Source organism: Cnephaeus nilssonii (genome assembly GCF_951640355.1).
Source record: "Cnephaeus nilssonii genome assembly, chromosome: 3".
NCBI classification, from domain to species: Eukaryota; Metazoa; Chordata; class Mammalia; order Chiroptera; family Vespertilionidae; genus Cnephaeus; species Cnephaeus nilssonii.
Genome location: NC_137074.1, coordinates 70,056,881 through 70,128,969, shown reverse-complemented (window position 1 = coordinate 70,128,969; position 72,089 = coordinate 70,056,881). Strand labels below are relative to the sequence as shown.

Below are 72,089 nucleotides of genomic sequence, written 5' to 3'. Positions count from 1 at the left end.
AGGGGCACATATCCTACCTCTGTCCTGATAGAAACCAATGTGTCCATCTGAGTGACTTGAGGATCTCTTTAGTCTTATAGGTAGTGGTTTTAGAAGTGGTTTAAGGACCTGGATTCCCTGTAGTTTACCATCTACCTTTTTATATGTCCATCAGGGTACTTAGTATCTGAGATCTCTGCTAATCTCCTGTGAGTTTCCCCTTGTAAGAGGCCATTTTAATAAAGTGTATACATCTTTCATATTTCTAAATAATTGTGTCTCTTTGTCTAGGGAACGAATTAAATAAAATGGAATATTTCCTGCAGGAATGAGGAATCAATACATATTCTACCAGGTGACGAATTCAGAGAAACCTCTGTTGGCAGTATGTGAAGTAGGGGAGAAATGACTTATCCTCTATCATAATTCAAAAGAAAATGATTCATTCCTTTAAGACAGCATATGGACTAGTCTGCCTGGATCTGGTTCTGGTAAACTCAGGGAAAGGGCTCGTCTTAATCTGCTCTGTCCTGGAACGAGGCATCCTAGTCCATGGAAAGAGCATGAGTGCTTTTTCGGAGATATAAGAACAGCTCCTGATACAGAAATCAGTCAGACGGGCTGATGGATATATTCCTCTTCTGCAGTAGTTCAGGTGATTCTCTTATTCTGTCTAGCCATACTGGATTGCCTGAGAAAGTCCACTGCGTTCCTTGCACAGCACAGAATCTTGTAAACCAGGAGTTTTTCAGGGTGGGGGTGGTTTTTTTTTTTTTTGGAGGAAAGGTTGCACTTCTCAATCTTTTCTTCCTCAGAATTCTCCTTGTGTTTTGAGTGTGGGAAGTATGGCCCCAGAGGCCAATGGAACATGTTTGTGACTTTATGTGCCCCAATAGTCACCTCCCATTTCCTTCTCTCACCGCTTTGGAGACTGAGTCCTATTCCTATCCAGCTTCCTTTTCCTTCCCAAGAAGTAGCTTTGTGCTAGTGGACCTGTAAGCCACATGAAAAGCTATCAAAGCACAAAGGGAGGGAATCAATAGTAATATATGTAAGCGTGTACATGTATCATAAGTGACAGGCTCATTTCCATGCAAGTTAAGATGTTCCCAGTGCCTCTAATTGACACCCTACGCATCTGTGTGCTCCAACACTGAAGGAAATATCCCTGGCTGGTCTCGCCCTGTAGAGGCAAAGTGGGCAGCTGCCGATGGGCTGAGATTGATCTTGCTGCCGAGACCTCTCCATGGCTACTCCAGCTGGCCCAGGCCTTTTTCCCACTGGGAATTCCCACATCACTGGCCTCCTTGGATTCAGGCACTGAAAGTTGTTTAAATGCAAATTATTTTCTAGGAGGTAGAGTCATTATTATTCATTAGTATTTGGACTTTAATGAGTCTATGAGCTTAGAAGGGAATGGGCCAGAGTCTTTTGGTAATAGAAGCCAGGGAGATACGTTTTAATAATGATGGGTGGAAAAGGAAGAGTGAGATCTGAAATGCTACAGAAACTATATCCACAGACTCAAAGAATAGCACAAGGACACTAGTTATATGGTATGAAATCATATGGAAAAAAGGGAAATGGGAAATAACGTGCCTCCCCAAATCCACAGGTCATTTGTGCCTGGAGCTCCTTGCAATTCTTCCTTAAGCAGATGTGTTTGTAGAAATTGTTGCCAAGTGACTGATATATTGTACATTTGCTATAGAATCACTGCTTCCAACAACTTATTTATTTATTAAAAAGGTTATTGATCATACTGGGGATCCAGCCCACAACCCAGACATGTGTCCTCACTGGGAATCTAACCTGACTTCCTGCTTCATAGGTACATGCTCAACCAATGAGCCATGCTGGCCTGGCAAGAGTGTCATCGTATATAATAAAAGCCTAATATGCTAAGTGTCCGGTCATCTGGTGACTAATCAACTGTTCAACCAATCAAAGCATAATATTCTAATGGTATGCTAAGGCTGCTCAACCTCTCACTATGATGTGCACTGACTGACCACCAGCGGGCAGACTTTCAACAGGTCAACCAGGCACTATGACATGCACTGGCCACCTGGGGGCAGAAGCTCTGACTGGTAAGTTAGCTTGCTACTGGCATCCAGCTGATCGGGACTGAGCGAGTTGGGCCAGACATACCCTGGAGCTTTCCTGCAATCCCTCCCTGCACAATTGTCCCCAATTTGGACTGGGCGAGATGGGGAAGGACATGTCCTGGAGCCCTCCTGTGATCCCTCCTTGGCCCTGATGGTGCACTGGTGGGGTTCTTCAGCCTAGCCTGTGCCCTCTTGAAATCGGGGACACCTCGGGGGATGTTGGAAAGTCGGTTGGGGCCCTATCCCACAGGCCACTCCCCTCGGGAGGGCACAAGACGCCGAGCTCATGGCTGGTGAGTGCTGCTGTGGTGGCATGAGCCTCAGCCAATCAGGACTAATTGGGCATGAGCCTGAGGCAGGCGCATTGGGGCCAGAATGAGCAGGAGCGGCAGGTAGGAGCTGCAGCTGGCATTGCACTCCAAGTTTTGGCCCAATCCCTGCAGGCCATCCAGAGGGATCCAACCCATGCATGAATTCGTGCACCAGGCCTCTAGTCTATAATAATAAAAGCATAATATGCAAATCAAATGAATGACCAAAGAGCAGAATGACCATCTGGACGATCTTCTGGACAACCACGCTATGACACGTACTGGCGCCAGGCCAGCCAAGGCAGGTGAGATGTGATTGTTTTGGAGCCCTGCCATTGCCCCACAATCACCCCACAGAGGAAGGTCCACACCACCAGATGGGAGGGTGATCGATGGGGGTGGGGGGACTGCGTGATTGCCTCAAAGAGGGAGGTCCAGGGCACCCTGGCAATCGATTGTGGAGCCCGGCCAGGTGGCTGGGGCCTCCCTCTGATGGGCCATCTATTGTGGAGCCCTGCGATCGATCGCCCTGCAGAGGGAGGTCCAGGCCAGCCAAGTAATCACACCTCAGGTCTGTCGCCCACAGAGGGAGGTGACCTTGGCAGGGAAGGGGGGCAGTGTTGCACAGATGGCAAGTAGTGGCGGGGATGGGGCCAACTGCTGGCAGCTGGGGGTAAGAAAGCCCTGATAGGCCCTGATCACCAGCAGGACTAGGGACCCTATGTGAGGGGTCCTGGATTACAAGAGGGCACAGGCTGGGCTGAGGGACATGCCCTCCTCTCCCTTGCACAGTTTTTTGTGCATCGAGGGCAGGGAGTATCTCATTCAAGTGTGAAGCGGGCACCATCTACACCCAGCTGACATCAGCTCCTGAAGCCAGTGAAGAGGAGGAGGGAAACAAAAGGGGCCACCTTTGTGCCAGGTTTGGGAGGTCACAGAGTTCCTGGACCGAGAGGCCTCAATGTCTCAAAGACCGCATTCACTCTGGGGTGGAAGGAAACCCATCATAGTCCCTTTCTGGAACATTTTTTACTTCTTATAAGCTTAATAAAATTCTGAAGTTCAGAAGAATTGGAAGCACAGACCATTTCATGGATGTTAGGCATGGCTTAATTCATTCAAGAAATATTTGTTGTGTGCCTCAGATATTTCAGGAGTCATATAATACTCTGGACAGAGGAGAAACAGGCAAATATCCTATTAATAAAAGCCTATGTGGTCATCACACCCTCACACCATGATGCTCTCATGCTGCAATGAGTGATCACCAGGAGGCTGCGTGCGCAACTGGCAAGGGATTTCAGAGACAAAGGGAGAAACATAGATGATGAGAGAGAATCATTGATAGTTCTTTTTTTAAGGGAGATTTTTTTAAGTGCCATCAATGAATAAATCACATATTTCTTCATACTGACTTTATATGAGAGTCCCAATATGTGATCCTTTGCTCTATTATATGTAGAAGATGTGCTTCCAAATCCCCTGGTCAGAATTAATCACTCCTTCCCTTGGTGTCAGGAGGGAGACTTAACATCAGATTTAACTATACCAAGTTAGGCACTTTGCTCTTTGTCCTGATGCACATGAATTCTTCAAATGAACGTGCTGCTCAGTGCATGAAACAATTGGCACTGAATGCACCAAATGAAAGAATAAGGACTGTGCAGAAATGCTTGCTGTTATAACGAAGAAAAAAGAAAGATTTCCAAATGTTGTTCATATTTATCATGTTTTCTTTCTATGCAAAGTAGATATATTACAAAACATTCAGTTATTAGGGGTGACAATATCACTAATCTATAAGCTTTCAGAGTTTTTTGTTTTATTTTTTTAACTAGAGGCCCAGCGCACGAAATTCATGCACTGGTGTGTGTGTGTGTGTGTGTGTCCCAGCCCAGCCTGCACCCTCTCCAATCTGGGACCCCTCGAGGGATGTCCACTGGGATCAGGCCTAAACGGGCAGTCTGACATCCCTCTCACAATCCAGGACTGCTGGCTCCCAACTGTTCACCTGCCTGCCTTCCTGATTGCCCCTAACGGCTTCTGCCTGCCAGCCTGGTCACCCATTAACCACTCCCCTGCTGGCCCAATTGCCCCTAACTGCCCTCCCCTGCCTGCCTGGTCACCCCCAACTGACCTCCTCTGCTGGCCCAGTCACCCTTAACTGCCCTCCCTTGCCAACCTGGTCACCTCTAACTGCCCTCCCCTGCAGGCCTGGTTGCCCACAACTGCCCTCCCCTGCAGGCCTGGTCCCCCCCAGCTGCCCTCCCCTGCAGGCCTGGTCCCTCCCAACTGCCCTCCCCTGCTGGCTTGGTCTTCCCAACTGCCCTTCTCTGCTGGCCCAGTCACCCTTAATTGCCCTCCACAACTGCACTCCCCTACAGACCATCTTGTGCCAGCCATCTTGTGTCCACATGGGGGCAGCCATCTTTGACCACATCGGGGTGGCCATCTTGTGTGTTGGAGTGACGGTCAACTTGCATATTACTCATTTATTAGAGGGGATTTTTATTATTTTAAGTCATTTGTGCAATAACCTTTGTTGAAGATGTACTCAGTTTCAGTACATACCCTGATACCCTGTGAGGTAGGAAGGTAATTAAGAGATAGTCCTTCCCTACAAACCTGCCTCCTGCAGTACAAGTGACAGGGCCAGAACTATGTTCAGGAAAAGTAAGAGGGCACCATGGAAGGAAAATCCAGGGAAGCACTGGGGATGGAGAGGGTAGCTGTGTAAATTGCGGCTTGAAGGAAGTATTAACCTTTTGCACTCGGATGTCGAGTGTGACTTGACACGGTTAGCATTAGAATAAAGGAATCGAGAAAAAAGCAAGCGAGTACAAAGGGTTAAGTGGGTCAGGCAGACCAACAGGAGAGGTATTGCCCCTTCTGGGAGTTTGGAAATCCTAGAAGCATTCCAGGTGGTTGACGGGAGGACAGCTCTGGCATTTACTGGATGGAGGCCCAAGGTGCTAGATGTCCTGCTATGCATGGCTTAGCCTATACAAAGAGCCTCCTGCATCCAACCTGACACTTGGGTGTCCCTCCAGACATTTATGCAGGAGAAAATATGGGTGTTAGAATGATCTCAGCTCCAACCCAACTGTTGTCACATATAAGCACAAAGCATGCTTTGCACAGTGTTAATAAAACCTGCATTTTGCAGGAATATGAATCCCCAATGAACCAAAGGAAGGCTGTGTTTTGCTCTCTCTGGAACATGGCCGAGAGTCAATTCACCGTCTTGAAAAGTGTTATCACTGTCAGTGTCATTGCTCCTGGTATTTGTGTCACCGACACAATATCTCTGAACTGATCTTTATTTATATCTGTCAATGCCCAGTGATTCTAGGTAAACATTTCATTACTTTGTGATGTCTTTGGGAGCAGTTTCTCTAAACATTTTCATACAGAAATACATTTTAGTCATATTACTTGCCTTTTTATTACTATTGTTAGAATATTATATTGGATTTTTAAAGTTATGAGTATAGATACGTTATCCTTGACATTTATTTCAACATAGTAAAGGACAGGTTACTTTTTTTAAAATATATATGAAGGGGGCATTGAGTCTCTAAGGCTGGACCCAGTGAGATGGGCAAAGTAGGTGGAAAGAGCATTGTAGGCAGCACAGCAGATCCTCGAATAACAGGGTTTCATGATAACATCAATGAGATGCAGTACAGACTTGGCTCTTATATCCATTAGCCTATGGTAACATTGGTTCTGTTATAAGTGATTTGGCTTAAAGTCTCAGAACCTATGAATGACGTTAAGTGAGGATCTACTGTACTCTAAAATTTTAATGTGTGGAAGAATCACTGGAGGGTTTTGTTAAAATGTGGATTTTGACTTATTAGGCCTGCGGTGAGGCCTGAGAGCCTACATTTCTAACGAGCTGCCAAGGTGATGCTGATGTTGCTGGTCCATGCACAGACCACACTTTGAGTAGCAAAGTCTTAGACAAAGGAAATTGCATGGGGGAAGGTACAGAGACCTGACGACTTTTTCTGGGAAACAACTAGTCACTTGGTATAATCAGAGCACAAGATATTGTGTGGTGAGAGATGAGGTTGGAGAAGGGGGCAGGGTCAGAGCAGGCAGGACCCAGTCCACCCTGTTTGAACTTCATCTTGTAGAGAACAGAGAGCTTGAAAGGATTTAGAGTGTGAGATGTTAGGTCTCTGCCACCCTGTGGGACACCTCTGCTGGGCACGGGGAACAGGGAGTTCCGTGAGAAGACTTTTCCAATTATGTTGCTTAAACATAGAAATAATGAAGAGGAACTGAGGAAGCCACAATAGAGTGAAGGGAAGAAGACAGGCTTGGTGTTTTGGAGTTAGATTTCCTGGGACTTCGTAATTGACTGTGTGAGGGGTGAAGGCGAGGGAGGATCAGGGATGACTTGCAAGTTTCTGGTAAGAGGGCTGATGAATGGTGATGCCATTGGCCAGCGTAGGGAGCAGAGAAGGAGATGCAAGCTGGAAAATTGGCTTTGAGGTAAATGAACTCAAGGAACTTCTTCTATCAAAACACACAAAGTCATCCAATTGGACTTCCATGTGAGGACTTTTATTAACGGTGCGCTGTGTTGTGGAGAAAAGGGAATCCGTGTACACTCTTGGGAGGAATGTAAATGTGTGCAGCCATTATGGAAAACAGCTTGGAGGTTCCTCAAAATGTTAAGAATAGAATGCCATATGGTCCAGCAGTTCTACTTCTGGGTATATGTTCAAAGGAAGAAAGATCAGAATCTCAAAGAGATATCTGTACTCCCATGATCTTTTCAGCATGATTCCCAGAAGCAACTCATACGTGCAGGGACAGGTGAATGAATAAAGAAATGTGGTATATATATATATATATATATATATATATATATTTTTTTTTTTTTTTCAACCTTAAAGAGAAGGAAATCCTGCCATTTTCAACAACATGGGTGAACCTGGAGGACATTATGCTAAATAAAATAAGCCAGACACAGAAGGACAAATGATACATGATACCACTCATATGAGAAATCTGAATGAGTCAATTTCATAGGGGCAGAGAGTAGAATGGTGGTGGCTGGGATTGGGGGAGAGGTATTAGTCAAAGGGTGAAAAGTTTTGGTTATACAAAATGAGTAAGTCCTAGAGATATGCTCAGTAGCAAAGTGCTGCAGTTAACAATCCTGTATTGTATACTTTAGAATTTGCTCAGAGGGAAGATCTTATGTTAACAGTACCTATCACAAGCCAGTAATAAATAAGAGGGCAGAAGGAAACTTTTGCAGGTGATAGATGCGTTTATGGCAGGAATGAGGTGATGGTTTCACAGGTGTACACTTATCTCTAAACTCATCAAGTCATATATATTAATTATGTAAAATATTTTTATACCAATCATACCTCAATAAAGTGGCTCTAAAAAACGTGTATTTGCTCGGCTGGTGTGGCTCAGTGGTTGAGTGGTCAACCTATGAACCAGGAGGTCACAGTTGGATTCCAGGTCAGGACACATGCCTGGGTTGTGGGCTTGATCCCCAGTAGGGGGCATGCAGGGGACATCTGTTCAATGATTCTCATCATTGATGTTTCTATCTCTTCCTCTCCCTTCTTCTCTAAAATTAATAAAAATTAAAAAAAAAAGTGTATTGTAATAGGGATCATTCAATACAGGTGTGTCCACTCGCCATACTCCAGTGGATTTCCGAGGGTGTGGATTCCCGAGGGTGTGGAGGAGGAATAAGCTCCATGGTTATCCAGGCTCGGTGATGTACTAACATACTTATTTTATTATTGAAAGGGGATTAAATATTATAATCAAAGACAGAGGTGGAAGAAATTTCCTGCTTTCTAGGCCACCCTGTCTCTCTCACACACATACACCACACACATTTATATCTCCCTTAAAACCACTGTATTTATTCAAATATTCAGGAAATAGTCACTCAGCTAACCTCAAGTAATGTAAGTTTATTATAAGTCCATGTTTCTCTAAAGAAGGCCATACCTCTGAGAATTACATCGGCCAGGAGTTATGGGAAGCAACCAGGGGAAAATGTGGCATAGCTTCCTCAGTTGTTCACTTTAATCAAAAGATTTAACATTAATTTTTATACAAAAAAATTTCTACAGATCTCTTAACGAGGAAAGTTCAATTTGCTCATGCAATTTTAAAGATAAAAGTAACATGCGACTACAAAGAAATGCTGTACTTGTAATAAGCTGCTGGGCTAAGTCCCAGACTGCTAGTGGTATGCATCCATTTCTTTTATTTAGTTAAGAGGAAAAGTCAGAGAAGTATTGTATAGGACTCACGTAGAAATCAAGACAGTAAGTAGCAAGAGCCCCACAACAGTTATTGTTAGAGTGGAGTATTGTTCAGAGAACAGTTAGATAATGCGCCCAAGATGGCTCTGGCAAAGGAATGATCTTGCCATCACCTCAGCAGCTGATGTTTCATCCTCTGCCCTTAAGGTAACTCTGGCAAGGGTCCATGTGCTTCAACATGCTTACTCCCACCTGCCATCCACCCTACCTCTGCTCTGTATCTGTTGTTTTCTGCTTTGCTATAGCGTTTGCCTACTAATAATTGCAGGACACCCTGTGGTCTTTTGTAGCCTCTACAGCCTACTTTCTTTCTGGGTATCTTTTGCTTCTGCTCCATCTTTCAAAAGCCCAAGCCAGTTTGTGTATTCAATGCAAAACTTTCACTTCATCCAAACCTATGTCATACCCCAAATAATGTATTTAATAAAAATGGCTGATATATTATTATGGATTTAAAATAAATAAGTAGAAACATAAATAAATAAGTAGAGAGCTTCTGTGGAAGACATACAGGGTGTATTGAACAAAGACACTTAAACTTGGCAAACAATCCATTTGTTAGGAAGACTACCAGCTTACATGCTGTCACTTTAACCTTGAGGAATTTCACAGGCAATTCACAGAAAATTAGAAAGCCACATACATGGTAGTTGTCTTTTTTGGGGACTCAGGCCTATGATGAAACAGGATTATTTTCAGAGGAGAATCCAGAGCTAGTGCCTGGGATGCTGCTGCAAGATCTGGAGAGAACAACAGCCAGTCTGTCTGCACATCGCAAACCAGCCTCGGGACTGCTCCAGACTGCAGTGTGCACGCGGGCCAATCATTTCTCTCCCAACTGGACTCCTTACCAAGCATTTCTTATTTCTTCCCCAACTCCCTATTTTCAGAGCTGAAGAGTTGCTGCCTCCTAGTCCAATGGCAAATAAACAAGAGACTTTAAGTAGAGTTCTGATAATTAGATCCTCTGACTCCTATGCAGTCTGCAGCGCTGTTTTCAACATCATCCTTCCGATCATCCATAACTCAGGGTTAAAAACTTCATTTCCCTCTGATGTGATGGATGCGTGCTTGAGCATGAAGCTTATATGCGCAAAATAAACTCGGGGAGGAGTTCCGGCACAGCCTCACTCCTCACACCAAATGCTGTCAGTCCTGCTTGAATCTCTGAGCTCCTGGTGAAATCATGTCTTACACGGATGGTGTTACCATAACCCATTATCTTCGAAAGGTGTGAAGCTGGAGACCTTGAGCTGGAAGGCGCCGCACAGAAAGGAAATCCAGTTGCACCTGGATGCCTGCACCCCGGGGAGCTCTCAGCAGGCGGAGGAAGGGCCCTGCCACCCGGAGCCGCTTTCCGTGCAGGAGGTGGGCCATCAAGTGCTCTGAGCTCCATTAGCTACTCCTGCTGAGGCTGAAAGTCCTCATAAACACGCAAAACTTAAATCGCCTACGAGGTAAGGAATGAGATAGTCCTTTGCTGCCAAATATTATTTTCTGTTCAAATGCTCTAGAATCACACATGCGACACAGAATCGGAGTCCACACCTGCAAGGAATGCAGCACTGGCTAGGAGTTCTGGGCCCCAAATTCCAATGACAGCCCATCATCTGGCAATGATCCTCTGATCAAGTTAACTTCCCCTCACCCCCAGCACCACTCCAGCGGGAACCCTCACCTCCATTCCAGCTAGCCCCCGGCCTCAGGTGGGCTCAATCAGAGCATCAGATGCCTGGGTTCCCTGACTGAGTGAGAGCCGCACAGGACCCAGGCAGAGCACCAGGTGCAATCTGGGGTGGATGGGACTCCTGAGAAAGGGCGATGCACTCCAGTTGCTCCCCTCTGCTCTCCCTGAACTTGGGAGAAGGTGGGTCTGGGACTGCAGTCAGCCCTTTGCCTTCACATGCGATCTGGGCAGGAAAGCAACCGGGAGGAGAGGGAAGCTGAAAACTGGCGAGATATTGGATCCTTCTGATACTGCTTTGGGCCCAGAATCCAGTTGTGCCTCTGAATTTTCAATCATGCTAACCAATAAGCCCCTTTTTTCTTAGATTTAGGTTTCCTTTCACATCCAATCAAAATAGTCCTAATTGATAACCAACCAAAATGGAGAAGGTTTGAATTTACATTACAATTTTGGAGGAGGATTATCTCATTCCACACAGGAGGATAAAACTGAGGTACAGGTAGGTGGCTGCTCTTACCTGCTAAGCTCCTCTGCTAGTTAGCAGCCTAGCCAGGACTAGAGTCTCCAGCTTTCTCATGTGCTGTTTTCACTATACTGTGGGGAAAATCAACAGGTAGGATTTGTTTAAAACTTTTTTTCATTTTGTCAATCCTCACTGGAGGATATTATTTCCATTAATTTTTTGAGGATAGTGGAAGGGACGGAGGGAGGGGGAGAGAGAAACATCAACATGAAAGAGACACCTTGATTGGTTGCCTCCCACATGGGACCAAAATGAGAGGGGAGTGACCTGCAACCCAGGTATGTGCTCTTGATCAGTAATGCCCCCCCACACCAGAGAGTCACACTGATCTAGGCTGATTAAAACTTTTGCTCCAGCCCTAACCAGTTTGGCTCAGTGGATATAGCATTGGCCTGCAGACTGAAGGGTTCCAGGTTCGATTCCGATCAAGGGCATGTACCTTGGTTGCAGGCCCATCCCTGGGGTGTGCAGGAGGCAGCTCATCGATGTATCTCTCTCATCGATGTTTCTAACTCTCTATCCTTCTCCCTTCCTCTCTGTAAAAATTCAATACAATATATTAAAAAAATAAAATAAAATACTTTAAAAAACTTTTGCTCCAACTAAAAGTTTCCTTGTTATATATTATACTTTAAAAAGTATTTATAAATTAACATTTTAAGTGATCCTTTTCATTGTTGACTCGAAAAGTATTCATAAACAAAATTTCTCAGAAATGTGCTGTAGTCTGCTGTAGTAACAATAGAAATAGCCCAACAAAATAGCTTAAAATGTTTTATTAAGTATATGTAATATTACAGGGTAATATTTACAAAGTTATGTTTTTTAAATAAAAAAAGTACCTTGGCAAAGATTGCAGATATTCAAAGCTTCAACAGTGATAATTGATTTAATACATATAAAAAAAAACCTTTAACTGTAACACAGCTGTAAAACAACTTTGGTCTTTAAATCACTTCGGAAAATGGCTACTGACAAATAGCTCACCTTTAATTGCTATGGAGAAAAGCCCTCAAGAGAGGATCTTGCACATAGCAACACTGGAGTTTATTTAGATTGGTTAGTGGACATTCATCTGGTGTGGGATCTAATTCTCAACGATGGCTTCTGTAAATAATGCTCAATTTAATAAAAACAGAAATGTCTTCCTTTCTCACCAACCCTAATAACAACACATTTAAGATTCCACTGACATTGCCTTACAGAGAAGCTTATTACAAATGCTCTCTTTTTTTATTTTTCAAAAGATAAATTTATGGGAAAGCTGGTCCTAAATGATAAGTAAGAGCTGTCAAAAACCAAAGGCAGGGAACTGCCCATTCACTGCTCATCTCTTGAAAGGTACCTGGATTATCCCTGTTAGCCATGGAAACTCACAAAGGACCCCAGTGGGAGGGAGTGATTTTGAAAATACAGCACATGTAAAACTTTCTGAACATACTCACCATCAAATAAAACATCATAAAAAGATAAAGGGTTGCCCAACAATCATTTCTCTAGTTTCCAAGGATAGGTAAATAAAGGAGATGTATTTCCATGCATAACATGATAGATGTCCATTTTTGAATACTCACTTTGGGACAATAGAAATCTAAAGGTGGAATAGAACATAATTCTTATTGAGATGAAGGAGTAAACTCATCAGTTTTGAGGTTTATTAACTCAAACCACAATTTGTTTGGTCACTTACTGAAGTGACTACAGCATCCTCCAAAGAGCAATACTTCTGATTATGGGCTAGCCTCATTATTTTATTCTGACATTCTCAGAATTTTAAACAGAATGAACCTAGAGTTTCCGGGTGAAAAATCACCACCTCTGAAGGTTTTCAGAGTATGTGAAATTTGTCCTAAAAAGAAAACTCTTGCTCACCCTATTAAAAATAGTGGGCCATCTACATACAACCAACTCTCAACATCAAATATATACTGCGTATCTAATGTATGTAAGACACTGAAGGGAAAAGAAGGGGGAGGAAAGCTCTTGCTGTGTAGGAATTTTCAAATCAAGTGAGAGAAATGGGGAAGAAGGGCTGAAAGATAATGTTTTGAGGCAGAGGGAAAATTTGATTTGGCCAGAAAGGTTGAAACGGTTGTTGCAAAAATGACAAATGGCATCACTCTGAGGACGTACAATAAATAAAATTGAACAGAAGAATCAATGGCAAAAATTGGATCAGTGTGTAAAAAGCAGATTATGGGGGGAAACAGAGATCTGATGCCCAAAACACCGCAAGCTATTTGAATTAGGTGGGACAGAAAGTTGGGAGCCACGACAATCTGACTGAATGAGGATGAACTGGCCCAATGAAGCCCAAGCAAGAGGGATGCTGCTGCTGTGGTCCTTTTCCAGAGAAGCTGACAACTACTCAGAACAAGACTTGCTTTCCCCTGGCATTTATCCTGCTACCTCTCTGCCTTGTCTCACGCAGTGAATGCCTCCAAAGAGAGGCAGCGTTAAAGAGAACACAGAGGATGGATAAGTCCCAGTTGAACCCCAAATAAAGGAGAGCTTACCACATATTAAAAGGTACAATGTTAGTGTATAAAAAGTTCACTATAAAGATTTTCATAGCTGACTTTTTCTTAATAGAGAATAAGAATTTGGATCTTTTTCAAGTCCATCTGCTTTTTCCCTCCTTTCATTGAAATTGTTTTCTAAAGTAACAAACAATATTCATAAAATATAAATATTTTCAGGGGAAAAAAGAGCAGCAGGAGCCATGCAAGTTGTATAAAGGAATACAGCTCCCTCTACATAATATGGTATTTTGGACAGCAACACAAATAGGGAAAAATTAGTTTTCTTTTTTTTTTTTTTTTCCAAGAAGCGCTGTCTTCATAGTGTGTTCGGTTTTCTGAGAGGCATCACAGGTCATAAATTCTGGTTTGCCCTGGGCAAACCACTTGGTCCCAACATGAAATATGACAATCAATTTGACATTAAAGAGGCACATGGGAACATTCAGTGGACTGAGAAATAACTATTCATAATACTACTACAAATAGTAATGTCTTATTATTACACAAGCAAGAAGAATCACTAGTATTTTTAGAGGGTATTGGTAAGCAGTCAAAAGACTTGGCATCTGACCTAGAAGTTTTAAAAGTTTTAAGTGATCAAATATTCTCATCAAATAAAATCCCAGTCAATAAAGATCTTTGTTTTTAAATGTTTTTGCTAAAAGCATGAATCAGCATTTGCTCCGCTGTAGGTATCCCACTGTTGTTCATACAGAAGAAGCATGTGCCTGTCTTATACATGTGCACATACAAATACACACCCACAAAGGAGGAAAACGAGTGCTAATAACCTAAACATTCTCCAGATGACCACACTGTCAGAACGTTAATTTTCTTCTAACGGCGTAGAAAACGGGGGTTTTGCTTTACTTTTCAATCGTGGAGTCAGGGGGATATGAGGCAGGACACAGGAGGAAGATGATGAGTGTATATCATGCAACATAGATACAGTAGCAATAGAACCACCTTTTGAGGGCTGGTCTATTGGCCTGACAGTGACACGCACTTTGTTGCCATGCAGGGGACACATAGTTAAAACCTCCATCTTGGTTTTTCATGCCCCAGATCAGAAGAGAAGGGAAGAAACACCATAGACTGTGCCTTCAAAGCCAAGGAAGGGAATACATATGTTACAGCCATCGCTACTTTCGCTGAAACGTGTGAACACAGTTCTCTGAGAACAAGTCTGGCTCCTTTCTGCAATGACGCTACCATGTCACTGAACCATGTTCAAAGAGGAGAAAAGGTGCTACATCTTGCACAGCAGAAGCAAACAACAGGAGGACAAGACAGGGTTGAAAGGTTGTGTGAATAAAAGAAAAAGACATCCATCAGTAAAATTACCCTAAATCTATTGAAGGAAGAATGTGTGAATGGCAACCCCCAAGAATGAACACCATGATCTCCAAGAGTATCACATCGCACAAAAGCAACACACAAATGTTTCCAACTAAATTCTTGCCTGTACTTAATTTGCTATTCCCTTGATGTGGAAGTGGCAGACACATTATTCGGCTAACACCATAACTGCCAAAGTGGCTGTGAATCTGAGTTTGCTAAGGTTCGAAGGAAGCCACCATTTTTCAGTGACATCTCTGGGTAACCACCAGGTTAGTCCCAGGTAATTCTCCCGTTGAACCAATTTACACTGGTAACCAAAAGTCAAGAGGTCCTAGGATCTGAAAGGCATCATTCTTGGAAGTTGCCCACTCTACTTTTGCCCCTAACTGAAGAAAATTAACAATAAAAACCTGGATCGCAATTGGGCACACAACACAGATTATAATTCTTTTATTAACTAAATCACAAGTGCTTTGAATAAAAACTTAACTGTAATATCCATTTAAAACTCAATGATTTACTTTCTCTTACAGATGAGAGTCACTTTTCTTGTTTTCTTCTCTTGAACAGTGAGTGAGTCAAGGTCAGGGTCCTTAAACATAAGTGCATTCCTTTCACATCTTATTACTCTGCAAGTCAGAGTCCATCACTTCAATTCAGTTACTCTGAAAAATTGAGAAATGAACATGTAATGTGTCTATTTTCTATGCATTAACAAGTTGATTTATCTTAAAAATTTGGAATTGTTTCAGATATATAATATCTAAAAATAAAGAATTTAATCTTAGGTTTGCAAAGGTCACAGATATAAGGCAGGCAGATCATTAGCCATTTTTGTGGCAGCAAGGGAAAGGGCAATGCCAAATGAGAATAAGGATCAACCAAGTCTGGTCACTTTCATTTGCAGGATTAGCTGCGGACAAACCAAGGGATGCTGATTTTGTAAAGGAAAAGGTACTGCTCATAGAATATAGAATACTATTCCATCACATTCACTTTAGATCTGTATCATTGATTTAATGCAAGTGAAACGAAGATGTGATTAGGTATAAATCAAAGAGGAAACGGTCCCAAGGAGGGTACTCTGAACCTCAGTCATGGATGAGGCAGACACACTGTGAGCATCATGCTGTTAGCTGTCAGCTCAATGATCCCACCAGACAGACATTTAAAATTAACCGACAAATTCTGAACAGCTAAATATTAGCAAAATTAAGGACATTTCAAAGGTCATTATAGATTTTATGTGCTATGAACAAAAACTGCTATATCTCCTCATCCAATAGTTCAAAAAAATTCACATCTTAAGGGAAATTAACAAAGGAAGTGGTACTCAAGGTTTTATACTGGTTTTTTGACCATGGGGAAAAGGGGTTTCATTTCTCTATTCAACTAAAGAAGAATGACTCCACAATAGAAAAGGGAAGAACAAAAAATTAAAAATATAGGACACCAGAATGAAAACATGAGCAAACCATGCCACAATTCCATGCACCAGTTCTTTGTTTAATACCATTTCGTTTATTCCTACTAACTACGGTATTTTGGAAGGGCCGTAGTTAGTATAATAAAATGCGCATGTTTGTAATAAAGGCTGTGACACACAGCTACAAAAGTGGGATCATTCTGTGCCTCCTTGTTGAACACAGCCTAAACATTGTTTTAAACTTAATCCACCAACAGACATTCGGTGTGATTTTACTCTTATGCAAACATTAATCGTACAGTGGAATACAGCCTATTGAGTTAATGCTACACTTTTGCTAGAAAGGTGAGCAGGCAGTCACAGACTTTAAAACAGTAAAATGGAAAGTGAGCTATTTACATGATGAAGACATGACAGTAAATACTAAACATATGAAGAAGTTTTTGACAAGGTAAAAGCACATTAAAGTGTAAATAGAACTAAATGAATACTTATAGCATTCAATATCTCTGACTTCTTTAACAAATGTATGTGTTTGAAATATTTAATAAAAAAATTAAATTGTTAGCCCAGAGTCCCCCCAGCAAAAAGAAAAAACTGGAGTGGCCAAAATTTTTCTCTCTCTCTTTTTAGTTATTTACTAGAGGCCTGGTGCATTAATTAATGCATGGTGGGACCCTTGGCCTGGCTGGTGACCGGGGCCGATCGAGGCCCTCTTGCCCAGTTCCAATCAGGGCCCATTGGGGCCGGCTGGCCAGGGGTAGGGACCACGGGAGGTTGGCTGGGTGGGGGGGTGGGGGAGGAGGAGGAACTGTGGGAGGGTGGCTGTGGGGGCACATTGACCATCCAGCCGGCTGGGGTAAGGGACTGCAGGAGGTTGGCTGGCCATAGGAGATTGGCTATGGGAGCACACTGACCACCAGGTGGCAGCTCCTGCATTGAATGTCTGCCCCCTGGTGGTCAGTGCATGTCATAGGGACCAGTCGACCAGCCGTTTGGTTAACTGGTGGTAACAGTTTTTTAGGCTTTTATATATATATAGACTAGAGGCCCAGTGCATGAAATTCATGCATGGGGGGTGTCCTTCAGCCCAGCCTGCACCCTCTCCAATCTGGGACCCCATGAGGGACCGCCTGTTTAGGCCCGATACGGGCGGCCAGACATCCCTCTCACAATTCAGGACTGCTGGCTCCCAACTGCTCGCCTGCCTCTGCCTGATTGCCCCTAATCACTTCTACCTGCCAGCCTGATCACCCCTAACCACTACCCTGCCAGACTGATCTACACCTAACTGCTCCCCGGCTGGCCCAATTGCCCCTAACTGCCCTCCCCTGCAGGCCTGGTCGACCACAACTGCCCTCTTCTGCTGGCCCGGTCACCCCTAACTTCCCTCCCCTGCAAGCCTGGGTCCCCCCTAACTGCCCTCCACTGCAGGCCTGGTCCCCCCCCCAACTATCCTCCCCTGCAGGACTGGTCCCCCTCCAACTGCTCTTCCCTGCAGGCCTGGCCCCCCCAACTGCCCTCCCCTGCTGACCTGGTCTCCCCCAACTGCCCTCCCCTGCAGGCCTGGTCCCCCCCAACTGCCCTCCCCTGCAGGCCTGGTCACCCCCCAACTGCCCTCCCCTGCAGGCCTGGGTCCCTCCCAACTACCCTCCCCTGCCGGCCATCTTGTGGCAGCCATTTTGTGTCCACACGGGGGCAGCCATCTTTGACCACATGGGGGCGGTCATCTTGTGTCTTGGAGTGACGGTCAATTTGCATATTACTCTTTTATTAGATAGGATTTTTAAGGGAGAGCAGGGAAGAATTGGTGTTCGTTTGTTTTTAACACCTTTTTTTTTTTTTTTTTGATTTCCAGAGAGAGAGAAAGGGAGAGAGACTGAGAGATAGAAGCATCTGTGAGAATGAAACATCATGGATCGGCTGCATCCTGCTCTGGGGATCAAGCCCACAACTTGAGCATGTGTGGAACCAGTGACCTCTTGGTTCCTAGGTGGGTACTCAACTGCCGAGCCACACCCACCATGCTCTCTCTCTTCTTTTAAATCCTCTCCCTAAAGGTTAGAACCAAGTTCCTTTGTGGAAAAGCAGAGATATTAAGCTGCCATGGGTTAAATGCAACAAAATCACCAACACAAGCACAAAGGAACTCTGTCAAGATTATAAAGATTTGTGCCAGATTATCTACGTGTCACATAAAAACCATTTTACAGTCACCGTCAGTACACCAGGAAGGTGTTTTTTGAAAAGCAGTAGTTTCTCTTTGCTGTGAGCAGTACGACTGGAGAGCTGATGGGTGACACCCTACAGCTTTTATATGACTAGTGGTGCAATTTTAACAGAGTAGATTTAAGTTTTATAAATCAAGACATTCAAACCTTTATGTTTTGACAGAGTCCCTTTTATTTAAAACGCCATATTTCCAAGAAGCAATTTTATTTCTTTTCAATGTCCATATTTTAACCAATCTATAATTGTATGTGCTTTTTATACTTACCATCATTCATCATTCCTTTCGATTCTTTAAATGCTAAGAATTAGTAACAAGCCAAGCAAGCGATTAGAAAGGTTCCACAATTAAAAATCATTTCTAAATAAACAACTAGGTGGTAATATCATTCCAACTATTTCACAGCTATAAATACAAATTAATTTTAAGGCATTTGATTACAATGCCTTTCTGTGGATCATACCCACAGCCCCCCACAGAGGAAATAGCCAGTTGAGAAAATAAATCTAGATTTAGGGAGAAAGAAAGTGAAATGCTTTGGTCTCACTCCACGGTGAGAGACTATATCTTCCTAAAATTTATGAACCAGAAATTATAACTAATTGAGATTCTTCTATACTGGGGGCACTGCAGCACTTCATATTGGCCAATGTAAGAAGGCAGTAGTCCCCTCGCCCAATATCACTTGGCTAATGCATGCAACTACGGGGAGACACAGAGCAGTGCATTTTCCTCAGAGGTGAGAACATTACAAAATAATACTCTAATTCTTGATTGATAATCAAAAAAGAGAGGTCAAGGAAGAAAAAAAAAAAAAGCTCTGGATTTTTCCCAAAGCATAGACAAAAATGCTTTGGGAACCAGTTCAAATTATGATCTGGTAATGGATCAAGAAAAATATACAAGTTTGTAATAATAACATACCATTAAGGGGTTCCTCTACAGCTTTCTGAAAAATATGTAAAATACATTTATATAAAAATAGAATCTATTTCATGTCCTTCATACTGAAATTTATATATGCTAACATTTAAACTATGTAGTAAACAGTGAATCCTATGGTCTGAAAGCAAGGCAATAATGGTTAAAAAGCAAAGCTTGCCAAGTCTCACTAATAGTTTAATAATAACTGTCTTATTCTCAACCTTATGTTTATATGCAGAATTTCCCACCCCACCTGGTCTCTATTCAAGAAATGCTAACTTCTTGAAAAATGTATTAAAGTCCAAAATAAAGAGCAACATAATAAATAGAACAGTTAAACAAGAGATAAGAGCAAAACAATCATTTGTAAGTCATGCAAAGAAAATGTGTTAGGATTTAAGGTTCTAATGGCTGGATAATCTCTAACAGAGGCACAAGAAAAACTGCTGTGTGTTGGTGACCATGTAGCTATGGCACCAGACTCAGAATGAACACCCATGATAGAGCACCCCTGCTCCCCTGGCCTTTGAGGCATGTCTGTTGAGGCTTGTCAGAATTAGCAGCATATGCAATCCCCACTTCCTGCCACACAGGAGTCTCACCTGTGGCATTCCAGGTACAGCTATCATTAAATCCTTTATGGGAAGATGAGTACAATACAGTCCTTTCCAGGTCTTATTTGCATAAAGTAGCTTTTGTGCCTGTCACCATGACGAATCTCTATAAAGGTTTTCTTTTAACCCATCTCATTTATTTCTCTCATTTTATCTCCTAAATTTACTCCTTTTCTTGGAATTTTCTCAGATAGCTTAATAAGATATCCAAGATATATTGAAAATGACAATACAGTGTGGAGGAAGGAAAATGCTTATAAAATGAGGGAAATGAATCATAATTCAGAACAGATACTTTAAAGCAACATTTACATTTATTTTATATATTATTTTAAGTAAAATCAATTTAATATAAATTTATCCCTCATTTTAAGCCTGAAATACTGTTTTGTATATGCACATCAAATTAATCCAAAAGGTGAGGCAATATATTAGAATCAGCTTTCCTTCAGCAGAGACAATGACCATTATTCTTACACATAAACTTTTCAGTACTGGGTATGAGAAGTCTGCATTATGACAAGGAATCACTTATTCTATCCCATTGCTACTAAATGAACAAACAGGTTTTAAAATAGAATTGGATTCAATTATGCAAAGGTTATGAAATGACTTCAAAGTTCTCTTAATTTGGTTTTACACTAAACAGACAGCAAAAGAGTTCAAGATCTCAGTTACCATTCCTCATTGAAAACAATCAAGTGATCAGACCCAATTCATTTAAGAAATTTTAACTTACCCTAGGAGGCTGTATAGCCCTCTGATTGGAAGCTGATAAAATTAAAACATAAGAAAATGATTAATAAATAAATGAAATAAATTAAGCCAATATAGTGTTTAGTTTTAAAATAAAATGTTCAGGGCTAAAATTAGAAGTGCCAAAAAGTTCATCGAGTTTCAGTTTTGATAGTCTATTTTAAAAATACAGAATCTTTGCCTAGCTGGGGAGGCTCAGTGGTTTAGCATCGATCCATGAATCAGGAGTTCATGGTTCCATTTCTGGTAAGGACACACGTCAGGGTTTCAAGGTTAATCCTAGGTAGGGGGCTTGCAGGAGGCAGCCGATAGATAATTCTCTCTCATCATTGACGTTTCTCTCTCTCTTGTTCTTCCTTCATCTCCAATATCAGTAAAAAATATATTTTAAAAATACAGAATGTTCTGAATTATACGAATTGACAGATTAAAATGGTGCAAATAATCCACCTGCATCAAATAATAAACATACCCATCTGCTCACTTGCATATACCATATCTCCCCCACTTTGTGGTGGAAAAATGCTGTCATCTACTCACCCCACTGTGGACTCAACATCCTCCCTAATAAGTGGGCAGAATGCGACAGTGACCAATCTCTGCCTTTGCTCCATCACCCACCCTTAGCTCACTGCTCTTCTTCCTTGTAGCCTAGTCTTCTTTTTCCTTTCTTTCATCTTTCCAGTTTTCAAAGCTCCAAGTAGGTAACAAATGAAAGAAAATATTCAGATCCCTCTGAGTTTAAAGAGTTACTTTAGACAGTTAGTTTCAGCTACAGCCAAGTCCTTCTCTGTGTTCCTTCTTAGCTTACCCTTCACTGCTTCTGAATGGATTGGTTAATGAAGGTGAAGGAATATAGAGCATGAAGAATGAGACAAAGGAAAAATAACTGCTCTAGGTACATAGAGAAGAACAGAGAACTTCCTTAAAAAACCAAGCAAGGAGTACCCAGAGCAGCTAAAACCAGTCCTAAATACAGAATCAGAGTCCTGTAGATACAAAAGCCTCAACCAGCAACATCCTGTGAATGACTCTGTAGCAGAGGAGGATGCTACCAGTTAGAGTAGTCAACCCCACTGCTCTCTGAATTGGATGATAGCACTGGATTTGCTTATTAGTAGGTTGAGGCAGGCCCCAGAACTGCTCTAGTTTTCTATGCTATTTATTTACTACCTTTCTTCCAGACGCACTTTATGAAGCTCCCAAAACTGATGGGAAATGCAGATGAGTGAAACCCGACTCAAGGGCAGCCACTCTCTAGGTGGGCCAGAAGCTGATAAGGCTCTGGAACAGGGAAAATGACTGCTGTTTGGCCTGGGAAGTTTCTTCTCCCCTGAAATCTGAAGGGAGAGTATCAGATGAAGACTAGAAAGTTGGCGATGGTAAAGGAAGGTGACAAGGAAAGTAAGCAAGGAGAAGCTCAAAGCTTACAGCTCTAGGTAAGAAAAGCTATCAGTGAGAAGACATAAATAGGATGAAGAATAAGAACCTAAAAAGGAGAGGATGAGCTAGTTGGCTAGCAGGCAAAGAACCACAGAGAGAGGAACCAAGAAACCATAACTGGCTGAAGGCCTAACTGACTCTTGTTCCTGAGAGGGCAGCACGATGACTCAGTCCGGAGACATATTGGATACTTCCACTTCCTGAACAACCTACCATTCCACTCTCTGTGAGGCCCACTTATGTACCAGCTCCCATGAGATTCCCATCACTGTTACTGTCATTTTAAATAAAGCTCTCTCACTGGAGGTACACAGAAAGTGGTTTGGGCCTTGCAACCAATCAAGAAGAAAGCCTATTTTTATAGTACTCTGGAGAGAAATGGGTTTGGCAATATTAGTGAATTCACATTTAGCAACTTTCCAAATGGACCAGGCAGAATTACAGAACTTTATTAGGCCCATCATGACTGTCACATGTATATAACTCACTTCAACTAAGCCATGCCCTCTATCTATGTCCCATCCAAGAAAATTACTGATTGCTAAAGTGAAGGGTTGGAGGTCAGATTTTAGAGTTATATTTTTGAGCTCAGGAATTTATTCATCAGAATTAGTAATAAGAACTGCCAAGTTGCTCCTTTACTATCTTAATCACATGTAAAGGATAGTTTATGAGTTCCAATTCTCAGGCACAAGGAACATCAGATTTGCCAAGACCATTCTGAAAAAAAAAGGGGAAGATCTATAAAGAACAGTGATTCAGAGGGACACAGGTCAGCTGTGGACCCTCTAATATAATAAAACCAAACAGCAAAGAAGTTAATTTTGCCTGAGTTAATCCTCTCCAATAAGCATCTGACCTATGTAACAGAAGAATGACTGTAATGTATCTGCAGCCACCATGGGCCTAAGGCGTCAACAGCTACATCTACATCATTTAAAACCACAAAGCCTTAAGCATTTAGGAGCTCACTTGCAATGTTTTGACTTATTTTTCTCTCCCTGAAACACTTGACACATGCCATAAATATAATTCTAGTTTGTGAATTTTCAGAAATACTTTTTCTATTGATACCAGAATTCACCTTACGTCCACAAAAGACAAGACAATTTCACTGAAATTTTTATATATCTCTCTCACTATTCCATGTCATTCTAATATACCTGAGATGTGGTCAATATGGTTTCTGAATGCTACTAGGTTGATTTGTATCAAAACATGATTATAGTCCTAATACTGGTAATGGCTTTAAAAACTTAACAAGTATATAAACACCCTATATAAATAACAAGCCTAAATTGATAGAGTTCCTTTTAATCTTCTATATGCTCTCATATTATCATTGTTTCCAATGCCTATTTTCATTTTATAAAATTTAAATGCTTCCATGAAAAAGAATCCAATACAGTTAAAGAAGAAGACCAGAGAAAAGGAAAGTTAAAATCTTACTCCTTAAAGTAACAGGTAAGGGTACAAATTTAAACTTGGAAATAATGCAAATGACCAAAGTTAAACTTCTCATAGGAATATTAACTTAATCTTAAAAAGATAGCTTGGAATTTTTTTGATTTTTTTTTTTTTTTTTAACTATCAGAGGATTATATTGCATTTAAGTTGAGACACATTCGTTTGGCTTTTCCAAAACAGAGCATCTGCAATGAGTAAAAGTTTTTCTGGAAACAAGTACTATTTTTACTTCCTGTTTCAAATGCTCAAATTTGCAACCTTAATGTTACACATACTTAGCTTCACAGACTCTATAAGAAACACACATCCATTTTCCTAGTCTACAGCAGCATCTACAGAGCAACGTTCCTGTACCTTTGCTCTTCTTGCCCTTCAACTGAAGGCAGGGGTGCCTCTGAACTCTGGCATCAGGCAGGTTGATGTGAAAAGGTAATTTAGAATATTCTCACCATGTCAATGAAATGGGTTAAATTCTTAATTTACACATGGCATATTTAAGTATGATAGATAAAAAATAACCTGGTGACTTTTCATAATCTCCCTTTGCTTTTCATGTGAGAACAGTACGTTTGTAATTTTATGGTTTCACGGGCTTCTTAGGGATGTTGGCAATGGAGAAGGGGGAAGAGCAAGGTCAAGGGGGGCAGCTAGACAATGCCTGTTTCCACTTGAGTCAGCATCTCCGGACCTATTGGCAACTGTACTGCACATCCTTCTTTGTTAGACATGAAAGGCATCGGGGGAATGGCAATAAAAGGGAGGGCAAACCAGATAATGAAGGGAAAAAATAACAAAAATTGACCATCAGTGAGTGACACCTAATACTACATAATGCTGTGTGGATACTGCAGCTCACATACTGTTCTCAGGCATTCACAGGGAGCAACATAATCAGCAGTTCCATTTTCCAGAACCAGACAAATGGTGATTAGAAGGAAGATTCAACAAAAATAGAATATGTATCAACATTCATAATGTGATACTCATGATAGCTACCAAATGAATGCCATTCTGCTTTATAAGTCTTAATTGTATTTTAAGAATTTATGAGGCATGAACTGAGAAAATTTCAGTGACAAAATCACCCTAACTTTATGAACACATAAACAAACTAAAGATAGGTAAATTTTAGTTAAGTACTGTGTTTTAATTGTTTAATAAGCATTAATTAAAGGGAGACAAAGAATATATAACAGAATTGAACTCTATGACCAGTCAGCAAAAGCTGAAGTTCAAAAATAAAGATAAAATTTCTTTGAAAGTACTATGCAAGTCATATGGAAAATTATTTGACCATTTGAATTTGTTTAATTCAAAAATAATTTGAATTGAATAATTCAAGTTTTATATGAATTTTTATAAATACATAAGTTATGCCTAAAGTAAAGCACAAAGACTGATTTTTTTACTTCATTAGTTTGTAACTTTTGATTACTTTGATAAATGTTTAAGAGTTTGCTTTACTACATAAATTTAGAGTTTTTTTTAAAAAACTTGGAAAAAAACAGATTGTAGAGAAAATCTTTAGGCACTCACTATTAAAAACACATATCTCATTATATATGTATTAAAAATAACTTATACAATCTGGATGGTGTTGCTTAGTGGTTGAGCTTCAACCTATGAACTAGGAGGTCATGGTTTGATTCTGGGTCAGATCACATGCCTGGGTTGCTGGCTTAACCCCCAGTGGGGGCTATGCAGGAGTCAGCCAATCAATGATTCTCTCTCATTATTGATGTTTCTGTCTCTCTCTCTACCTCTCCCTTCCTCTCTGAAATCAATAAAAATATATTTAAAAAAATAACATACAAAAATCTGTAAACTGAAAATTGGCAGATTAAATACAAAGTTTAGAAATAATAAGTTGATTCCACAGTTAATAACAATTGATTTAAAAAATAACAAAAGCCTAAATTTTAAAACACAATGTTTTTATTATAGTGTAATGCTTTTAACTAAAAATATTTCAAAGTCAATTATCAGAGGACACTGCTCTTTAATTAGCAAAAATAACAGATTTTGAATTTCAATTCCTGTCCACTTCTGTGTATCAAGGCCCATAACCAGTCCAGTCTGCAAGAAGAGCAAGTGAGAAGCAGGTCTCTGTGAAAGAGCTCTATCACACAAACAATGGCCAATTAAAAACCCTTTTCTATTTATTAAAATCAATCCTCAACCAGTTCTCCTTTTCCATAGCATTAAAAGGTTTATGCATTCGAAAACATACAGCCATTTTCTTTTAAACTAGTCTATAATCTAAACTTTTCAATATCTCATGATTTCTTTTTCATTAGTTTCCAATACATTTCTTTGATCCTAAGCTGTAAGAACCAACCAAAAACATTTTCCAAATCATAGTATATTTGAAATTCTTGGCATAGACTAATAAAAATGAAAGTTGACTTACCAACAAATTTCATATAAACTAATCCAAGTAATTCTGCTAAAGCTATAATACCCAAACCTGAAATCAGAAGAGGACCATGCATTGGGGTGCACTCTGCAAAAAACAAATAAAATTTTATATTAGAAATTCACATGAAACAACTGAACTTCTTAAAAGAAACAATAACAGTAATAAAATTAAGTTTTAGGGAGAGTAATTATTTTTCTCACTATCAAGAAACAAAAATTACCTAGATATGTACCTGCATTATTAACTCAGTCAATGAAATGACTCCAAATTACTAAAATAGAAAAGCCTTGTTGGCATAGCATGTACCTTATCACATCAAGACTAATTGGAAATAGTTTGTGAAGCCTAAGCCTCCATCCAATGTTTATTTTAAAAGCTCGTCCATGACTACAGGAAGGGCAGTTTGGTCAGTAAACAAACAGCCCATAAGCTATATACAGCCAATAGAAAAACACTCATCTCAGTGGGGACAAAATGATAGTGAAAAATGAAAGAAGCTCACAACACTAAACGCTGAAAAGAATGTAGAGCAACAGAAATGTGCATTCATTGCTGGTGGGAACACAAAATGGTAATTTACTACAAAACTAGATATATTCTTAACATGAAATCTAGCAATTACACTCCTTAGTATTTTCCCAAATGAAGGTGAAAAGACATGTCCACATAAAAACATGCATTTCTATATTGTGGGTCTAGTTCTGTGATTTTATAACAAATTAATACCTTTCCCATTTACTGAAAGCAACCAAGATGTCCCTCAATAGGTGAATGGATAAACAAACTATCGTCCATTCAAACCATGGAATATTATTCAGTGATAAAAAGGAATGAGTTATCAAGCCAAACAAAGTCATGGAGGAACCTTAAATGCACACTACTAAGTGAAAGAAGCCAATTTGAAAAAGCTAGATATTATATGATTCCAAGCTTAAGACATTTTGGAAAATGCAAAACTATGGAGGCAGTAAAAAGATGGGTGGTTGCCAGGGGTTTCTGAATAGGGAGGATGAATGGGAAGAGCACAGAGGATTTTTAGGGCAAGTAAACTTTTCTATATGATATTCTATGACTATGATCCATGTCATTACCTATATATATAAAAACCTAAGCAACCCTTACAACCAAACAACTGGAATGATGCTCACTGACCCAGACCTTGCTGCTGGGGCCCTGACAGCCATGAATCTGGTTCACCCGCACCCCAAATCCAGACAGGAGGGAGGAGGGAGCCCGATTCCTCATTGAATCGGCTGTTGGTTAGCTGGATGCTAAGGCCAACCTCCTGTGGTCCCTCCCCCAAGCCAGCTGCCCCCCAACCCCATCGCCTCCGATCGCTGGCCAGGCCAAAGGACCCCACCCATGCATGAGTTCGTGCACCAGGCCTCTAGTACATTTATAAAAATCATAGAATGTACAACACCAAGATAAACCCTAATATAAACTATACACTTTGGGTGATAATGCTATGTCAATGTAACAAATGAACTACTTGGTGGGAGATGTTGATAGTGGAGGAGGCTGTGAGTAGATGGGGGAGAGGAGAACTCTATTTTCCACTCAGTTTTTCCATGAACCTAAAATGCTCTAAAAAATAAAGTCTATACATTTAAAACAGAATAAGAAAGACAAAGAAAAGGGAAGAGAAAAAGAGCTCTATGAGCTATTACTGGTAAGAGAGAAATTGTTTAGAGAGGATTGTGACCCTTACCTGAGACACAGAGGCTTAGTCCGACCACAGAGAGCACAAAGCCCAGCACCTGAAGGATCAATATGGTGATGCTGAAGGAGGACATCCCAATAGCTGGAGCTTCAAGGAAAAAGCATGTTGCGAGTGTTTAAGAAGCAATAACTTGCACTTGTATTTCGTACAGTCAAGGTCAGTATCCTAGGACCAACGACTGACTCTGGAGCTCCTTGTCAGGTGGCGGCTGCTTTCCCAGTGACCTAAGCCATCTCTCTCCACTCCTGGAGTCAGCTCCACATTCACACCCTCAGCAGCCTTTCATTTCTGCAGGGAGCTAGGCTGGATTGGCAGTTTTTACCCCAGATCTTAGAACAATGCTGCTTTTACCACTCGTGGGTATTTTACAATACGGGTGGCTATTAGCAGGGCTTCAGCACGTGCACACAAAATCGCTCTGGTGGAGAACCACTGTTCAAGCATGCCATTGTAGACATCATAACCCCTAATTGTGTTTTTAGAACAAATTAATACCTTGTAAATATATAGCAACCCAGAGATAGGCTCTCATACCAAGAGTTAAATGTGCAAATGGAAAAAAAATAGATTCTTTAATAATAATAAAAATATTTAATGATTTACTCCCAAATGCAGTGGAAATTGTTACCAATTATAGGTTGGATAGCTCTATCATTTTTTAAAACTACAATGTTAAGATTTGCAATAATTCTTTATGATTTACAACCCTATTTTGTATAACTAGTTTTTTTAAAGAGAGTTTTAGCAAAATAAGAGAATGAGAATGTTAATATCTACTTATAACTTCAAAAACTGAAATAAGAATATGAAGATCATCATTAAGAAATTATATAGCATAATTTTAAAAATCCACTATTGGCATTAATATACCTCTGAAAATCACATTTTTACAAAATAAATACCTTGATAACCTAATATAACATTAAAATTAATACATATAGGAAAGAATTTAACTAAGAATAGCTTTTATTGTATTATAAAAACCTAACTCATATTATATAAAACCATACAAAAATATGTTAATCAAAATGCTGCTTTTTAAATGCAAAAAAACACAATCATGCTAAAACAACAGATACTTACCTATCATGAACACAGAGTACTGAAGTAATATTAATATCACTGTAGGAACTACAATTAAACCAAGTCCACTGGCCCTCTTTGTTGAATATTCACCTGTTGATAAATAAAACTAACATTTAAAATATTTTCGTACTTACTTCCTACTCTATCAAAAGTTCAAGTACTCAATTTATTAAATGTATTCATCTCAATACTACTCTTATAAATTGCAAAACGTTTAAAATTAACTCTTACCCCAAAACCTCACACAAAATAAGTGACTTTTTTTTTTAAGACCAAACTGAAGACATCTAAGTCTCAACAAGTCAAAACCTTCAATTGGCTTTGCCTCGTTCTGACAACTTTGGAGACTCTTACCCATCCCTTCATTTGCTATATTCAAACTGTCCCAAAATCAAAGCAGCCATTCTTTGTAGCTGTCTTCTTAATTCATTTCTTTCCTCCCCACACCCTCACTAACTCCAGCTGCAAAGAAAGCTGCCAAATTTCTGTTCCTAAATATTAGACCCATATTGTATTCTGTTAATAAAATGAAGGCTTTCTACTGTCTACACTTTGAGTCCCAGCCTATCCTTGCTGTTCTTTCCTGCATACCCTTATTCCCCAATCCCATTTCCATCCTCCAAAGGCAAATGCAGTTTCAGATTGATTTGTTTCCCATGTTCATTCCCACTTCCATGTCTTGCCTGATGAAGTTTGCCTTTGCAGTGGGTTGAATGGTGGCCCTAAAGATCTGCCTACCGCCTAATTCCCGGAAGCTGTGAATTAGGGTGAGCATTACATTATACAGCAAAATATATGAAAAAAAATTAGGATCTTGAAAGAAGGAACTTATCCTAGATTAACGAGGTGGGGCATAAAGTCAATGATAAGTGTCTTTGGAAGAGAGAGTCAGAAGGAGTTTTAACACAGTGGAAATTGGAGTTATGCTGCCAGAAGCCAAGGAATTGCAAAGATTGCTAGCAAACACCAGAAAATGAAAGCGTCAAGGAATGGATTCTCCCCAAGAGTCTTGAGAGGGAGTATAGTCATGATGACATCTTTATTTCAGACATAAGGTTTTCAGAACTGAGAGAATTGCTATTGTTTTATAACACCCAGTTTGTGGTAATTGGTTACAGCAGCTCCACCCCCAACAATGTTCTCAAACTTATCAGCCCTGATTTCCTCAATAGTAACTGCACATCTTACCTGGGACGAAGAGGATGGCTCCAACAATGACAAATGTAGTGAGCACTAGTCCAGCCACAAATAAAAGAATGGTTTTCTCCTTCGTAACACTGGCGTTATATTTAAGTGCTTGAAAGAAATAAAACACACACACAAAAAAAAAAAAATTCCATGAACTCAGTCTCAAGAAGTGAAGCCATTTCTGTAACTTAAAAAGTGCAGAGACAAACTGATAACTTTCTATAATCTAATAACCTTTGAGGAATAACTCCATTATATCATGTCAAGCCACCTCAAATCTTTTTTATAAATCATGGCAGTATAAATATGGATGCTGAATTTATGGGCAATATTTTCATTCCCCTATACTTTAAAGATGAAGTCGTATACACCATGCTTTCTCAATTTGGGGCATTATTAACATTTAGGGCCAAGTAAGTCTTTATGGCAGAAGGGGGCTGCTTTGTACATTTAGAAGGTTTAATAGCATCCCTGCCCCCCTCCAAACTGCACGCCAGTAACAACCCCAGTTGTATCAATCAATTGTGAAATGTCCCCTGAGGAGTAAAACTGCTTCAGGCTTACAACTAATATAGATAATGCTGATGGGAAATAACTGGCTAATTGATAATGCTGAGAAAAAGAGAACTTTGTTCCACCTTATATAAAATTAGTAAAGCATCTGGAAATCTATATATTTTTTGAAAAAGTAGAATAAAATTGGACAAATAACACCCTCTTGATATCAGGAGGGAAGGGAATGCTTAAATTGTTCAACTAAAATCTATATATACTAGAGGTCTGGTGTACGAAATTCATGCACAGATAGGTTCTCTAGGCCTGGCTAGCAATCAGGGCCAATCTGCAGGGTGACTGGTCGGGTGATCAGAGGGCCCCTGCTGGCACCTGCCTTGGCTGGCCTGGTGCCGCCCGCTTGCCTGCCCTGTCCCCCACTGCCTTGGGCTGGGGCAGCTCCTGTGATGAGCGTCTGCCCCCTGGTGGTCAGTGCACAACATAGCAACTGGTCATTTGGCGGGTCGTTCCGCTGTTCGGTCGATTTGCATATTAGGCTTTTATTATATAGGATAAAAGGCTAAGCGACAGTCCCACCATCCAGTAGCTATGACGCACACTCACCACTACAGGGGGCAGATGCTCAATGCAGGAGCTCCCGAGCTATGGTCACTTGGCAGCGGCAGTTCTTGGGTGACACACCCAGAACCAGAGAGGAGGGAGCCCGATTCCTCGAGATTCCTCTCGCAATCCAGGACCCCTTGGGGGATGTCAGAGAATCGGTTTTGGCCCAATCCCCACAGGCCAGGCCGAGGGACCCCACCTGCCAGAGGGACTCTGCTCACTCCACAGATGCCCTTCAAGCCGCAGCGCTGGCCCAGGTGTGGCCGGCGGGGAGGGAATTCAGGAGGTTGACTCCAGGGCATGTCTGACCCATCTCGCCCCATTCCACCCCGTCAGCCACCACCTGGGACTGCCTGCATTAGTCCTTGCACTGAAGGGACTAATCAATTTATTTTCAATGTGCAAGAATCCATGCATGGGGACACTAGTAATTTCATAAAAATAAACTACAAATACTCAATAGGACTCATTAGCTCTACTGTCAAGTACCTGGTAGGAAAGAATAATGTAATGGATAAGCTTAAAAATATTATTTCTTTTACTATATTTTTACCTTAGGGGTTTTCTTTTGGTTAATATTAAAATTAACTTTGTACCAAAAAAGTTGTTAAAAGTAACCTAAAAGCAGACTGAGTAGCAGAGAGAAACAGTGCATGACTGAAATTCTGTTGTTTCATCTAGGCCATTAATCAATGTCTTGGGGGGGGGGGGGGGGGAGCAATTTCAAAAAATGTTATATTTAGCATTAAATTTACTTCCACTAAAATGAAAAATAGATTAAATACAGTAAGAACAACAAGAACCCCTAAATGACCATGATAAAATCTATTTTTAAGGTATTATAACCTAGGGTTATACGATAAGCTATGGTTAACATATTTCAGGTATAATAGAAGACATAAAAATCACTACCTACTCATACCTTAGATTGTAAACCTCAACCTTATTCTCATTAGTGGGGGGACGGAGAGGTAATCAATCATCAATCCTGAAGCTGAGTAACTGAAATCCACATTAATCAGCAAAGAGTGAAAAATAATATGGCAAGCTCCCCAAGCTTTCATTTGATCCATCCGGCTTGGAACTTACCCCTCAGTTACCTAAGTATTGACTCAGCATGGCCCTGCCTTCATATAGGGCACAGATTCTCAGATTCCCTATTTTTTAGCACTGGTGAAAGCACTGGTAAGTATAAAATTCAGGGTATAGCTTATAAAAGGCACAGACACAGATAGAAAAATAAACTTCCTCTAGACATACGTCAAGTTTTCCATTTAATTCAATGCACATTGTTATGTAATGGAGCTTAAAAGTTCTACAAAAGGGTTATGAAACAGAAGCTGTTTCAAATATACTTCACAATTAATCAAACATTCAAAAGACACTCTTCCAGGCTTAACTGAATTCATAAAAGAACTACTAAGATCAAGCAGCAAGAATTCACCTTTAGAGTACAGTAGAAGTTCATGCAAAAAGGCTGACTTAATTAGAGTTTGATTCCATATAAAATTCAACCTCTTCAAGCTTAGAAGAGTTTTAGAAGAAAAATAATACCAACAATAGCAACAAAAATAAAATACCATAAAATACTACAATTGACAGTATTTTACTATAGAACAACCTTTTCAAGATCTTTGCATATAAATATTGGAGGTAGCTTTAGTTTCTGTTGATTGGTTCAACTATTTATTACCTCCAACCCTCCCTTAAATTAGGAAACTACTTTTTGTTGTTGTTGTTGTTAATCCTCACCCAAGAATATTTCCCCATTGATTTTTAGAGCATGTGGAAGGAAGGGGGACAGACACAGAGAGAGAAACATGGAATGAGAGAGACACATGGATTGGCTGCCTCCTGCATATACCTCACCACAGCCAGGGATAGAGCCTGCAACCAAGGTATGTGCCTTTGACAAGAATAGAACCCAAGACCCTTCAGCCTGTGGGCTGATGCTCTCTATACACTGAGCCAAACTGGTTATGGCTAAGCAACTATTTCTTTATTATTATTATTATTTCTTTTTATTGATTTCAGAAAGGAAGGGAGAGGAAGAGAAAGATAGAAACATCAATGATAAGAGGGAATCATGGATTGACTGCCTCCTGCACATTGGACCGAGACTGCAATCCAGGCATGTACCCTTGACCAGAATCGAACCTGGGACCCTTCAGTCCGCAGGCTGATGCTCTATCCATTCAGCCAAACTGGCTAGGGCCTAAACAACTATTTCTAACAAATATGTAAGTGAAGTCTACTTAATTAATCACAGGCAATGAAAGAGGATCTATCTCCATGTTTTGTTCAGGTAAACTTTTAAAAAGAGTTTCGTTAGACTCATTTTCTTTGCCACAGTGGTCACATTTTAGCACATCCCACAGAAAGTGGGGAGAAGGTATTTTGTAGTCCAGTTGTCAATTTTTTTCAGTGTAGCCAAAGGGTTTGCAATCTGATATAGATGCTATAGAACTCAGTAATCACAAGTATCCTTTTTTGGTGATCTTTATTTGTCCTTTAACAGGTAGACTATCTTTATTTATCAAATCTATAAAAATTTTAAATTCAAACAAAGAAAACAAATTCAAGTAACTCCACAAACACTTAGCATTAAGATAAAGCTAATTGAATGTATCCTTAGTGGGCTCTTATCAAACTTTCTGGTATGATTTTCAGGCTTTTTGGCAAGACAATCTATGTAATTTTAAAAATATGTATACTTTAAAAGATTCCCCTCAACTAAAATCATTGAATTCAATACACAAAATAAAAGAAATAACAGTAATTACGCTTTTTAAATACTTTTCAAGCACTGTCTTCGATTTACAACAAAATTTAGAGGGAGGTATACGGTACCCCCCTAAACTCCCTGCCCCACACATGCACATCTCCACCCTTATCAATATCACCCACCAAAATGATACAATTTTTATCAACGTGAACCTACATTGACACATCATAATTACCCAAAGTCCATAGGTTGCCTTAGGGGTTGTACATTCTACGGGCTTGCACAAATGCAAATTGACATCATTTTAGTACAGAGTATTTTCACTGTGGTAAATGTCCTCTGGCTCTGCCTCTGTACTCTGCCTGCACCTACTTCTAGGAATGACTGATTTTTTTCAATGTTTCCACGGTTTTGCCTTTTCCAGAATGTCTTGTAGTTGGAAACATACAGTGTGTAGCCTTTTCAGATTGGGAATATGCATGTAATCGCTCATTTCTTTTTATCTGGAGGTTATCACAGTGCATGTTGCCACTCACCTACTGGCAATCATCTCGGTTGCTTCTAAGTTATGGCAATCATGTAGAAGCTGCTATAACTATCCATGTGCAGGTTTCTATGCGGACATAAGTTTTCCACTCCTTTAGGATAAATACCAATGAGCACAATTGCTGGAACATCATGTAAAACATAATTTTGTAAGAAATTGCCAAACTGTCTTCCAGAGTGCTTGTACCATTTTGCATTCCCACCAGCAACGTACGAGGTTTCTGTTGCTCCACATGCTGTCAGTGTTTACATTTTTTAAATAAAACTTATAATCTTAGTGCTACCTGACACAGGAAAACCAAAATCATTGGGAGACAAAATTAGATTTTTGTGAAAAACTTAAGAATTCTAAAGTTTTCCCTAAATCTAGCCAGCCACATCTCAGACAGAATGAGCTAGGTTGTGTCCTTCATTTATTCTACAAATATTTACTGTGTAGTTACAATGTACCATGCATTTTTATTAGTCCATTGCAACCAAATCAAGTAGATTACTTTATTCAAGAATTGACTGAGCACCTACTATGTGATGATCACTATTCCAAGTGCTGCCTCAAGACCCTTAGTTCTAACATGTGAGTGAGTGTGTGTGTTTGGGGCAGGGGAGGAGTGAGTGGCCAGAAATGTTACTCCCAGATCTTCCACAGTTAAATAAAAGGTGTGGGACTGCTGTAGCCTAAGGAAGTCCCTTTATGTAATCTTTCAAGTTCACATGATTGAAGAAATGGCATGTCCTTCTAGTCACCTGAAGACACAGCTAATGTTAGAAACAGATACTCCAGTAATAATTCTCGTTTCCTTGTCACTGATATAAAGCACATAAAAGACAGAATGCAGGTTGTGCTTGATGAAATCTAGTGCAATTAGCAGGTCAATTTGAAGATCAAATGATAGCTATCATCTTAGTTTTCATGAAACTCTGAAGACAGAATTTAATAAGCCCCTATAGACCTACACAGACCACAGTCTAGGAACAAAACCCCAAATTCCAATAATTAAATGCCTGCTCAAAGACATGACCTTTAGATGTTCCCTCACTAAGCAGCTGGTGACTTGATGATGATACAAGAAAGCTAACCAGTGAGCTATAATGCATCTCAGATTAAGAATAAATCATAAAGGTTAGATGTGTTTGATTTTATTATTATAGTGATGTTTTCTGACACAGGATCTTTTGGATCTTTTTTGTATCTATTGAGCTGAAAATCAATATTGTCTTCATGGCAGGATAAAGCATATATGATAATGTTTAGAAAAAAAATTATAATTTCAAGTTTTAAAATTATTTAATTGAATTTAAAACACTATCTTAAAAGTACTTAGAACACTCATACAAACATACACACACACACACACACACAAACAACCAGAAGGCAAGTAAAATAATTTCATAATAAACCCCATACACTGTCCAATTTGTTTTGATGGCACAACTTTATCAAAATAAATCGTAACTAGAAATTACATTCTCAGTCTACAAGACCCAGAAACAAAAGATCCAAGGCTTTGTGCAGCAAGCACCTTGAATATAAAAGGTTAAAGAGGAGGCTGTCCAACACACTAACTTCCTTTTCTTGGCTCCAAACCTTCCCTGGTCTTGTGATGATACCATAACTTCAGAGTATATGCAGCAAGGTGGGGTGTTTGAATTTGGAAAGGGTCAAAGGAATAGCAACTAATGTCTATAAAAGAGTATATTGCTGAGCTATAGTTTTGTTCAGTTCCTCGTACAACAAAATCAGTACATGAAACATAATTTAACAGCAGAATGTGATAATTATGTGGATGGGACCAAGGAAAAGCACTGGGAGTTCAATGTTATTTAATAGAATTCAGAGTAAACTTAATAACATAATTCTATTAATAGGCGCATCAACCAGGTCACAGAATATTATGATTCTTTGTCATAATATTTACGATGAGGGTATTTTACCTTCTTGGATAAAAAATTCCCAGTGCACATTAGTATATGTCCTCATTTCTTCAAAATAAGTTTTCTAATCTACAAAGACATTCCCTGTTCCACTACTTCTTTAAAATGTGCTTTCATGGTCCAATTACTTTCAATAGTAAGCTAGTCCTCAAGATTGAACTCAAGGAGTTAGCAGGATCTCAAGGCTGTGGTGATAGAGAATGCTTCCCTTGAACTCCCAACAATGATTTCTTTAGGGACAGCTACCCAAATACCTCTGAAAAGTATCCAAAATCCTTGTGAAACAATTTTGTGCAAGAACTACAAAGTTAGGAAATAAAATGAAAGATGCCTAGATTACACAAGTTTGAAATAAATTACAGCAGTCCTGGCTTTGCACAATTGTCATATTCATGAACTTGAGATACCATGATTTATTGAGTTAAATAATACAAGTCCCCTAAAATCACAGTTCAAATTTCAGTACCACAATATATTCACTGAGTGATTGCATAAAGTGTAAACTTCACTGCCATCTGTTCAGTTGTCCACAAATCACTATCTAAATAACAGATGTGCATCATGATCAGTGACCAATCCTGTCAGTTCTTTCAAAGGCTGGTGGGGATGGTCACTGCACATCTGCTATTCCCCTCACGCACAGACAGCAAAGCATATGCTGTGCTACCTCCTGTTTCCCAGTGATAAACCACTGTGACATTTCACAACAGATAATCAAAAGAGGAAACTGGGCAATAAAGATGAAAGAGCAAAGAAATGAAAAGTGATAATGCTAGAAGTGAAATTCGAATAGAACATAAATGACATCACAGAAGAAAGAGCTGACTGTGGGAATGTCAACACTACTGCTATTCAAGAGACTAGATATGCAGCCAGGGGAACTTAGTAAATGTGAACTTATTGGCATAAATTAGGACAGTGAGGAGGTTGTGACACAAAGAATAAAGATGTCCCATTAAATGTGACTCTGGCACTGGGCGATGTGGCTCAATTAGGTGAACATCATCCCGTGCACTGACAGGTCGCTGGTTGATTCTTGGTCAGAGAACATACCCAGGTTGTGCGCTAGATACCTTCTCGTGGTGCGTGTGGGCGGCAGCCAATCAATGTTTCTCTTTTTCTCTCTCTCCTTTTTCCATCCTCTCTCTCTCCAAAATCAATTTTCTTAAAAAATGAAGTGACTCTGGCAAAAAACAAAAACCTTCACATGAAAGGAACTCTTAGAGATCGTTCATGACACTGAAAATGCAAAGGATAAAATGCTGGAAGCTGATCTGAACGTAGAAGAAGTATGACAATTCACCAAGCATAGAAAGGATGCTTGCTCTGTATTCAAAGTTATATGACAAGCATTGTTTAAACCACTCTTGATAAAATGCTTTCATTTTCAATGTTCGTAAAGTTTTAATTTACCATGTACTAAATATTAGTTTTACAGTTGTTTCATTTCCTAATACAGTTATTACTGAGAGTTTAAAATTTTTTTTTTCAGCTACAGTTGGCATACGCTATTATATTAAAGTGTACATTAAGAGAGTTTTTAATGTTTTGACAAAAAATTTAGGGATCATGGAGCAATAGTAATTTTTCATACTCATGATTAGATTGCTTTACAGAGTTTCGGCTTACATGGTCATGCTTATGGTGTCCCAGGACTGTGTAAAGCAAAGAAACCTGTAAACAACAAAAGTTCAGTGACGGGAAAGGCAAGCCTAGATTTACCTATCTCAAAGAATTTCAAAATGTTAGCCAATTCTTGAGGTGGAGTTGGACCTTAATCTTGCAGGAACAAGAGGTCTTGATAAGCAGTGCTTGAAATCATTTATCAAACATCTCAATAGTGGAAAGTACCTGTTATACTATCAAAGAATGAGGAAGAAGAGCTGTGAAAACCAACCAGGAACTTAATTTTCGGTGGAATGGAAACTGTGAGTAAGAACGAAACAAAGTGCCTGAAATGCAGCACTGTCAGAGATTTGTTACTTTGGTTAAAGCTCGGTGTTTGATTCCAGTCATCTGTGAGCTGCTTGCCTGGTATAAGACTCAACTTACAAGTTGGTAAGTTAAAACTAAAGGCAAAGGTATTCAGGAACACTTCCCTGTAGTATCCTGGTACCTTTGTCTTTGAAAGGTGGCCTAGGTCTCACTGTGTGTGAGAACTCTTGGCGTGGCTTCAGGAGTTCAGAAGTCTTCTCAGGCTTCATCCTCAGAAGGATCAATGGCCTCCTGAGATCAGTTCAAGATACTGTCTGGGATAAGGAAACTCGTTCTCCTCAAAGTGAGAAAACAAACTGCTGTCTTTATGAATGTTTGACCTATGGAAGTTTCAGGTTTTGTCTTAAACCACCAAAAGACTGACATGCAGAGCTAGAAAAACCACTGAGAGAAATCCCCTATGGTCAAGTACAGACCATACATGGTCATCAAAGAAGTTAAGGAGTTACTATTTATAGTTTAAGAGCTATAAGATACCACACTCTAAAAAGGATAACCCAAGTTTTGGTCAACATGGCAGATAAGTAAACACAGTATTTGCATCCTCCCACAATCACCTAAAAACTACAACTAACTTACGGAACAACCGTGATTGAGAACTGCCTGAAATCTAGCTGAATGGAAGTCTTACAACTAAGGATATAAAAAAAAGCCACATGGAGACTGGTAGAAGGGGTAGAGAGGAGAAACAGGCTGTTCCACAACAACACATGGTGGATAAAAATTGGAAGGGATAGCTCCACTCTGGAGGTCCTTCCTGAGGTGGGAGGTGTCCCAGCTCCACCAGGTCCCCCAGTCAAGGATTTCAGCACCAGGAAAAAAGTCCCCAAAACGTCTGACTGTAAAAAACAGTGGGAATTGTGGCTGAGGGAGACAAAGGGCTCCTGGAGACCCAGGCAGTTCCTTGGAAAAGGCCCAAGCAAGGACTTCTTGGACTCATTGGCTCTGACCTCTAGCCTGGGGATGAAGCTTCAAAGATGTGTCAGGGACATACAGGGAGAAGCTCAATTGTCTTAGGACAGGGCTGAAGAGTCAGCTTTTTCCCAGACGTAAGTGCTGGCAGCAGCCTTTGTTCCCTTTGCTGAGACTTCCCCCCAAAGAGCCAGCAGGTGTGCCTCATATCTGTGTCTCCAACCTAGCTCACACTGTTAGCCCCACACTGGTGATTCCCTGAGACTCAGTCCCATCCAACTTGCAGGCTCACCCAAGCCCTTTCCAGTGGCTTTTCCATACAAACAGCTTGTCTGGATTCATGCTTCAAACTTTCCTAAAATCTCTCAAATGTTCACAAATGCAAAACAAGCAGCATCTGGCCTCAGTGTGCCCGTACCTCTTACTAAGTGGCCCCAGGTGCAGCACTAGTGGTGGCCAGCCTTGACACCTCCAAGCCCAGCACAGGTAACAGCCGTCTGCAGATTGCTTTGTACCTCATGCTGGATGGCCCTGGGCATGGTACAGGCAAAAGGTGATCTTGGGCCTGCACCTACTAGAGCTAGCGTATTTGGTGGCCAGCTTCAGGAGCATCACCCAACCACTTCTACCAGAGGCACACTCATTAGGCACCAGAGCTCTGATGAAGTGAGTCCTGCTCTGTGGAGTTGGGTCCTGCACAGCAGATCCTGTGCTGTGGTTGCTGCCAGTCCTCACAGCTGATTGTCCTGGGTGTAAATCCCTCCCAATGACATGCCAACAACAATCAAGGCTCAACTATAACAGAAGGGTGCACACAGCCCACAAGGGGGCATGCCTGGAGAGCCTAGCTTGGGTGACAGGGGATGCTGCATCACTGGGCCCTACAGGACACCTACTACAGAGGGCTACTGTACCAAGACTGGTAGACATAACAGCTCTACCTAATACATAGAAACAAACATAGGGAGGCTACCAAAATGAGGAGAGAAGGGAACATGTCCCAAACTAAAGAATAGAACACAACTCCAGCAAAGGACTAAACAAAACAGACAAGCAATCTACCAGCTGCAGAGTTCAAAACACTGGTTATGAGGATGCTCAAAAATTTCAGTGAGAACTTCAACAAAGAGAAAAGAAACATAATGGAGATAGAAAACATAAAGAACCCGTCAGAAATGAAGAATGCAATAACTGAAAGGAAGAATACATTACAGGGAATTAACAGTAGAGTAGATGAAGCAGAGAATCAAATCAGGGATTTGGAAGATAAGGAAGCAGAAAACATCCAATCACAACAGCAAAAAGAAAAATGAATCCACCCCTGCTTCCCCCGCTCAAAAAAAAAAAAAAAAAAGTCAGGACAGTGTAAGGAGCCTCTGGGACAACTTCAGCTTATCAATATTCCCAACATGAGGGTGCCGGAAGGAGAAGAGAGAGCGCAACAAATTGAAAACATATTTGAAAAAATAATGATGAAAACTTTCCTAACCTGGTGAAGGAAATAGAGGTACAAGTCCAAGGTAGTACTTTACAAAGTGCCCATCACAGAGCACAAGGACTCCACAAATGTTTAGGGGCTGTGTTTATACATACCTTCAAATCCGAGTCCAGGCTGAATGAATCAAATATATTATGTGCCTTACACACACACACACACACTCACACCACAGTTATTTGTTCTAAGATAAGCCTAAATAAAAAATTGTCACCAAAATATTTAGATTCATAAGTATATTCCTTAAAATATGACCAGTAGAATAAATATAAAAAAGTCATTCACCTCACTAACACAAAAATGAAAATTAAAACAGGATTTTTTTTTCATTCATCAAATTAGCAAAGATTTTATAATTATAAAATGTCAGGACTGTGAGGTAAAAGGCAGGTAATTCTCATCTGCAGTAGTAATTGATGCAATGTTTCTAGAAAACACTTGGGAGTATGTATCAAAAGCCTCAAAATATCTCTGCCATTTACAGTTTTACATATCTTTAGTAGCCTTACTCTCCTAGTATAAAAAAAGAAAAAGAAAAACTGAAAACATCCTTAATATCAATCAAGATGAGAATTGAGTAAATTACATGCATCTGTGAAAATAGAGCAGCGGCAGCTATAACAAGATTTCTGAAAACATGGGGGGAGGATCATTATGTACAAGTATATAAGCTATATGACCCCAATTTGTTTTTTCTTTTTTTAAGAAAGGTAACAAGCCCTGACTGGTTTGGCTCAGTGGATAGAGCGTCGGCCTGTGGACTGAAGGGTCCTGGGTTCGATTCCAGTCAGGGGCATGTACCTTGGTTGCGGGCATATCTCTAGTAGGGGGTGTTCAGGAGGCAGCTGATCCACGTTTCTCTCTCATTGATGTTTCTAACTCTCTAGCCTTCTCTCTTCCTCTCTGTAAAAAATCAAGAAAGGTAACAAAAAACAAAAAAACGTAGAAAAAAAGACAGAAAAGAAAGCAGAAAATTCACTACTAGACCAATAGTTTATTTCTAGACTAGAGGCCCGGTACACAGGTGGGGTTCCTCGGCCTGACCAGTGATCAGGGCCGATCAGGGCTGTCTCACACAGTCCCGATCGGGGCCAAAGAGGGCCGGCCGGCTGGGGAGGGGCAGTGGGAGGGCTCTAGGGCATGTCTGGTCCTCTTGCCCAATCCCGATCAGCTGGACCCCAGCAGCAAGCTAACCTACCAGTCAGAGGGTCTGACCCTGGTGGTCAGTGCACATCACAGCGACTGGTCGAGCGATCGACCAAACAGTCAACTGATCGGTCAGACACTCACCATATTACGCTTTTATTATAAAGGATTGGGATTCTAGATTATTTTTGTTTATTCTCTATAACTTCCTATTTATATATATAAAAGCCTAAGCAACCAGCTGACCAGCTGACTGTTTGACCGGACGGTAGCTACGGCACACACTGACCACCAGGGGGCAGATGCTTAATGCAAGAGCAGAAACCACAGGCATGAATCTCAGAGGGAATGGAGGATGGGGGAGGGTGGGAAGAGATTAACCAAAGATCTTATATGCATACTAGAGGCCCATTGCATGGCTTTGTGCACCAGTGGGGCCCCTCCACCTGGCCTGTGGGGATCAGCCAAAACCGGCTCTCTGAACATCCCTGGAGGGGTCCCAGATTGCGAGAGGGTACAAGCCAGGCCAAGGGACCCCACTGGTGCACAAATCGGTGCACCAGGCCTCTATTATTGTATAAGGTATTCTAAAGTGGTATGTATTACATTTTTTGTCATAAAGCAAATTTATAAATCTAATTTTGTCAAAACATTGCTGACAGGAACACTCACTCCTGGTTCAGACCTCTGAAAATAATGTTACCGATGAGAATGCCATGATCAAAATACTAAAGTCAATCCGAATGAAACAAATCACACTCTGAAGTGACTATGTTCTTAAAGAAAGACAAGCCCCTACCTTAATTATATGACAAAGGTCTTTATGCCGAGGTTTGCCACCAGGGTTCAAGGCCTTCCCTAATATCAGGGATGACTGATGAGGTCTTGATGCTATACCAGTCTTTTGCTTGACATAAAAGGCCTTTTGAAATTGTAAGAAAATTTTCACAGGAATTCTAGACACCGTTTTGAAAGTGAGAGTTGTGACATGTCTTGACAGTTGTCACTGTTAGCCTTTTACTTCCCCCTTTTTGCCTTTGAAATCACAAAGCATTTCCAGAGTGCCATCCATTGAGGAGAGCCCTTAAATATATACCCAGTCATCCCCTTTTTCATTTTTATATAATCATTTTAGATATACATGCCTTAAACTTCCAAGTAAAAGTAAAATTCATGAAATTTACAACAGGCCAATCTGCTATAATATTTTACTAGTTTTCACTGGTTTTAAAGGTTGCAGAATGAAATAAATACATATAATCAACATTATTTACTCCTTGCCTTGCATAAATGTTCACTGGCCTTCAATAACTATTTCAGTGTACTATTGGAAGACAGGGAATATATCTTACAGATTAAAAGTTTAAAAGTTTAGAATGTCACCTCAAAACTTCACTAATTTAGTGAATTTCCTTTACTAAACTAGTGTGGAAATACAGATGACCCTTGAATAACACAGGGGTTAGGAGAGCTGACACTCCCACCTCGTGCAAAAAAACACATATGGTCCACTTGGCATGGTTCAGTGGTTGACCATGAACCTATGAACCAGGAGGTCATGGTTAAATTCCTGGTCAGGGCACATGCCCAGGTTGTGGGCTGTGGGCTTGATCCCCAGTGTGGTGTGTGCAGGAGGCAGCCAATCAATGACTCTCTCTCATCATTGATATTTCTATCTCTCTCTCCTTCTCCCTTCCTCTCTGAAATCAATAAAAATATGTATTTTTTTAAATCCACATATGACTTTAAACTCCCCAAAAACTTACCTACTAGTACCCTACCATTGACCGGAATCCTTACAGATAAAATTAACAGTTGTTAACACATATTTTGTGTTATATGTATCAAATACTATATTCTTATAATGAAGTAACTTAGAGAACAGAAAATGTTATTAATAAAATCATAAGGAAGAGAAAATACATTTATGGTATTTCCTGAAAAACAAAATCTACATCTAAGTGGATCCACATAATCTAACCAGTGTTGTTTGAGGGTCAACTGTACTGGTTGAGTATAATCATCAATCAGAATGCACACCTTTCTACTTCACAACAACAATTCTACATTATTCATGCTACATCTGATGCTGCACCAAGATCTGCCCTGAGAAGTTTAGACATATGGCTATTACAGCAAAACATGATCAAAGAACACACCATCCTGCGGCTACTTGCTTAGGGGCTGCAGAATTGCACAGTAAGGATAACAACATGGTTCAAACTGGGCTTTTCCAAAGATGCACATATGTATACAGAGATGTTCAAACTGGGAAAATAAAGAGAGGGAAGTCTTAATGCTCAGAACTGCAAAATCCTACTTAACAGTGTAATGTAGGCTGTGACTATCTCTTCACCAATAATGTGTGTGTAAATGCTCTGTAAACATTAAAACCAGCATGAGTTTCAGCTATATTATTAGAATTCCCACTATTCATTCTTTAAAAAAAAAAAATAACTTCTTAGGATTTGCAACAAATTATGAGGGACAATATATACTTCAAGGAGAATATTAGTATTAAGACTGTATATTCTTATTTATAACATTATCACACTTCCTAATATAATTTAAATAGAATATTTCACCAATATTGCGTCCTAGAAGTGACAATTTCATCACTAAAACATAAATGAAAATATAAACAAGTACTTACTCACAATACCAAATTGTCCCCAGAACAGAAGCACAGCCAACATTGGGAAAATAACAATAAGGATATTTTCATTTGGAGAAAACCATGAAACTGGGGGGAAAAAAAAGAGAAATCATGATTAATATTTACTATCACAACTTTAAGTCCTGCCAATTGATAGTCAAAAAACTAGTTGTTTAAGTGTTTTCCACCACATTTTCCCTAAGCTGTGATGTATGGAAGGAGGTAGTATACCCCAGCTGAGAACAGGGCTCCACAGCCACACTGCCTGGGTTTGAAGTCCAATTCTAACTTCCAATCTGTATGATCTTGGACAGTCTAACAACTCTCTGTTCTTCAGTTGTTACACCAGTACAACAAGTAATGACACCTTGAAGGACTATTGTTAATTGTTAAGAAAGTTAAGCTATGAAAAGGGCTTAGAACAAAGAACTCAGTAAACATTAACTACAGCTATTATTATGGGCTCCTATTATTATGCCTATATATGTAAGGAGCCAACAATTTACCTTAAAGAAAGAGTTGTCTTCCTGTAAAGATCGACTCAGGGGATATAAGCGAGGAAGTAGTACAACAGGGTACCCTACACTTGGTCTAACTGTGACCTAAGACTGAGACAGATGTGAGCCTGAGCTTTTCTGAAACTTACTCTGTAACAGAAGATGTATTCATAAATAATTAGTCCTAAAATGACTGCTGACATAAAGTTAACATGAAAATCTTTAGGGAGTAAGGAAGCTTCTATTAAGTGGGCCACGTGTTAGGAAATAGTGATATTAAGACTTTCAATGAAATTTGTTGAGAACTTTTAAAAATTAAGTTTAATAGAGTCTAATCAATGCTTAAGGCCATATTTTTTCCTATGAAATTTCTCTTGTAACAATAAAGCCAGGTAAATACACGGAAAGCATTCCAGAGTTTGCCTAGGCTGAAGGACTTGCTGGGTGAGGAACACTCTGAATAGTGCACAAGGCAAGCACTGGCGTTGTTCTGAAATTATCCCGTTCAAATTCACCACTGCATCCCTATGTGAGGAATCTTATAGGCTTTCTCACCACAATGCTAGTCACACATTTCTTGGGTTAAGCTTATAATGCTAAACTCTGGTAAATGTTCACAATCATCCCCAGAATATAACACTATCAATTCTTATCTTTGAGATAGTAGCTTTCCAGATTCCAGCATTTTGCCCTGTGCATGGCAGAGACTCAATAGGTTTACTATTGGTGGTTGAAATAGTCATAGGACAGTTTACTGAGCGAATAGAAAACGGGCTTTTTTGATGCTCCCATGGTTGCAGATCCACCAAGAGACTGATGTTTTCAGGTACCCAGAATCAATGCCACTTTAATTTCCAACTGAATTACTGAACAACTTCCTATACCAAAGAAAGCCCATTTCCATTCAGACTAAAATCCTATATGAAAAAACTTTCTGAATTATTCTTAGGTTTTCATATGCCTGAAGGATCTGGTAAAAGCTCCATGATTTGATGACTATTATTAATCAACTTCTTTTCCTCTACCCACTTTATTATTTTGTTTTGAGTTGGAAACATTAACTTATCAAATCCTTACAATTATGTGAAGAATTATGAACCCCTCCTTACCACTGTGAAAACTAAGGCTCAGTGAACTAAGGATTTTAAGTTTGCATGTCCCAAACTGACTCTCGATACCCCTCTACCCACCCCCATCAAACCTCCCCCTCTTGGTTTTTGCCATCTCAGTAGTGGTAACTCCATTTCTCCAGTTGCTCAGGCCAAATATCACGGAGTCATCCTTTTCTACTTAGTTTCTCTCACACCTAACATCTGGTCCCACAGTCAATTCTCTTCCTTCAAAATACAGTCAGTATCTGATCTTTTGTTCAAGATCATCTGACAAGGACATGTTCTTTCACTGGCCTTGCTCCCTCTACAAGGAAACAATCTTCAACAACCTTAGGATCTATTAGTGAAAGTAAGAGGAATATTTGACCCTGGTCTGGCCACTCCTTTTGCACTTATTACACACAAAAAATAGATCACTCCAATTTAGTGGGCCACTCTTTCAAATATATACAGGCATAACTTACTTTATTGTACTTTGCTTATTATGCTTCATTGATGTTTACTAATTGAAGGCCAAACCTTCCACCAGCAAAAAGATTACAGTTTGCTTTATTGCATTACGCATTTTGTTGTGGTGGTCTAGAACTGAACCTGAAACATATCTGAGGTACGCCTGTTCATGGTAAACCTTCACAAACCCAGAGAACACCAGTTTCCACAAAAGAAAGTCACAATCAATGTTACACTAAAATTTAAGCCAAATTTTAACTTGACATTTTAAGATTGTGATGGGTTTTTGAGGCACTGAATTGGCTATAGCCTCAGTTATTTAATCAAACCCAGAATCCCTGCAATCAGCCTTTCATAATTTCTTTCTCTTGCAGTACAGGTGGGACTGTGAATAGGATAGATTTCATTCCCAGGATTGTTGCGTCACTTGAACAAAGGGATTTTGCTTGGTGTGATTAAGGTCCTCAATCAGTTGACTTTAAGAAAAACAGATTGTCCTTGGAGAGGGCTGACCTAGTCAAGTGAGCCCTGAAAAGGATCTGTGCTCTTCCTGGCATAAGAAATCCAACATGTCTCAGGGGTTCAATGAGAGGGTATTGTTCCTTTGCTGGCTTGAAATGTGGAAGAGGCTGTATGACAAGGAATGGGGCAACCTCTAGGATCTGAGAAAAGCCCTTAGCAGACATCCAGCATAGAAGCACAGACCTCAGTCCTACAACCACCTAACTAAATTCTGCCACAATCTTGTGAGCTTGGAACAGGACCCATATGAGAATACAGCCTGAACAATGCCTTTCTTTTAGAACCCAGTCACACCGTGACCAAAATTGTGATCTACAAATCTGTGAGCTAATAATTGGATGCTGTTTTAAGCTGCTACATTTCTGGTTATTTGTTATATAGCACTAGAAAACTAATATAAGAATCTTGCAATGCCTTCATGTCTACATTATGAACATAATGTATATCATGTTGACAATGATGGAAGTAGAAACTCTGCCTTTAAAAAAACACTAAAGCTTATTTGGAAAATTGTTAAATGTTAAGCTTCTAAGTTTTTGTATCATTAATAATGTAAATATAGATATTATTAACAGATTTTTATAACTATTATTTACATTTAGTATTTGGTTGTGTACAAGGTGTTTTAACAGAAACTATACACCATGGGGATAAAAAAAATACTGGGTTTTGAAGACAGATCTAGGTTAATAGTCTAGCTATGACTCTGACTTTGAACAAGTACCCTAAACTTCTCTGCTGTTAAATGGTAAGAAGTCCTATATCCATCTTGCAGAATGCCTGGGATCATAGGACACAATATAAAATATCTGGTATGTGCTCAAATAAATGTTATGTCATTGTACTGTTCTTTTTTAAAATATATATATTGATAAATATATATTTATATATACTTTATATATTTTATTTATACATATATAAATAAAATATATACTGTTCTTTATATATATATAGATTTTTTTACACAGAGGAAGGGAGAGGGATAGAGAGTTAGAAACATCGATCAAAGAGAAACACTGATCAGCTGCCTCCTGCACACACCCTACTGGGGATGTGCCCACTACCAAGGTACATGCCCTGGACCGGAATCGAACCTGGGAGCCTTCAGTCCACAGGCCGACGCTCTATCCACTGAGCCAAACCAGTTAGGGCTGTACTGTTCTTATTTGTTCTGTTATCACATCACTGAAATCAGGGATCATGTCTTAATCACCATTAAATTCAAAGGCCTAGTACAGTACCTGTCACAAAATAGGCATGCAATAAATCTTTTTTAAGAGAGAGATTAACATATTTACATATGTTAAACATATCTCAAAACAATCCTGTGATTAAGATAGTATTCCCACTTTACAGATAAAAACTGAGGGCCAAATAGTTTGAATTTCATACCTAAGTTTTCTCAAATTAGAAAAGGTATCACATGATCTCACTGACAGGTGGAATGTAATGAACAAAATAAACTGGTGAACAAAATAGATCCAGAGACATAAAAGAATGGAACAGACTGTCCAATCTCAGATGGAAGGCAGAGGTGGGTGGAAAGAGATCAACCAAAGAAATTGTATGGATATATGCATAACCCATGGACATGGGCAATAGTGTGGTGAAGGCCTGGCGCAAGAGGCCAGTGCAGGTTAGAAGGGGTCAATGGGAAAAAAAGAGGACATATGTAATACTTTCAAGAATAAAGATTTCTTTAAAAAATAAAATAAAATGAGAAAATGATGAGGTACAGAAAAAAGCTTTGTAAATTCAAGTTGTGTGCCCTCTCCATGGTATTATAGTCTACACAGGCAAAACTATATTTCAATTATAATATTTTCACATATTAAGTCCTGTGCTCCCCAAAAGGGAACAAAGACTGGCCACCAATAATCCACATTCTACTAAGTGGAATTCTCTAGTAAGCAAGTTCAATTCTCCTTTATGCCTATATTTGAAAAAAAAAAAAAAAAAAGCACAACAGTAAAAATGGATTCCACTGCCTAAATCCCCAGGGTTCACATGATGGGTAAGTAAATTTATCACAATAAATTTGCAAGAACCTGCTTCAATTAACCTTTTTGGGAGAGGAATTTCTTTTTTTTCTTTTTTCCTTCAAAAAAAATGGTGCAAAACAGTGACAACACCAGATGCTGACAAGGATGTGGGGGAACTACATCACTCATATGTTGCTGATGGGAATGTACAATGGAACAACCACTCTGGAATACAGTTTGGCAGTTTCTTCAAATACTAAGCCTATACTTACATATGACCCAATAGTTGTACTTCTATCCATTTATCCAGAGAAAGGAAGACTACGGTCACATAAAAAACTGCACATCATTGTTTATAGCAATGTCATTAGCAATAGCCAAAAACAACTGCAAACAACCAAGACATCCTATAGAAGGTAGATGGTTAAGCAAGGTGTGATATACCCATAGCATTGAATATTACTGAGAGAGAAAGAGAGGTATTGCTATATGATGCTGTGCGTTAATAGATCTCAAAGGCATTGAGCTGAGTGAAGAAAAAAAGAAAGCCAGTCTCAAAACGTTACATACTTTTATAAAACATTTTTGAAATGACAAAGTATTGATATGGAACACAAATTGTGCTTGCCACGTTAGGGATAGTAAGGGGGCTGGTGACTATAAAAGGGTGGCACGAGGGAGATATTCGTGTTAATGAAATAGTTCTATATTCTGATTGTGGTGGTCATTACAGAAGTGTACACATGTGATAAAAAGAAAAAGAAATATATACACATTGTACCATTGTGAACTGGCTGCTTTTGACATATAACTACCGTTACATAAAATGTAACCACTGGATGAAGCTGGCTAAGAGTACAAAGCACCTCTCTGTTCAATCTTTGAAACTTCCCGTGATTCTGTAACTATTTCAAAAATTAAAAATGGGTGCACAGCCAAAGGTCTGAGACCTCTGGTAGAATCTTCTACATTCTCTACAACAAAACACCACCCTCACATTTTAATGGCCCCAACAGTAAGCATAGTTCTTATTTTATCAGGGGACTTGGAATACAAAGATGAAACAATCACACAGAAAATTACAAACTTTGTCTGTATCCCAGAGATTGGTATCTCTTTCCCATCCATCTTCATCCCATTTCCTGGCCTTTAAGTCTTGAGTTTACAATTCTCCTCTCAGTGACCTACACTCTACTCCAAAATCACCCTCCCCTCATTGTGAGTTAGTGAAATTTCCAATGGAGGAGAGATTTGTGAGCAGAAAAGCCTTCCAAATTCTGCTCTTAGCCATTTCCTGCCCATGCTGCACAACACAGACACCCCTCTCACGACAACCCAGGTTCTACACCTCATTACCTCACTTCATAAACATTCCAGGAACACAACTAACATTTGCAAAGTACTCTGGTTTAAATAGGACTTGTACCCAAGGGATCTCATGATGCTTGTTAGACTGTAGAATACATAAAGCAGGAATCTATTTTCATCCCCATTTTATTTTTTATTTTTATTTTTTAATATATTTTTGTTGATTTCAGAGAGGAAGGGAGAGGAAGAGAGAGATAGAAACATCAATGATGAGAGAGTATCATTGATCTCATTGATCAGCTGAGTCCTGCATACCCCCTACTGGGGATCGAGCCCACAACCCTAGCATGTGCCCTTGACAGGAATCGAACCTGGGACCTTCCAGTCTGCAGTCCAATGCTCTATCCACTGAGCCAAACCATCTAGGGCTTCATCCCCATTTTAGAGATGAGGTAACTTGGACCCAGTAAAGTAACTTCTCAAGTTCAATAGAGACAAATAGTTAAGTTGCAGAATAGGGGATGTAACCAAGTCTCCTGATTCCTAATCGTAAGCAATGTCAAAATATTCCATCAGAATTAACACCCCATTCCCAATCTGGTAATAGACATTTCATAACAGGAATGCTAGAACAATATAAGGCAAATAGTTGGTTCAACTGAATGGTCTGATCCCATCAAAAGCAGAGGTTCTCAAAGGCTTGTCTAATCCTGAGAGCAGTAATATGTCTAGTGATTCTAAATAGAGCTTTCAAAATAGAAAGTCAGTATGCACCTGTATGTGGTTAAAGTAATCAGCTGGCATGGCAAGGACTAGAAAAGAAAACAGATTGTTTACTTCAGCTAGCTTTACTGCTTTATGCAACTCACCACCCAAGTCTATGAAGAAAGGGCACAATCATGGTGCTATAACCAAGGCTGAATTCAAATTAATTCTATTGGATCCCTAGCTCTCCCACATCTTGGCCAAGAAAAAGAACATCATAGCAAGGCTGAACACAGGAAAGCTCAAGAAAACATCATTGTAACCTCATTTTTAATCTTTCAATTCTCCTTCTAATCTATTCTTTCCAGCTGGAGCATGGCTGGGACTTTTCACCCTTGACCAAAGTGCAGGTAATAATTTTTTTTAAAGCTACATAATAGGAAAGATCATGGAAAATTAATCATATGAAAGATAGTACTTTGGAGAGCAGCAAACAAAAATGCAGATTAAATGATGCCAGGACTCCTCACCCCAACAGAATAGTTTTCAGACTAAAAGTTTGAGAACCTGACAATACACAAACAACAAACAGCAAAGGAGTTTTATTATGAAAAGTAGAAGAGCAAGTAAAACTCATGATCTTAAAGCTGCTGAATATTACATAATCATTTATTAGTCATAACCTACTTTTTGATTCAAAGGAGTTCCTAGCCCCATTGTGCCCCATTTCTAATAGGACCAGGTTACTGCAGGACAAATAAAAGGGAAGATTATAAAATTCTTACCAACACGATATTTTAGTTCTACGATGGTTTCGCCTTCTCTAGTTAATTCTGTTACTTCGCAAGTGTAGTTTCCTGGGATAGCATTGCTCTTGTCCATCTTCAAAGAGGCAATGCCACTTAATAGTGCTTCTGGAACGATGTATGCACTTGAAAAGTTACTGTTGGGCTTGGACTCATTTTTATCTCCATTATAGTAGAAAATGTGTGTGTCTCTGAATTTCCACTTTACAAACATTTCTTTCAGGCTCTTTGCCTCCACATTATTGACGACACATGGAATTACAACAGTTTTATTGCAAGTGGTGTATTCTACAAATTTGGTTATATTAAATATTAGCTGAGCTGAACCTGGAAAAGAAAAAGAAAATAGTTTCATGTCACTATAGAATTCTATAGCATAAGATCTTAGGAATGTTTCAAATCCTTAAGATAAAAGAGCAAGACTTCAATTGTCCCCTTAAGTTAGCAGTGCAGCTACAGAGAGAAGGCAGACCAGGTGAAAAAGAGAAACAAGTTATTTTAATATTAACATGCATAGATGGTAGACACCATCGTAACTTTTCCTTATTCATTTTCAGTAATACAAGGAACATGCAGATGTAGTATTTAATGTAGAAGCTTTTAAGTCATCATTGTTGCTCACTGATGTGCGTAGAAAAATATTGTCCTTACCACAGGAAAGTTTTGGACAGAAAATCAAACCAAATATTATATTCAGTCTCAACTTCTATATACTGCCTCTAAACAGAACTTGCTAAACCCATATGAAGAGTATCTCTATCTTTAGGTTGCATTTCCAAGCAATGTGGTGAGCTATACTGGACTTTAATATAAAAAGTAAATAGGATGAACCACATCACATCTTTCCTCTAAGATGGGAAGTCTTAGAATGCTAAGGAGAAAAAATATTCTCTGTGGCTATTTCCCATTGCAATATACATTCAGCAATGGACATTTGGTATGCAAATACTATAAAGAATTACATACAATTGAAAGGCACTTTCTCACTCCCATATTTCATTGAAACTATAGAACAACAATTTCCAAATGTATATTACAGGTATTCCTTCTTCCTAAAAACCATACACCACTCAAAATAAAGCTAAGTAACAAGTTGAAGACAAGAATAGACACTGCTAATAAATATGGTATATTCTATTTAACACTTCTCAATAGGATAAACTACCAGTTGTCTTACAAAAAAGGGATTGGGAAGGTAAATGCAATCACTCATCTTTCATCTAATATGTTTAAGATTGTGGAGAAATTATAGTGCTCCTCATATTTTTCAGCCATTTATCAACTATTTTATCTAGGTAGTTAGTTGGACTTTCCCTGAAAAAACAAAAAACACAAAGCACTAACAAATATAAATATCAGCTTTAATAGTTTATCTTTACAGTTCTTTCTTCTAAATAAATTGGGAATAAAACTCAGGGGCTTAGGATGTTATTATTCTAGGAACATAGTATTTGGTAAATGCCCATTTAGTTGAATGCTAGGATGCATAGTGTAATAGGAACTGGACAATGTTCAGGAAGCCTGAGTACAAATTCTACCTGTCACTTGTCAGCCTGTGACCTTAAGCAATTCACGTAACTTTTCTGTGCCTTGGTTTTCTCTCTGCAAGTAAGAGGATCAGAAATGAACACCAGACTACTTCACAGAATTATGGCAAGTATCAAAGGAGCAAATACATGGACAAGTGCCATGTCAGCAATACTGTGCTATACATATGCAGGTAAAACTCTAAAAACTGGGCAAAACAGCATTTTTATGCAATGATCTACACCAAGCATGTCAAACTCACGGCCCACAACAAATATTTTTGTGGCCCGGTCAATATAATGGTATGTAGGAAATGTTTTAATGAAAGTTTCGTAACTTAGTTTTTACTGTTTCGTTTTATACTTAACTAGAGGCCCGGTACATGAAATTCATGCACGGGTAGGGTCCACAGGCCTGGCCTGCGATCAGGGCCGACTGGGGCCTTCCTTCCCTGGCTGCTGGCTGGGGCCTTCCTTCATTCCGCACCACCCCCTGGTGGTCAGCGCATGTCATAGTGAGCGGTCAAACTTCCAGTCTATTGAACTCCTGAGGGGACAATTTGCATAGTAGCCTTTTATTATATAGGATTCTTAATAACAAACTACAATGTTTGCTAATGACTGGTTACTATAATGGTGTTGCATTCATTTCCCTTAAGCACCTTACGCGCAGGTGCACCATTTCTCTCCACTAATACTAGCAGCGAATATTTTAGCAGCCTAATGCCACGTCACTAGTCTTGTACTGACTTGTTTGGTGTGCAGAACAGGAAGTATTTCACTTTCAGAGAACAAGAAAAATAGGTTTATCTGCAGTACGCTTATTGATTTCCAAATGACTGACCAGCAGTTATGCAGTGTCTGGTAAGTTAATGTTCAAGAAAAAAATATTAATGTTTATTAAAATGCTCTATTATTTTATGCTAACAATTACTCATTTATTTCAGCCCTTTGTATTCGGCATGTCTCTACTGAAATAAACCTACGTTTCTATGAAAATTGAAGCTTTTGTTATTTTGCAGCCCACATAAACTTAAACCTTGTTTATTTGGCCCGTGTTAGCCTTTGGGTTTAACTTGCTTGATCTAGACCTTCTCTGACTGGGAGGTGCAAATTGTTACATTCTGGGAATTTTCAGTCTGAACCAAGCTTGTGGTTCACAAGCTCACTTCTTCCCAGTTCTCTACACTTCTAGCCATCCCAATATTAGGAAGCCCCAGGCAAAACTTGGACTTCCAATTGCGTTTTTCAAAACCTTGGAGTTCCGAATTATTTCCCCTGAGATAAAAGCATTGAGGGGGAGGCTATCGTGTACAACAAGGAGAGAAAACGTGGTTTTGATGTTGGAATTAGAAAAGAAGGAAAGTGTCAGAAAATATGATGCACAATTTTGAAATGAACAAAAGGATTACTGAGTGTCCTTTCAGTGGGGCACTGGGATTGCCTTACAGATCCTTTGGGAATATCTGATTCTATAAGGACTGTGCCTTTCACTGTGTTTGACTGAGCTATTTTACAATTTTGTAAGATGCAGAAAACTGAGAGCAATGCAAATGATTCATGTCCATAGAGAGAGAAATAAACGTTGTTGTGCAATTTATTTCCACCTGGTAAAAGAGAGGATTTTAAGGTTGGTTTGTTTGTTTGTTTTCTTTTTAATTTGCATACTTTATTTTTTAATCTTTATTGTTGTAAGTATTACATACGTCCCCCTTTCTCCACCATTGACCCCTTCCAGCCAACTCCCGCCCAAGCCTTCAACCACCCTATTGTCTGTGTCCATGTGTTATGCATATATGCATACAAGTACCTTGGTTGATCTGGAAGACAGGATTTTTTAAAATTACATGTTACTGCCCTAAGGATGTTGACCAATTGCATATATTCACTAATTCATTACAGCTTTCCTGGTGGCCTATACATGTGTCTTTTCTTCCAACTTTATTTAAAAGCTAAGATGGTCTTACCATCCTGCTAATTTGCTTATTAATGTGTGAATTAAGTCTCTGACACATGGTCATTTTATATTTGTTTAAGTCAATATATTACTTTCTAAAAAATTATCCTTTAATAAAAGATACAAGTGAAGAGCTCTGTTATCCTAATAAATGTGTTTAGAATGCTCTTGGTAAGTAAAAAGTGGTTGGCAAACACTCGACAATTTCATAACTTATGCTTAGAGAATGGATTTCCAACAGAATACAGAAACAACTAATTGCACTGCATTATTTGTTGTAATATGCAAAATCTTATAGCTAAAGCCATTTAAATACTAGTAGAATTAGTGCTGGTAATAAAATTAAAATAAAATTGACCTGGATAAACCATAACTTGAATAACCCTTGCACTATCTATACTAATAAAAGGGTAATATGCAAATTGGTCACGACACACTCACAGTAACAACCGAATAGCAGGCTGCGTGGGGCAACCAGGCCGGCAGGGGGATTAGCGAGGGATGAACAAACAACTGACCAGCAGGCTGCGTGGTGACCAGGCAAGCAGGGGGATTAGTGAGGGACGACCAAACGACTGACCAATAGGCTGCGTGGAGCAACCAGGCTGGCAGGGGGGTTAGCGAGACACAACCAAACGACTAACCAGCAGGCTGAGTGGGGCAACCAGGCCAGCAGGGGGGTTAGCAAGGGACAACCAGACAACTGACCAGCAGGCTCTGTGGGGCGACCAAGCCGGCAGGGGGGGAGTGAGGGGCGACCAGGCCAGCAGAGGGGGGCAGCAAGGGGTGACCAGGCTGGCAGAGGGAGGCAGTTGGGGGCAACCAGACTGACGGGGCGGCAGTTGGGGGTGAACAGGCTGGTGGAGCGGCAGTTGGGGGCAACCAGGCTGGCAGGGGGTGCAGTGAGGGGCGAGCAGGCCGGCAGGAGGGCAGTTAGGGGCAATCAGTCTGGCAGGCAGAGGTGGTTAGGGGTGATCAGGCTGGCAGGGGGGGCAGTTAGGGGTGATCAGGCAAGCAAGCAGGTGAGCAGTTAAAAGCCAGTGGTCCCAGAATGTAAGAGGGATATCCGACTGTCGGTTTCGGCCCTATCCCAGGGATCGGGCTGAAACCAGCAATTGAACATCCCCTGAGGGGTCCCAGATTGGAGAGGCAGTCGGGCCAAATTTTGTGCACCGGGCCTCTAGTCTATATATATATAAAAGGGTAAAATGCAAAGTGTCCCCTCAGGAGTTCGACCAGGAGACTGTGAATTCGACCAGGAGACTGTGAGTTCGATTTCTCACTATGATGTTCACTAACCACCAGGGGGCTGTGTGGAACGAAGGAAGGCCCAGGCCGGCAGATGGCAGATGGGAAGGGAGGCCCTGGCTGGCAGCCGGAAGGCCCTGATTGGCCCTAATCGCCGGCCAGGCCTAGGGACCCTACCTGTGCACAAATTTCATGCACCAGACCTCTAGTAATTAATAAATAAGGGTAGTCCAAAAATGTCAGTCTACCAACTATTAACCACAACTTCACTTCTATAAATACTTATTTAAACACTAAAAGTAATAAAAATATCTGATTTGGGTTTTCTCTCTTTTTGCCTACTGCCTTTTGATGGAAAAGCAAATTGAAGAAAAGATGTGAAACAGAACAAATAAAGGAACACAAATAACTAACATGAGTAAGAAAATTCTGAATAATCAAGATATGCTTACAGCAGTCTGAATCAGATAGAAAGGTATTAATATAACCATCAGTGATGTTAGGGTTTACAATAAATTAAAAATGAAATGGAAAATTATTTTATGTTGAGTGCCAAAAATACTGGACTCTACAATCTCTGTGAATACCAATCACCAACCTAATCATCTCCTTCTGTAGTCCTGAAGACAGCCAATATGTGATTGCAGAGAAGGCTCAATATATGGCTCAGAATTTTTAAAAATGCAGCAAACATTTATTGAGAATTACCTGATCTGGAACATTGTGATAGGATGTGTGGATACAATGATGGGCGGGTGGGGAGAGTATGATTTATCTTTTCAAAGCTTCTAATTCTGATTTGGGGGAATGAAATGCACTTTTTACAACACAGGATTACGTAAGTGTGATCCTTCCTGTATGAGCAAAGTGCTCTGGAAAGGCAGTACAGGACAGGAATCAGTGTTACAGTTTCTAAGAAAATGTGTGTTGCTATCAGAGGAACAACAGAAAAGTGTCACAGACCCTGGCCACTTGGGCAGTCTTGAATCTTTTAAAACATGTTCCATGTAAAGTTCCTCTCCTCTGTAACAGCTCTTAAATCTCTCTCCTTCTGGAGGAGCTTATTCATACTCTCCAAAGCAGCCCTCTCTTCTTATTTCTTAACTGGAGGCCTGGTGCACGAAATTCATGCATGGGTGTAGTCCCTAGGCCTGGCCGACAATTGAAGCACAAACGTCTGGCATGGAAGGGCAGGTCCCAGCTGACCCCCTAACCCTAACCCTAACCCTAACCCTAACCCTAACCCTAACCCTAACCCGTGCATTTCCCCCAGGTTCCCGCACGACCCCCTCTGCCTGAGTCACGGTGCCCGAGTCCCCATGGAGAAATGCAGTGAGCGCAGCTGGACGCCGCTGGCCCGGGTGCAGTGGGGACCTCGGGGCCACCTAGTGGCGCTGCATGAAAGCCAGGTGGGCAGTGTGCTCTCTCCCGGCCGGCCTCACAAACTGGCTCCTGCACAAACCCACAAGGAGCCCAACCAGCCCCTGTGGTCCTGGCGGCTGTGGCCCGGCTCACCCAGAAGAGGCTGCATGAGGGCAGGGTGGGCTCCTCATGGGCACCCGGCACCTGAGCACGGGGGCTTCCCTGGTGCACAAGCCCTGTTGTCCCAGGGGAGGGTAGCAGAGGGAGTGAGAGTGAGCTCAGCGAACACCCAGAATTCTCACCACACCTCCATCCCTGTCACCCCCGCCCCCAGGTAGCCGGCGAAAGGTTTCAGCGCTTCGCCAACACCCGCCATGTTCTGTGCTGCCCCCTGGTGGTCAGTTCATGTCATAGCAAGCGGGCAAACTCCCAGTCTCCTGGCCAAACTCCAGGTCGAACTCGTGGTTGAGGGGACAATTTGCATATTAGGCTTTTATTATATACGATTCAAATTGAATCCGTCAGTGATGCCAGATGAGATGCCAGATGAGAAGCCAGAAGCTTCAAATATGCTCCACCTATAAATTTATCTGTAAATCCAACAATCCACATTTCTCTCCCACACATCCCCACTGTTCATCTTTAGAAATGAATCCCTTTACCTGAAAGCTAATTTCCATTTTTGCCTCCCCACCCATCAATATCTTCAAGGACTTTCCTAGTTAATTATTAACCTCCCACATGCCCCTATTCCACTTACATAGGTTTTGGTTTTGTTTGTTTTTAAACATTTATAAACATGCTCAAATATTCACCAACTTTAAAAAATCCCTCATATTTGTCTCTCTCTTTCCAAGCATCCTAAATAATAAAGAGGTGATATGCACAATCATTCCAACACACAAGATGGCTGCCCCCATGTGGTCAAAGATGTATGCTCCCATGTGGACATAAGATGTCCACCACAAGATGACCAGCAGGGCAGGGCAGTTGTGGGGGGACCAGGCCTGCAGGGGAGGGCAGTTGTGGGGGACAAGGCCTGCATGGGAGGGCAGCTGGAGGCAACCAGGCCAGCAGGGGATAGCAGTTAGGGGCGACCAGGCCAGCAGGGGAGGGCAGTTAGGGGTGACCGGACCAGCAGGGGAGGACAGTTAGGGGCAATCGGGCTGGCAGGGGAGCAGTTAAGCGTTGATCAGGCTGGCAGGGGAGTGGTTAGGGTGTGATCAGGCTGGCAGGCAGAAGTGGTTAGTGGCAATCAGGCACCCAGGCAGGTGAGTGGTTGGGAGCCAGCAGTCCTGGATTGTGAGAGGGATGTCCGACTGCACCTTTAGGCCCGCGAGTGGGCCTAAACGGGCAGTCAGACATCCCTTGAGGGGTCCCAGATTGGAGAGGGTCCAGGCTGGGCTGAGGGACACACACTGTACCCCCCCCAATGCACGAATTTCGTGCACTGGGCCTCTAGTCTATATATATAAATAGCCAGGGTCTGTAACATCCAAACGACAGAAGGGACAACTGAAGACCAGGCTGGTGCACAGCAGGCTTGGGTGGGTGGGGACTGGTGAGCAGGCTGAACTACTGACCCCTCCAAAAGAGGAGAGGTGGGGCTGATCAGCCCTAGCCTCTCTCTCTCGAGGCCTCTCCAGCAGCCGAGCCCCTCTCTCTCTCTCTCTCTCTCTCTCTCTCTCTCTCTCTCTGAGTGGTCAGCAGTTCAGCCTGCTCACCAGCAGCCTGGGGTGGCTGCTGATCAGCCCCACCTCTCTAATCAGGCCCAGAGATAGGCCCAGAGATGCTGACTGGCATAGAAACTGACCAATGAGATCCAAACCTGGGTGAACTGCGAGGAGACAATGGTTGCCTAGGAGGCGGAGCTTTTGATGCTGACTGGCACAGAAACTGACCAATCAGAACCTAATCTGGGTGAACTGTGAAGTCAAAACCTAAGGTGGGGGATGAGGAGGGGTTTTAAGGGCAACAGCTGTTTGGTGTAAGGTGTAAGAAAGTGGTTCAATTTTTTAATGACTGGTTTGGCAGTATAGTGCATATGGCTAGCTATCAGTTCAGATATAGGGATTATGTGTTTTTGTCTGCTAAGAGCATCCCCTCCTGCTGAAAAAGGCTTCCCCCACCCCATTTAAGCAATCCTATCCTATATAATCTATTTATATTACTAAAAGGGTAATATGCTAATTAGACCAGGTCGACCAACCATTTTCTGGATGTCCAACTTCCTTACAGACAAAGCCATGGTGGTGGAGGCCAAGGCAGAGACAGTTAGGGATGATCAGGCCAGCAGGGGAGGGCAGTTGGGGGCACCCAGGCCAGCAGGGATAGGGCCATTGGGGGTGAGATCAGGCCAGCAGAGGAGGGCAGTTGGGGGCAAGTTCAGGCCGGCAGGGGAGGGCCATTGGGACGAGATCAAGTCAGCAGGGGAGGACAGTTAGGGGTGTTCAGGCCAGCAGGCAGAGGAGTTAGGGGCAATCAGGCAGGCAGGCAGGCAGAGTCAGTTAGGGGTGATCAGGCAGGCAGGCAGGTGAGCGGATAAGAGCCAGTGGTCCCATATTGGGAGAGGGATGTCTGACTGCTGGTTTAGGCCCAATACCTCCGGGGTCCCCGATTAGAGAGGGTGGAGGCTGAGTTGAGGGGACCGCCCCTTCCGTGCATGAATTTCGTTCACCAGGCCACTAGTCCTAAAATAATAATCTAAAAGCATTTCTTCACTTTCATTTCCTAACTCTCTGCCACCTGGCTGCCATCTCTCCACCTCAGCTTCACTACAACAGCTCTTGCCAAAGCCACCAACAATCCCTTGTGAAAAATTTAATCTATATGGTTCACTTTCTATCTCACCTTCTCTACAGTTCTTGAGCCAGTGGGCAGCTCCTTCCTTGTGCCTATCCTTTGGCCTCTATAGCTACTAATTCTGAATTTCCTTCTACTGCTTTGTTCACCCATCCCAGCTTCCTTTCCTTATTGAAACCTATTCCGTGATTCACAATAAATATTAGTGTTCCTAAAGGCTTATAGTCAGCACTGCCTCCCCCAGTATTTACCCATATTCATGGTTCTAACTACCTACACACTTTTATTTAACCAGGTCCCACCTTTCTCCTCAAGACCTAGGAAAGCCATTTGTGTGCTGAGCATTTCTACCTGGCCCTAGTACTATTACATCAAAATCAACATGTCCAAAAATCAATTTTCCTGCGTCCTACCCTCCCTACAAATCCTCACCTCCCTTAAGTATTTCCTATGATCTATCTACACTAATAAAAGAGAAACATGCAAATTGACCGTACCTCCACTACCCCCACAAGCCATGCCCACCAGACAATCAGCAGTGAGTATGCAAATTAACCCAACCAAGATGGCTGTGGCCACGGAGTGAGCAGGAGGCTTGGGTTTCCTAGGCAATGGAGGAAGCCAAGCTTCCTGCCCGCCCTGGCCTCCTCTCAAGGCTACAAAGTTTCAATTATAGAAGATAAATAAATCCCAGATACCAGGGCCTCCACTTGGGTAACTGAGGGCGTTGCCTGCCTGCAAACCACCACAGGCTCCTCGCCCAGGCCACCCTATGCCCCAAGGGAACCCCCATCCTGATCCGGGACACCCTTCAGGGAAAACCAGCCAGACCCCACCCGTGCACGAGGCCTCTATCCTATTTAATAAAAGAGTAATATGCAAATTGACAATCACTCCAACACACAAGATGGCTGCCCCCATGTGGTCAAAGATGGGTGCCCCCATGTGGACACAAGATGGCCACCACAAGATGGCCAGCAGGGGAGGGCAGTTGAGAGGGACCAGACCTGCAAGGGAGGGCAGTTGGGGGTGATCAAGCCTGCAGGGGAGGGTAGTCAGGGGTGACCAGGCCTGCAGGGAAGGGCAGTTGGGGGGGACCCAGGACTATAGGGGAGAGCAGCTGGGGGGACCAGGCCTGCAGGGGAGGGTAGTTAGGGCAATCAGGATGGCAGAGGATCAGTTAGGCATCAATCAGGCTGGCAGGGGAGTGGTTAGGAGGCAATCAGGAAGGCAGGCAGGTGAGCAGTTGGGAGCCAGCAGTCCTGGACTGTGAGAGGGATGCCCGACTGCCCATTTAGGTCCGATCCTACCGAGATCGGGCCTATACGGGAAGTCGGACATCCTTCGAGGGGTCCCAGATTGGAGAGGGTGCAGGCTAGGCTGAGGGACACACACACACACACACACACACCCTCCCATGCATGAATTTTGTGTACCGGGCCTCTAGTTAGTCAATGAGAATCATGCTGGATTCTTCCCTCTTTTAGCCATGGAGAATTTTTGGTAAACTCAGCCTATTTAATAGTTCCTAAATTCAATGTGGGTTGTATGAATAAATTAGACATTTCTCATTTCTCCCTTGAACTATTGCCATTTAAGTAGCTCCCTGACTCCAGCTTCCACATTTCCCCATCCCAGCCCCAGTGTACTTTCCACTGTTCCAGAAACAAATGTTCTAAATGCAAATGGGCACTCTGTTGCTCTCTATACTTTAATAACCCCCCTCTCTCTTTTCAAACTAAATTTGCAAGTGTATTAGCATGGAATACAAAGTAGGTCCTTCAAGGCTCTGTCCAGCCCCACCTCCTGTCCTTCCTCATTTCCAAACTAAGGTCCAATTATAATGACCTTCTTGAAATCCCATGGATATGTCTATGTACTCTCCTGTCCATGACTTTGCACATGTTCCCCCAGCCTAGAGGCCCATACCCATCACTCTGAAACTAAAGGGTCAGAGAACACATTTTGGAGTCAGACATTGGCTGGAGACTTAGCCCCTTCTGAAGATATAACCTTAGGAAAATTATTTAACCTGTGCACCTCAGCTTCCTCATCTATATAATGTGAAATGATAGTATATACCTCCTGGAGATTTTGTTAAGATTTAATGAGATAAGGAACACAAAGTTCTTATCTCAATGTCTTTCACATACTTAGCAACTGCTCAATAAATGGCAGCTAGAGGTGAACTAACTTTGGATCTTCCTGCTAAAGCATAGGTGGGATATCTAATCCTGTTTCCCTTCCCTACCATTACTCAACTTTATCCATTCTCTCCTTATTGCTCCCATCATTCCCTCTCAATTGCTGTCACTACCCTTATTACTGAATCTTGTAATTAATATTTGATTTAACTGGTCTCCCCATTAGGAGAAAAGGTAGAAAAGCAGGGACAATGTCTTCATTTGGTAGCCTATGGATTTAACCCAGGGTCCAGCAAGTATAATTCATTACATTCCTTATGAATGTAAAAAAATTAAAGTATGAATTCCAAGAAAGGAATATCCAAAAATGGTATCAGCGAGGATTCATTTTTCTTCAATATTTGAAGAGAACCCTCCACTTCTTACTTATATAGACCTGATTATGGAATCATAAAGCTACATATTTCAATGCAAAATTTCAATTAAATGATTTGCAGGTGAAATGGAAGAGTTCCTTAAAAATTACATGAATGTTCCTAACAATGACCTTCCTAGAGGGTGATGTATAAACTGGGTCTTGAAGGAAGAGTAGAAATGTTATGGAAAAGTAAGGACTATCCAGGCAGAGGAGTAACATGTATAGATGGATGAAGAAAATTAATAACTGGAAGCAAGAAATTATTCAGGTGATCTCTAGAAAATGGAACTTGAAAATATGGTTAAGAAATATGGAAATGCTTCCTTAAATATAATTCTGAGGAGTTTGGACTTGATAAAATAAGCAATAGCAAACCACTCAGATTTACCTGCATTTAAAAAAATAATAAAGCAATATGAAGGGTGAATTGAGAGAGGGAGACAAGAATAGGAGGCCCATTAAGAGATCACTACAATAGTCCAGGTAAATGACAACAGGAGAGAAGGCCAAAAATTAAAGTAAAAAACAAAGAAGTAAAATCAACATAAGTCAGATTTTGGAAGTGTGAGGAAAGAAGAGGGAAGAATGGAAGTTGTTAACCAAAATAGCATGCATAACTAGTTAGATTGTGGATTAATTATTGAGTACACAGACTTAGGAGATTTAAAGGGAATATCCTTTTAATATTTAACAGGCTAAGTATTAAAATACCTGTGATATAATGAAATGAAGATGTCCAGTAGATCCAAGGACTTAGATTTAAAAAAAGGTTGGAGCTACAAAGACTTGGGAATCACCAAGAATTTAGTTGATAATTGAAATCATGAGCATAAACAAGATTTCCCAGCTACTCCTTGCAAAGCAACAGAGCAGGTATCAGAGAATTAAATGTTGTGGAATACCAATGTTTACGGAGCAAACAGTTAAAAAGGAACAAATTAAGAAAGTGAGAAGTAGGTGAGGCAGCAAAGAACTCCTGTAGACACAAAGAAAGCGTTTTGATATGGACAGAGTAGATGTTAAGTGGGATAAGTACAAATAGCCACTAGATTAAAAATTAGATCACTAACTTCTTTATCTGCAGCATTGTCAACAGACTAGTGGAATGAGGAGTCATATGCATTTTGGAGATAAATGGGAGGAGAGAAAGGAGAGGCAACTATTCTTTCAATAAATTTGGCAGTCTAAAAGAGCAGAGAGAAAAGGTGATAATGAAAGGAGTATGGAGACAGGAACAGGGCAAGATTTTTTGGTTCTTCTTGTTTGTTTTAATTTTATTTATTGTTTGATTGTTTTTAATATGGGGTAAAACTTGAGCATGTCTGCAAGCTATGGTGAAAGAATCAACGGAGAAGGAAAGATCTAAGATACATGACTGAAGAATTAAATTGATTAGGTAGGTCTCCAAGGTGGTGGAAGTGAAAGAGCTGTTGACAGGTGATCTTTCCCTTAAGAAGGTGAATAGGTATATTTCTGAAACTGGGTGAGAAGGGAGAAAGTGATGAAGGTTACCTAAGCTATTATAGGTAAGTCTAGAAATGGTAGGAGGGAAGTTGGAAGAGTCTACACTATACATCAATACTATTTTTTTTGCAGCTGAGTAGGATGTTAATTATCCACTTGGAATGGATGCTCAAAATGGGGTAAGAAATCCCAGGAGTCACTAAGGTAAATGAAGCAAAAAGATACTTGGTAGAAATGAATCTTTTTTGCCATAGACCTTGACCCTGGAATGAAAAACTGGAGCCTCAAACTGAATTGGGTTAGAATTAGGGTCAAAAGGAGGATTTAGTCAGATCTCATCTCAATAGAGATCAGACAAGGACTGGGGTAAAGTGGGGGTGTCCACAGTGTATTTTGTTCTGACTCAAAGTAATTGCCTCTAGATTGTAAAGTGGCCTTATAAGAACTGAAGTGGTTGAGCTAGAATTACAGGGGGAAGGGCAGCAACATCCAGAATTAAGGCCTTATCAAGCATCTAAAACATATTAAATACTACTAAAGAATAAAAACAACAAAATCCCTATTTCCAAGTAACTGCATTTTATGTTATTAAGAGGCATGGAGTCTGAAATGTCTCTATGTCCAGCACTATTTTCTCCATGAAAAGTGCTTGGAGCATAGCAAGGGGGCTCATATGTGGCTTGAAACAGAAAAAAACATTTGACAGACCTTACACTTGCCAAATTCCCTGCCTTGTCTTTTAGCCCATCAGTTTGACATGTATACAAATATACATAAATATCCGCAGGCCCTGGGATGACCAGATATGGGGTCATATACAATTGCTTCATGGGTATGGAAGGAAGTAGAGGAGGGTGTGGCTTCTAACTCCCATTTCACCTCCACATAACCACACAGAGGGGAAATCCAGGTTCTATTGTTTTAGTCTAGGTCTGTCAGAATCAAATATCCTGGGTGCTCTGTATTTTTTAGTTTAGTATTACAATGAGTTCAGCAAAATTGATTCTACACTATTATTATTCTTCTTTTATCATAGAAAAAATATCTGTACAAGTGAAAGTAGCTCCATGACAGCCAGAGTGCACTGTATTGGGCTCAAGATATAAAAATATAGAATTTTGAAATCTTGTATAAAAAGGTATGAATGCAAAACCTAAATGTTGGGTAAATGGCTTTATAAAAATTGTGTCACAAAAATAACATTAATGTTTTAAAAGCAATGCCTATACTAGCCATAGGTGAATCAACATTAAGGAATATTCACAGTTTTAATAATATGAGTGATGATTTTGGATTCAGAATATTTATCAATTTTTGGAAAAACACCTATTTTTTCATCTTTAGAACCTAGCCTTTCAAATCTCCATTAACAACTCAGTGGCAAAGATAAAACATCTGCCAAAATACAGATGACAGCATGAGCAAATAGCCTAATAGTAGACATTTCGTTTAATGCTTTAACACACTGCCTCTAAATTGCTGAGGCGGGGTCATAAATAAGGACTTTTACATAGTCAGTTACTTCCTTAAAATGGCAACTTGTGTTTTAAAGTAATATATATTTTTAGGAGAAAACAAAAACATTTTCTTTAAAGCAAGCCAAATTACTACAATACTTAAGACAATAAACATGTTTTTTTAATAATGTGTATCCTTGATTTTAAAAACTCTGAAAAATCATTCAACTACTGACAGTTCATATACTGTCATTATTTGAGTAAGGTTTTATTTACCAGTTTTTGAATTCCACTGAAAATGCTGATGTGCTTTTCATCAAAATATAATTTGACATAGGGGGGATAGGGGAGGGAAGGAGCATAATAATTCATTCTGCATCTTGTAAACCAATACCGGGGACTAGAGTTTGCCTGTAATTAGATGGAAGGGGTATTTTAGAAAACTTACTTTACGACAAAGGTCAACTGAAACTGCAGTGGCTATCAGTAAATGGTATTTCATTACCAGTCATTTGAAAATGAATCTGAAAGCAAAATCAAAGTCTGAGTAACAATGAACATAAAAGTCCATGGACTTTCTTCATTCTAGATTCTAAATTCAATCTCTCAAATACCTTGGTTTATAACTACTTGTGTTCTAATGCTGTTAGCATCTCTTCACACATGCCCTTTAAAAACTAAATATTAAACACAAACAAAAATCCATCGGTTTATATTCAACACTTAACACAACTCAAATGCATAATGCCTCTATTCTGTTTTTCTTTTTTAGGTTATTAGCTTAAGTACACTAAAATACCATACATTCTGAATTCTATGACTCTATAGGGACTTGAGCACATTAATATTACATGTAAATGAGTGCTTATTATATATTATCTTAACTATTACTAACAGAATTCTTACCCCCAAAAGTAACATTATAGCAGTTCTTTCTAATCTACTTGAAAATAGGACCCCTGTTTTTAAAAGAATACATAATTTACAGTTTTTATTCTTCAGAATAGCTTTTGATGCCTACAGTCTGAATTAGTGACATTTTATCACAAATTTATAATCTGGTTCAATATGCATTCTGATCAGAAAACAGGTTTCTGAAAGCAGTATTATTTTAGTTATTTTGATAGTAACAGCAATGAGCCATTAATGATAATGACAGGGAACACTACTTTATCTAATATCAACCCTTCAGATAATAGACATAGTGATTATAAACAGCTCCAATATCCCAGTATTTTTGGAGAATGGGGAAAGTGGTAAGCCGGGTCTTAAGAGCATCTTGAAAATAACTGAAGTCACAAGGCTTTATGAATGGCACAGTGAGGCTAGTAATCAGTTTAAATGTAATTAAGTTCACATTTTAGAATTAAATATAACAATTTTGTGTTTACTGTTACTCAAATTAAATTTGAATCTTAGGAAAAATTCACAAAAAGCTTAATACTTGTGAATTGTGACAGGCATAGCCTATATAGCCACACACAAAAATGTATATTCTTCCCTCAGTTTTTATAAAGCACACATTTTTAAAAAATAGTTTCCAAAAGCTTGGGGCCAAAACGCCTTTAACGTGGAAAAACACCAAATTCCAGTTGGTTGCAAATATGTTTTGACTAGGGGTTATTGTCTTCTTATTTCAAGCGAAATCTATTGCTGTTAAATGGTTCCCCAAACACAGGAGGGAACTTAAATGTGCTCTTTGGACAGTATTAAAGTGGTTGGTGGGGCGGGGAGGTTCAGAGAGTTTCCAAGAAGCCTATTTCTAAGGTTTAATAAATTTAAAAAAAAAAAAAAAAAGAGGGAGGGGGGGGAGGCAAAAGATTCTTCTGATTAAATGGTGCGTTGGAAATAAAACTTAATTGTATCAAGTATGCCCCCCTTACCTCCTATGTTCATGTGGGAGGGCAAACACGAAAAATAAATAAATAAATAACCATCTTCACCAAAATGCGCACTTTCATCACAAGACGCCCAGGCTCTCTCCCTGTTCCCCCTTCATCCCCAGTGCATTTCAGCGCCTAGGAGGGAAGAGGGGTGCGAAAGCGGGGGGACCCTGACAGCGGCCACCCACTCGCCTCCGATCGCGCCCTTTCTCTCTAGTTAATTTCCGCGTGAGGTGCGCGGAGTGCAGCCTTCCTCGGCGTGTGCGTCTGGAGGCGGAGAGCGGGGGCAGGAGATGAGCCCGCTGTCACCCGGGGAAGATGAAGAGGAGGGAGAGGGAGCCAGGAAGGAAGGGGGCGCCTGAGTACCCGCGGGGCCTCCCACGTTCGCGCCCGGGCGTCCAGGGCCCGCGCGTCCCGCACCGGCCACCCTCTCCAGGGAGCTGCGGGGCCAGCGGGGCACAGCGCACACCCCGCGGGGCGCCGCGGAGGCGGGAGACGCGATCCGCAGAGCCAGGTTCGGGGCCACTCACCGCGGCTCGCTGAGCCCAGCAGCAGCAGCACCAACAGGGGCCACATCGCGCCCGCGAAGGGGCCGCCGCCCGCGTCTGGAGCAGCCACCGCGGTTACAGCCAGGACCCTGCGCCGCCGCCCGTCACGATCAGAACCCACCGCCCGGCCCGGCCCCGCGCCCGCGAGTTCCAGCTGCTGCACACCCGCTCCCAGCCGCGGGAGCCGCGCACGCGCACGCGCACTCGTCCCCGCCCCGCCCCGCCGCGGTGGCTGCTGACGCGGGTGCCCCTGATTCGTGGACCAGTCAACGTTCCCTGGGGCTCCGCCAAGACCCCCAGCCGCTCCCGGGAGGTGGCGGAGGCTGCGCTTTGGGGCCAAGCCTCGCCGCGCCCCCTCCATCCCCGCGCCAGGGTCCGGATACCCCTAGCCAAGAGGCTGGGCGTGTGTTCCCTCGCCTCTCTCCTCCTTCCTTTCTGCTTCTCGCACCGCCCTGGGCCCAGGGATCCTGCCCCCACTGTCCTCTCCTGCTTGAAATGAAATGCATTCAAAATGTGGCTCCAAGCCACAGGATAAAGAAGGCCTTTTTTTAAAAATTGAATTTATTGGGGGTAACATAGGTTCGCCAAACCATGCAGTTTTCAAGTGTACAACTCAATAAGAATCATCTACACACTGCATCCTGTGCCCATTGGTCCAAGCAATGCCTCTTTCTGTCCCCACTGGCCCCCACCCTTTGACCATCGCCACCTACCTGCCACCCCTCCTTTAGCTCTGGCCATCACCACACAGCGGTCTGTGTTATGCATATGTGGTTTTTGACTAATCCCTTCACTTTCTTTCAAAATCTCACTGAATTACACAGGCACAACATTCAAACTGAAGCAAAAGACCTTGTAAAACTGCCAGTAACATTTATCCTAAATGATGAACTCTCTTGTCACAAGCCAGTCTCTGGTGGCTACTCTAATGGGTGCACAGCCTGTCTGCTCCGTTGGTTGTTTTTCTCTTACCTGCTGGAGAAGAAAGCAATTTCCCACCACAACACCCCACTTCTCCAAATCCTCTACCCATGGCATCTCCTCCTTCGCACTCCATCCTCATAGTAATAACACTAGGAAATAACATTTCCACTCTCAGTGCATTATATACTATGTCACTTTTCATGGTTTTGTTTTTGTTTTGTGTTTTTTTTATGTGTGAATCTCTTTCCCACAGCATTATCAAATCTTTATAACCGGAGAGTTTTTTAAGTATTCCCTCTTCTAACACTTCAAACTCAATGGGCAAACAGAAGGGGTTTAATAAATATGTTGATGTGACTGGAGGCAAATATTGCTCCAGTGAGCCGAAACCGGTTTGGCTCAGTGGATAGAGCGTGGGCCTGCGGACTGAAAAGTCCCAGGTTCAGTTCTGGTCAGGGGCATGTGCCTTGGTTGCGGGCACATCCCCAGTGGGGGGTGTGCAAGAGGCAGCTGATCGATGTTTCTCTATCATCGATGTTTCTAACTCTCTATCCCTCTCTCTTTCTCTCTGTAAAAAGTCAATAAAATATATTTTAAAAATATATATTGCTCCAGTGAAATTTGATAGTTTTATTTTTTTTAATGATTAAAAAAAAGGAAAAGCGATATCTCACTAACACAATGGTTCATAATTATGGTGGTCATGATGTGAATGGCCACTTAGACACCCTGAGGCTACCAAAGGGACTGTTGGGTTCTCCTCCAACTGCTGCGTATATGGATATGAATCACCCACCAGACTTAGAGCATTGGGGACACTGTATACCACAGGGCAGCGGGTTGGCTAAATAAGGCTGCCAGCTGTCCCTGAGACCAAAGGACCCCCTAAAGCTGAGGAGTGACCAGGAGGGACTGTGCACCCTTCAGAAGTAGAGTTGGAATGATGCTCTGTTTTATGCTGGGAGCTGCTGAGGCTAAGTAACTCATGTAGTTTTGTCCAGAAAATGGAGTAATCTTGACCTAGCGGATGTGCTCAGTGGTTAGACTATCGGCCTGAACACAGAAGGGTTGTGGGTTCAATTCCCAGTCAAGGGCACCTACCTGGGTTACAGCTTTGTTCCCCAATCCTGGTTCAGCCCCATAGGGGAAGGTGCCTCTCTCACATGGATATTTCTCTCTCTCTCCCTTTTCCTATCTCCTCCCCTCTCTCCCTCCTTTCCGTTCTCTCTCTCTTAAAAAAAAAAAAAATCAATGGAAAAATATTCTCTGGTGAGGATTAACAAAAAAGAGAAAATGGAGTACTCTTAAATCAGATGAATAAGAGGCCACCTGGGTGACCACCTCAGCTCTTGGGAATCAGCTGGGATGTGTTTTGATGGAGAGGCAAGAGGAGGCCTATTCCAGGAGACAGAATCCAAAGCAAGCTTCCTAGGTTTGCTTAAGGAGACTCTATAAGCCTCTCTCTGAGATAACTTTCTCAGTGTCTAACTACCTTATATTTCTATTTCCCTTTTAACATTTCCAAGCATTTTTATTTGGATTTTGAGCTCTTCTTATCTTTACATAAGGGGTTTCTTGGGTGGAAGGTGAGAGAATGATGTATATTAGAATATGTTGAACAGAGGTAATTCACATTCGGTTTATTACTAAAATTAATCTTCATAACAGCCATGGAGTGGATATAATGATCTCCATTTTAGTGATGAGGAAACAAAGGGAAAGAGGAATAACGAACACTTTGCCCATGATTATATGTGATATTTCCTCTCTCTGTCCCTCTTGTTTACGTCTGTCTTCCTGAGCTCATTTTCCCATTTTTTTCTTTTCACCCTAAAACATCTAATTATCTCTTCCATTGCACTTTGTTTATGCTGCTAATAAAATGCATTTATGTATTTTTTGTACATATCTGTCTCCTATTCTACCATGTTAGCTAGGAGAAAATGAAATCTTTCCAAGGTATATTTGTATTTCCAGGGTCTGTCACAGTGCTTGGTCAAGACCTAAAAGCTCTGTGTGTGTTAAATCAGCAAGAAAATCCGTGTGATGTGTAGTATTACAGAAACGCTTTAGCCCAGGTTTGAGTTTACATCTCTAGCCACACACTACGGTTAACCGTTGGACAAATTACTTAACACTTCTGAGCCCTCCTTTCCTCCTTTGTGAAGCTGTGTGATGAAAATAATAGAAATTAACTCTTTAAATTGCCTTGAGAAATTGCTGTTAACACTTTTACAGCTACATAGAGCAGTGCCTGGTGCACAGTAAGCACACAATCAATATTACTTCCTATTATTAGAGTCTCCTTATAGTGAGGTGAGTCCCTGAGAAGGACAGGGAAAATATTATCTAAAGGATCACCAATTGCTGTCTGAAACCCTGGAGAG

At 40.9% G+C, this 72,089-nt stretch overlaps 1 protein-coding gene across 3 annotated transcripts; it reads right to left on the bottom strand.

Annotated features, from left to right (window-relative positions):
- Positions 1 to 11,686: 11,686 nt before the first annotated feature.
- On the bottom strand, positions 11,687 to 68,965 carry CD47 (CD47 molecule). Of its 3 annotated transcripts, XM_079767059.1 has the most exons (11): positions 68,761 to 68,965; positions 51,949 to 52,296; positions 44,585 to 44,674; positions 30,065 to 30,172; positions 28,874 to 28,966; positions 27,779 to 27,877; positions 26,059 to 26,151; positions 20,722 to 20,753; positions 19,369 to 19,393; positions 18,712 to 18,744; positions 11,687 to 15,453 (listed from the first exon to the last, which is right to left on the bottom strand). In XM_079767059.1, exons 1-11 carry the CDS (start codon positions 68,804 to 68,806, stop codon positions 15,449 to 15,451), a joined length of 972 nt encoding a protein of 323 aa, XP_079623185.1. In that variant the 5' UTR covers positions 68,807 to 68,965; the 3' UTR covers positions 11,687 to 15,448. The 3 variants fall into 3 exon arrangements, with proteins under 3 accessions (XP_079623185.1, XP_079623186.1, XP_079623187.1); XM_079767060.1 differs by lacking the exon at positions 18,712 to 18,744; XM_079767061.1 differs by lacking the exons at positions 18,712 to 18,744; positions 19,369 to 19,393.
- Between the last annotated feature and the right edge of the window lie 3,124 nt (positions 68,966 to 72,089).

Coding starts and splice junctions, on each gene's coding strand:
- CD47 (XM_079767059.1), bottom strand. CDS start 68,806: ATGTGGCCCCTGTTGGTGCTGCTGCTGCTGGGCTCAGCGAGCCGCG. Junction 44,675..51,948: donor AGAACTAAAATATCGTGTTG/GTAAGAATTTTA, acceptor TTTTCCCCCCAG/TTTCATGGTTTTCTCCAAAT. Junction 28,967..30,064: donor AGCCATCCTCTTCGTCCCAG/GTAAGATGTGCA, acceptor ATTTATCAACAG/GTGAATATTCAACAAAGAGG.